This window comes from Engystomops pustulosus, chromosome 3 (assembly GCF_040894005.1).
Source record: "Engystomops pustulosus chromosome 3, aEngPut4.maternal, whole genome shotgun sequence".
In the NCBI taxonomy this organism is placed as follows: domain Eukaryota; kingdom Metazoa; phylum Chordata; class Amphibia; order Anura; family Leptodactylidae; genus Engystomops; species Engystomops pustulosus.
In genome coordinates this window covers 89,139,834-89,200,781 of record NC_092413.1, presented here as the reverse complement: position 1 = coordinate 89,200,781, position 60,948 = coordinate 89,139,834, and the positions used below count along the sequence as shown (strand labels likewise).

At 41.1% G+C, this 60,948-nt stretch overlaps 2 protein-coding genes and 1 long non-coding RNA gene across 9 annotated transcripts in view; 1 reads left to right on the top strand and 2 right to left on the bottom strand.

Moving 5' to 3' along the window:
• The first annotated feature begins 2,386 nt into the window (after positions 1 to 2,386).
• Positions 2,387 to 32,459, top strand: LOC140121598 (uncharacterized). The gene is made up of 4 exons (XR_011854135.1): positions 2,387 to 2,610; positions 2,710 to 2,761; positions 31,090 to 31,375; positions 32,184 to 32,459. It is a non-coding gene; the product is annotated as an uncharacterized lncRNA (long non-coding RNA).
• LTV1 (LTV1 ribosome biogenesis factor) lies at positions 24,883 to 34,876 on the bottom strand. The gene is made up of 11 exons (XM_072141366.1): positions 34,657 to 34,876; positions 33,787 to 33,918; positions 32,883 to 33,071; positions 30,736 to 30,820; positions 27,936 to 28,062; positions 27,588 to 27,831; positions 27,189 to 27,316; positions 26,565 to 26,707; positions 26,315 to 26,367; positions 26,006 to 26,206; positions 24,883 to 25,376 (listed from the first exon to the last, which is right to left on the bottom strand). Exons 1-11 carry the CDS (start codon positions 34,657 to 34,659, stop codon positions 25,263 to 25,265), a joined length of 1,419 nt encoding a protein of 472 aa, XP_071997467.1. The 5' UTR covers positions 34,660 to 34,876; the 3' UTR covers positions 24,883 to 25,262.
• Positions 34,877 to 47,281: 12,405 nt separating this feature from the next.
• The window catches only part of PHACTR2 (phosphatase and actin regulator 2), a 147,570-nt gene continuing 133,903 nt past the window's right edge, over positions 47,282 to 60,948 (bottom strand). For all 7 annotated transcript variants that reach the window (XM_072141357.1, XM_072141358.1, XM_072141362.1 and 4 more), the window contains 2 exons: positions 52,946 to 53,022; positions 47,282 to 52,826 (listed from right to left, as the gene is read on the bottom strand). In XM_072141357.1, coding sequence (XP_071997458.1) covers positions 52,811 to 52,826; positions 52,946 to 53,022 — 93 coding nt within the window. In that variant the 3' untranslated portion in view covers positions 47,282 to 52,810. The remainder of the gene's footprint in view (positions 52,827 to 52,945; positions 53,023 to 60,948) is intronic.

The following is a 60,948-nucleotide window of genomic DNA, read 5'->3' as shown; positions in this document are numbered from 1 at the left end:
ACGCAGCAGAGATCACATGATAGCGATCACATGATTCATGACAACCAAGCATGACAGAGATCAAAATAGCAACCAAGTATACATAATATTATTAGATCTACATGCTCCACCATAGTAAGAAGAGCTATATTCCCTGAACAATATCAAACTTTCTAATTCAAATAAGTTCAATACTTATAAGACGGCTACTGGTAAATCGGTACAGGCCTCTCCTCAGTTGGCACTACTCTTGGTCTTGCCAAGCACCATCAAGAAAGGTTGCTTGGGGAGCTGTATATAGTGATTGCTGGGGAGCTGTATACAGTGATTGCTGGGGGAGCTGTATACAGTGGTTGCTGGGGGAGCTGTATACAGTGGTTGCTGGGGGAGCTGTATATAGTGATTGCTGGGGAGCTGTATACAGTGGTTGCTGGAGGAGCTGTATATAGTGATTGCTGGGGGAGCTGTATATAGTGATTGCTGGGGGAGCTGTAAACAGTGATTGCTGAGGGAGCTGTATATAGTGATTGCTGGGGGAGCTGTATATAGTGATTGCTGGGGGAACTGTATATAGTGATTGCTGGGGGAGCTGTATATAGTGATTGCAAGGGGAGCTGTATACAGTGGTTGCTGGGGGAGCTGTATACAGTGGTTGCTGGGGGAGCTGTATATAGTGATTGCTGGGGAGCTGTATACAGTGGTTGCTGGAGGAGCTGTATATAGTGATTGCTGGGGGAGCTGTATATAGTGATTGCTGGGGGAGCTGTAAACAGTGATTGCTGAGGGAGCTGTATATAGTGATTGCTGGGGGAGCTGTATATAGTGATTGCTGGGGGAGCTGTATACAGTGATTGCTGGGGGAGTTGTATATAGTGATTGCTGGGGGAGCTGTATATAGTGATTGCTGGGGGAGCTGTATATAGTGATTGCTGGGGGAGCTGTATACAGTGATTGCTGGGGGAGCTGTATATAGTGATTGCTGGGGGAGCTGTATATAGTGATTGCTGGGGGAGCTGTATACAGTGATTGCTGGGGGAGCTGTGTATAGTGATTGCTGGGGGAGCTGTATACAGTGGTTGCTGGGGGAGCTGTATACAGTGGTTGCTGGGGGAGCTGTATATAGTGATTGCTGGGGGAGCTGTATACAGTGGTTGCTGGGGGAGCTGTATATAGTGATTGCTGGGGGAGCTGTATACAGTGATTGCTGGGGGAGCTGTATATAGTGATTGCTGGGGGAGCTGTATACAGTGATTGCTGGGGGAGCTGTATACAGTGATTGCTGGGGGAGCTGTATACAGTGATTGCTGGGGGAGCTGTATACAGTGATTGCTGGGGGAGCTGTATACAGTGATTGCTGGGGGAGCTGTATATAGTGATTGCTGGGGGAGCTGTATATAGTGATTGCTGGGGGAGCTGTATATAGTGGTTGCTGGGGGAGCTGTATATAGTGATTGCTGGGGGAGCTGTATATAGTGATTGCTGGGGGAGCTGTATATAGTGATTGCTGGGGGAGCTGTATATAGTGGTTGCTGGGGGAGCTGTATATAGTGATTGCTGGGGGAGCTGTATATAGTGGTTGCTGGGGGAGCTGTATATAGTGGTTGCTGGGGGAGCAGTATATAGTGATTGCTGGGGGCTGTATACAGTGATTGCTGGGGGAGCTGTATACAGCGGTTGCTGGGGGAGCTGTATACAGCGGTTGCTGGGGGAGCTGTATACAGCGGTTGCTGGGGGAGCTGTATACAGCGGTTGCTGGGGGAGCTGTATACAGCGGTTGCTGGGGGAGCTGTATACAGCGGTTGCTGGGGGAGCTGTATACAGCGGTTGCTGGGGGAGCTGTATACAGCGATTGCTGGGGGAGCTGTATACACTGATTGCTGGGGGAGCTGTATATAGTGATTGCTGGGGGAGCAGTATATAGTGATTGCTGGAGGAGCTGTATATAGTGGTTGCTGGGGGAGCTGTATATAGTGGTTGCTGGGGGAGCAGTATATAGTGATTGCTGGGGGCTGTATACAGTGATTGCTGGGGGAGCTGTATATAGTGATTGCTGGGGGAGCTGTATACAGTGATTGCTGGGGGGCTGTATATAGTGATTGCTGGGGGAGCTGTATATAGTGATTGCGGGGGGAGCTGTATACATCGCTTGCTGGGGGAGCTGTATACAGCGGTTGCTGGGGAGTGGTATGTAGGGATTGCTGTTCCTTGTCTGGACTACATTCGATGGGGGCCCCCACCATATTTTGCGCCCAGGGGCTCCCACCAACCTTGATACGGCCCTGGATGGACCATTACACAATGTTTTGAATAACCATAGGTTTTTGAAGTTTTTGAAACATGGTCTATCCAAACACACTTCTTTGGACCATCCAGAGGGAAAAGTAAAAACAGGTATCACACTGATAGATTGTATTCCAGACACCTCATCTGACCGTTTCAATAAACTCAAGAGACGTGAAGTTTTTTGGATGCAAAAGTTAGTCACATTACAGCATGCACACAACACCACAGCTCATAGGAGTAATGAGGTGATGTGTCTGGACAAAGAAACAAGCTGAAAGCGAGCGCGCCCCTGTTTGGAAAGACGACAGACGTCTTTAGATCTAAACACGGAGTGCCTGTTCACTCTGGGTGAGTTATATTCAATTCACAGTACAAACAACAGAACACCGCTCCCATATTAATAATTAGTGATCTAATAGTAATCTGAATCATGTTATTCCCCTTCAGCAAGCTACTGCTATATAAACACCGGCAGAACCTCTCCACCAAATTGATCACGGTAAGAACAACTTCTAATAGTCCACACACATCAGGGTGATTACTCCTTTTTATGTAGGTGGTACTATGAGTATACTGCACCTGTCCACTAGAGATGGCTCAAGGATAATTTAGGTATTTACTTCATTTTTATATGTAAATACCAATTGTTAATTCATTAACACAGACTGTTTATTATACATGAATTTGTCTTACAATCCTCGGTATTTTGTCACTTGCTTTTCCTGTTTCCTCCTCCCCTTTCTTATTTTACAGTTATTAATGATGATCTAGCAATAATGCAAATGCTACAGAATGTTATAGAACACTACAAGATGCTATAAATATAGATATATTATTAATGTAATTGTGACTACACAGTACAAAAAAAAATATTATGATGTACCCTAAATGTATAGTACAATTGCTATCATTATGATAATTTTATTGTTATGAGAATTTTGATTATTTTAATTGTTATAATTTTTTAGAGATTTTTAGAAACTTATATAGTGATTGTTTCACTCCTGAAACATGTAGTTCCATTGTCTGAATTTTTTACCAATTAATTGTGATCAACGACCGGTTTGGATTCATTCAATGTAGCAGCGTAGTGACGAGACTCCATTTTTCCCCTCTTTATCCTGTGCCAGCTGCACATACTGTAATACCTTTACATTGGAAGAGCTCTACCCAGCCCACCACAGTCGAGTGGTAACTCTCGGCCAAGTCTTTAAACAAGAGATAGAAATGAGTTACAACTAGAGTGACATTTTACATTAGCTTGAGTATTATAATAATTAATGGAGTGCAGGCCAGCCTGTGTGCCTGCATAGAATTAAAAAAGAGGTCTATATGGTATTTTCATCCTCTCCCCCTTTTGGTGAGAATAGAGCCTTTATTAGCACCAACCTTTAAGAAAACATATAGCACTATATGGTGGAGACCTAGCTGAAATCATTAGAAATCCAGGAGGGTTTTATTGGTTAATGAAATCTACTATCAAAATCAAGCATGATAAACAAGGGTCACTTACTCATAGATCAAGGCACTGTGACTGTGGTAATCGTATTACATTTGTTATCCATGGCCTCCTTCCTTCTAAAATCAACTATGCTATTGAGTCTGAAGGGCTCCTAGCGATGTTACCAGAGTCCTTCTGTCACTTCACAGTCTCTTACACTGGCTCCCCTCCGCCTCTGCTCCCACAGCAGAAAAAGTATCATTGCTAAGTAGAAGGGAGAAGTGCTCCTGCACAGTGCAACAGCCTGTGAATCTACAGAACCCATGGGCTCTGGTAATGTCCCCCAGAACTAGAATAATTTTAAAGTTTCCCTTCCTCGGGCTTCATGTGTGCATTATTGTGAGCTTCTAGCCAAAATTCAAGTCATTTTCCTCTGATTAATTTGGCACATTGTTTCCTTTCATTTGTTTTAACAATGTATTTTACAACATTTTTTTTACATTTGACTAATTACAATAAATGAATCTTCTATGGAAGCTGGTAATTGAATTCTTCAGTCCATAGATTCCCAGAACAGCCTGACCTGCCTGTGTTACTGTACAGTAGGGGTGTTTTTTACAGTACTGTGTCTGGAATAACTCATACTGTTAGCTGTCTTCATTGTATCCGGACTAATTCTTCCAATTAAGCTAAAATGTGTCGACTTCATGAAAACCTTTCCCCTCGAACTGGCAGTGATTTAAACCCAATCCAGTTTTATAGTAAAAAGTCAGACTATATGATTTCTTTAATTGGTGTCTCACTGTGTGAAATGCTTTGATGACAAGTAAGGTGACAACATATAACATGACCCGAAAATGCCTATGTATCTGTGCGGTGCATAGCCACATTTCTTTCCATGTGAAATAAAAGGCGCCTGTAATATTTACTAACCTAACTCCAGAAATTTGGCCAGATCTGCTACATACAGTATAGAACTTTGTTAGAGGGTTCTTTGAAGTGCCATTTTGTTCAGTAGATAGGTGAGAATTATAATACAGGACTTGTACTAGACCTTTGTCAAAAACACATCCTAATGAAAATAATTAATGAGGTTTGCAGGGCTGGGAGAAGGGCTACGTGCTGAACTCCACACACTTTGTAGCTAGAACTTGTAGTCAATTAGTGAAGCTTCATGTTTATTGGAAGAGACAATTATATTTTCACATTTAGGCTTTCATTCATTATCTGATTTGCCTTTTTATCCATTATATTGTCTTTCACAATTAGGATGCACTCCCTTCCATTGATCATCTGTTGTGCAAACCATCGTTCCAGCCATCTGATCATTTATGACACCATAGTACTAACACATTTCCTATAATATGACAATTTTGTGTTTTTACCAATCCTCTGTTATTCCTTCTGAGGCTTTATGAACTTTTGGCTACTAGGGGCAAGCACTGTGATTACTGGCTAATGGGGGCAGGCACTCTGTCTATTGGCTAATGGGAATTGACAGACTGACTACTGGCTAATGGGGACTAGTACACTGACTACTGGCTAAAGGGGACAGGCACACTGACTACTGGCTGCTCGGGGGTAGGTGCTGTGATTTAACTACTGGTAGCAGGCACTGTGACTACTAGCTACAGAAGCAGGTGCTGTAGTACTGGCTAAGATCCTGACTCTGATGATTTCTTCTTTATTTAAAGCATATATAGCAATACAAAAATTCCACTCAGAAAGATGACAATTGCCTACGCGTTTCGGACAGACTACCTGTCCTTAGTCGTGGCTAAAATGCAAAGAAATACATTTTCTTATATAGGTGTATTCACCACTCCCTCCCTCTAACAACGGGTCATTTCCATTCATGCCCATAAAAAGGTGAATGGCCTATCAGCAACTGCATTTATGCATGTGAAATTACCGGCAGCCCAAAGGTGAAAATTACACAGTATCCTAAGTCATCAGTAATTACCATCAAATGACAAAGTCCATCGTATAATGTCCTTATCTCTTTACGATGTAATGCCATATTCCGTTCCTACGTCTGGCTTCTTGTTGTCCGGCAACAGGTTTGAAGTCATATGACCAATCACGTGATGAAAACTCGGCAATAATGTTGTGCCTGTTGCTTGGCAATATATAAATAATCATGCAGCAAGTCATGCTGTGGAGTGTTATGGAGTAAGGAACCTAAATTTTTTTGAAGGCTAATCTGCACAGAACAGTTGTAGCTGGAAAAAGCTCATGAGTTCATAATTCTGCACTCAATTCTCATTGTTTATCACCATGCTGCTCCATACACAATGGGAGTCATCTGCATTAAGTGTCACTTAAATGATGGCGGCGCATGGGCTCCGCTATCTTGGATCCAGTCAGCACCTTCCCCCATAACCTCATCAGAAGGTGCTGAATGGTTGCTATGCTATGATGTCCTTTCACAGACCCACTGATTTTACACATGCCCCTAGAGGGCCTTGATATATAGTAAAATAGTTTTTTTTTTTAAATTAAAAAACTAAAAGTTCAAATCACTGCTTTTCCTTTGAACGCAAATAATAATAAATAAACAAACATGTTAGGTATGGCCACATTCCAAAATTCTAAATCTAAAAATAATTGTTTCCAGCAGTGAGCCCCGTAATAAAAAATATAAATTTTTTGTCATTTTGCAACACGAATTTTTGATAAAAAGTGATCAAAAAGTTGTAGTTATTGGAATCAGAGTATGGCAAAACAGACATTTTTTTTTGTTCAGAAGGATTTAATTTTTTAAAATCTAATAAAAACCTTATAAAACTACAAAATCATTAAAATCATTGTTAAAAAATATTAAAGGTTTATTCCAGAAATAAGCATAATTCATATTCATATGGTTCATTAAAAGATACATGCTAATATGTAATTAGCAATGTCTAAAGGAGTTTTTCCCTCTGCATCCACGTCTTTCAATATTCAATAACGATATACTGGCACTTCCAAGGAAAAAACAGTACCTTATACCCAATGGACAATGAAGTAGGCAGGTAATGTCTTCAGGTTCTCCATGTGTCGCTCACTCTGCGGCGTTCTTGTGAATCCCGTAATTCCACTTACGATGTGCAGCGGGCGGTTGTGTGGATTTTTGCCAGGGCATTGACAGCCATCCATGATTTCCCAGACCACCATATTTTTTAAGGATATGGTATGGATACAGTGACATAGTTGCACATATGGATGAGAATCATCACGTTTATATGGGTTCAGGGCCAGCTGCAGACTTCAGTAGGCCCCTGGGTGACAGAGCCTCAGTGGGCTACATTGCAGTGAACTCACTTTTTGGCATTAAAAATAAAGAAACTAAAACAGTCCCTTGTTCCCTAAAATTTCCATAGTTTATAATCCCCACATGATTATATTAGATGCAGCCCCCACATGGTTCCATTATATACAGCTCCTTTATAAGTTATATTACACACAACCCCATCATATTTTCATGATTTACAGCCCAACTTGCTTACATTAACGCAGCCTGTTTGCAGGTTAAGGCTCGCAACTTTTTTTTGAAATTTGACCAGTGTCTCTTCCTGTGGTAATAACTTTTGAACACTGTTACTTATCAAAGCGATTCTGAGATTGTTTTTTCCCCACATGTTGTACTTCATTTTAGCGGTAAATTTTGGATGATAAGTTTTGCGTTTATTTACAAAAAAAAGAAAAAAATGATGAATTTTTAGAAAAATTTGCCATTTTCGAAATTCAAAATCACTGCGTTTTCAGGCAGATAAATTTACCACCTAAATAACTTGCAGAATAACATTTCCCATTTGTCTACTTTACATTTTCATAATTTTTGAAATGTTTGGATAATTTATTTTGACGTCACGCGGCCTACAAATCGAATAGCGATTTTCCGTATTTTCGGAATTGACTATTTTGGGGATAAATACTGTTTGAAATCAAATTTTACATATTTAGCAACAAAACCCCCTATATAACCAACCCATTTTCAAATCTGCACCCCTCAAGCTATCAGAAACAGCATTTACAAAGATTGTTAACCCCTTGAGATCTTAGAATGGTCAAATTTTGTCGGTTATACGTTCATTTAGCCCTAAAATTTACACATTTCCAAAAGATAAAAAGAGAAAACTCACCATAAAATTTGTTCTACAATTTCTCCTGAGTGCAGCGACCCCCCACACGTGGACATTACTTGTGTTATGGGGGCACAGCGAGGCACAGAAGGGAAGGAGCACCCTGCAGCTGCCAGGATTTTAGTTTTCTGGTTGCCCCCTTTTGAAGGCTATAAAATTTTCGCTTTTCCGTTATTGGGGTCATGTGATGGCATTTTTTTTTGCGGGACGAGATGCTTTTTCCAGTGTTACCATTTTGGGGCTGGTATCACCTATCAACTTTTTTTGAGGTCATGAGTAGAAAAGCATCAATTCTGTACTGGATTTTTTACTTTTTTTTTTTTCGTGTTCACCGTATAGCCTAATAATCCTGTTATCTTTATTCTATGGGTCGATACGATTACGGGGATACCAGACATGAATATTTTTTCTTATGTTTTACTAAATTTGCCAAATAAAACCCTAATGTGGGGAAAAATCTATCATTTTTGCATCGCCGTCTTCCAAGTGGCATAACATTGTTACGTTTTTGGCTACAGAGCTGGTTGATGGCTTGTTTTTTGCGGGACATGTTGTTCTTTACAACAATATCATTCTGGAGTACATATGTTTTGTTGGTCACTTTTTATTGCATTTTTAGTGGGATATAATAGGTAAAAATCATAATTTTTGGCGGGTTTTTGGCGGTTTTTTTTTTACGGCGTTCATCATATGGGTTCAATAGTTATTTAGTTTTATTCTTTGGATTGTTACGGACGCGGTGATACTATATATGTGGGGTTTGTGATTTAGACTTTTTTGAGCGTTATATGTCTCTTTATATGTTTTGGGGCTTATGGGCATTTTTAGTGATTTATAAAGTAATTTTTTATTGAAAAACATTATTTTGTACATTTTTTACATGATCCACCATGGGATATGAACAAGCAATCATCTGATTGCTTGTTCTTGATAATACTCTGCAATACTAATGTATTGCAGGGTATTATCAGTGCCAGCCTATGCAGATGCATAGGCTGACACTTTGCCTTTAAGATGACGTCACAGACGCCATCTTAAAGGTAAACCCTCCAGGCTTTTCTGGGGTCCCGATCGGACCCCAGAGGAGCCAAAACAGCGATCGCCCCCCCCGAAAACGGTGTGGGGGGGGCGATCGTGGGGTAAAGACCCCCAGAAGGCAGGTTAAATGCCGCGGTCGCGTTGACCGCGGCATTTAACGGGTTAAACACCCGCGATCGGAGCCCACTCCGACCGCAGGTGTTAGCCGGGGATGTCAGCGGTAAATTACCGCTGAAATCCCGCGGCTAACGATGCCGGTTCGGCTGCTATACAGCGCTGAACCGGCATCGGCTCTGCGCGGTAGCTGTACTGCGCTGAGCGCTAATCGCGGGACTCAGCGCAGTACAGCTACGGCGCAGAGCGCTAAGGGGTTAAATATTGATAATCAGGTTTGTGGGCACCCACGGAAGTTTGAGACCCAAACCAGGGCCGCATTAAGCTTGGTGGGGGCCCCTGAGCTCAAAATATGGTGGAGGCCCCCATTGAATGTAGTACATGGGGAACAACAATGGCTATATACCGCCCCCCAGCAATCACTATATACTGCTCCCCCAGCAATCACTATATACAGCTCCCCCAGTAATCACTATATACAGCTCCCCCAGCAATCACTATATACAGCTCCCCCAGCAATCAATATATACAGCTCCCCCAGAAATCACTATATACAGCTCCCCCAGCAATCACTGTATACAGCTCCTCCAGCAATCACTGTATACAGCTCCTCCAGCAATCACTTTATACAGCTCCCCCCAGCAGTCACTATATACAGCTCCCCCAGCAATCACTATATACAGCTCCCCGAGCAATCACTATATATAGCTCTCCCAGCAATCACTATATACAGCTCCCCCAGCAATCACTATATACAGCTCCTCCAGCAATCACTGTATACAGCTATTCCAGCAATCACAATATACAGCTCCCCCAGCAATCACTATATACAGCTCCCCCAGCAATCACTGTATACAGCTCCCCCCAGCAATCACTATATACAGCTCCCCCAGCAATCACTGTATACAGCTCCCCCCAGCAATCACTATATACAGCTCCCCCAGTAATCACTGTATACAGCTCCCCCAGCAATCACTGTATACAGCTCCCCAGGCAATCACTAAATACAGCTCCCCAGCAATCACTGTATACAGTTCCCCCAGCAAAGACTGTATACAGCCGCCCCAGCAATCACTGTATACAGCTCCCCCAGCAATCACTGTATACAGCTCCCCCAGCAATCACTATAAACCACTCCCCAGCAATCACTGTATACAGCTCCCCCAGCAATCACTGTATACATTTCCTCCAGCAATCACTATATACAGCTCCCCCCAGCATTCACTGTATACAGCTCCCCAGCAATCACTGTATACAGCTCCCCCAGCAACCACTATATACAGCTCCGCCAGCAATCACTATATACAGCTCCACCAGCAATCACTATATACAGCTCCTCCAGCAATCACTATATACAGCTCCCCCCAGCATTCACTGTATACAGCTCCCCAGCAATCACTATATACAGTTCCCCCAGTAATCATTATATACAGCTCCCCCAGCAATCACTATATACTGATCCCCCAGCAATCACTATATACAGCTCCCCCAGTAATCACTATATACAGCTCCCCCAGCAATCACTGTATACAGCTCCTCCAGCAATCCCTGTATACAGCTCCTCCAGCAATCACTATATACAGCTCCCCCAGCAATCACTATATACAGCTCCCCCAGCAATCACTGTATACAGCTCCCCCAGCAATCACTGTATACAGCTCCTCCAGCAATCACTTTATACAGCTTCCCCCAGCAGTCACTATATACAGCTCCCCCAGCAATCACTGTATACAGCTCCTCCAGCAATCACTGTATACAGCTATTCCAGCAATCACTATATACAGCTCCCCCGGCAATCACTGTATACAGCTCCCCAGGCAATCACTATATACAGCTCCCCCGGCAATCACTGTATACAGCTCTCCCAGCAATCACTATATAAAGCTCCCCCAGCAATTACTGTATAAAGCTCCCCCAGCAATCACTATATACAGCTCCCCCAGCAATCACTATATACAGCTCCCCCAGCAATCACTATATACAGCTCCCCCAGCAATCACTATATACAGCTCCCCCAGTAATCACTGTATACAGCTCCCCCAGCAATCACTATATACAGCTCCCCGAGCAATCACTGTATACAGCTCCCCCAGCAATCACTGTATACAGCTGCCCAGCAATCACTGTATACAGCTGCCCAGCAATCACTATATACAGCTCCCCCAGCAATCACTATATACAGCTCCCCCAGCAATCACTGTATACAGCTCCCCAGGCAATCACTATATACTGCTCCACCAGCAATCACTATATACAGCTCCCCCAGCAATCACTGTATACAGCTCCCCCAGCAATCACTGTATGCAGCTCCTCCACCAATCACTATATACAGCTCCCCCCAGCATTCACTGTATACAGCTCCCCAGCAATCACTATATACAGTTCCCCCAGTAATCATTATATACAGCTCCCCCAGCAATCACTATATACTGATCCCCCAGCAATCACTATATACAGCTCCCCCAGTAATCACTATATACAGCTCCCCCAGCAATCACTGTATACAGCTCCTCCAGCAATCACTGTATACAGCTCCTCCAGCAATCACTATATACAGCTCCCCCAGCAATCACTATATACAGCTCCCCCAGCAATCACTGTATACAGCTCCCCCAGCAATCACTGTATACAGCTCCTCCGGCAATCACTTTATACAGCTCCCCCCAGCAGTCACTATATACAGCTCCCCCAGCAATTACTGTATACAGCTCCTCCAGCAATCACTGTATACAGCTATTCCAGCAATCACTATATACAGCTCCCCCGGCAATCACTATATACAGCTCCCCCAGCAATCACTATATACAGCTCCCCGAGCAATCACTGTATACAGCTCCCCCAGCAATCACTGTATACAGCTGCCCAGCAATCACTATATACAGCTCCCCCAGCAATCACTATATACAGCTCCCCCAGCAATCACTGTATACAGCTCCTCCAGCAATCATTATATACAGCTCCCCCAGCAATCACTGTATACAGCTCCCCAGGCAATCACTATATACAGCTCCCCCAGCAATCACTGTATACAGCTCCCCCAGCAATCACTGTATGCAGCTCCTCCACCAATCAGTATATACAGCTCCCCCCAGCATTCACTGTATACAGCTCCCCAGCAATCACTATATACAGTTCCCCCAGTAATCATTATATACAGCTCCCCCAGCAATCACTATATACTGATCCCCCAGCAATCACTATATACAGCTCCCCCAGTAATCACTATATACAGCTCCCCCAGCAATCACTGTGTACAGCTCCTCCAGCAATCACTGTATACAGCTCCTCCAGCAATAACTATATACAGCTCCCCCAGCAATCACTATATACAGCTCCCCCAGCAATCACTGTATACAGCTCCTCCAGCAATCACTTTATACAGCTCCCCCCAGCAGTCACTATATACAGCTCCCCCAGCAATCACTGTATACAGCTCCTCCAGCAATCACTGTATACAGCTATTCCAGCAATCACTATATACAGCTCCCCCGGCAATCACTGTATACAGCTCCCCAGGCAATCACTATATACAGCTCCCCCGGCAATCACTGTATACAGCTCTCCCAGCAATCACTATATACAGCTCCCCCAGCAATTACTGTATACAGCTCCCCCAGCAATCACTATATACAGCTCCCCCAGCAATCACTATATACAGCTCCCCCAGCAATCACTATATACAGCTCCCCCAGCAATCATTATATACAGCTCCCCCAGTAATAACTGTATACAGCTCCCCCAGCAATCACTATATACAGCTCCCCGAGCAATCACTGTATACAGCTCCCCCAGCAATCACTGTATACAGCTGCCCAGCAATCACTATATACAGCTCCCCCAGCAATCACTATATACAGCTCCCCCAGCAATCACTGTATACAGCTCCCCAGGCAATCACTATATACAGCTCCCCCAGCAATCACTGTATACAGCTCCCCCAGCAATCACTATAAACCACTCTCCAGCAATCACTGTATACAACTCCTCCAGCAATCACTGTATACAGCTATTCCAGCAATCACTGTATACAGCTCCTCCAGCAATCACTGTATACAGCTATTCCAGCAATCACTATATACAGCTCCCCCGGCAATCACTATATACAGCTCCCCCAGCAATCACTATATACAGCTCCCCGAGCAATCACTGTATACAGCTCCCCCAGCAATCACTGTATACAGCTGCCCAGCAATCACTATATACAGCTCCCCCAGCAATCACTATATACAGCTCCCCCAGCAATCACTGTATACAGCTCCTCCAGCAATCATTATATACAGCTCCCCCAGCAATCACTGTATACAGCTCCCCAGGCAATCACTATATACAGCTCCCCCAGCAATCACTGTATACAGCTCGCCCAGCAATCACTGTATGCAGCTCCTCCACCAATCACTATATACAGCTCCCCCCAGCATTCACTATATACAGTTCCCCCAGTAATCATTATATACAGCTCCCCCAGCAATCACTATATACTGATCCCCCAGCAATCACTATATACAGCTCCCCCAGTAATCACTATATACAGCTCCCCCAGCAATCACTATATACAGTTCCCCCAGCAATCACTATATACAGCTCCCCCAGCAATCACTGTATACAGCTCCTCCAGCAATCACTGTATACAGCTCCTCCAGCAATAACTATATACAGCTCCCCCAGCAATCACTATATACAGCTCCCCCAGCAATCACTGTATACAGCTCCCCCAGCAATCACTGTATACAGCTCCTCCAGCAATCACTTTATACAGCTCCCCCCAGCAGTCACTATATACAGCTCCCCCAGCAATCACTGTATACAGCTCCTCCAGCAATCACTGTATACAGCTATTCCAGCAATCACTATATACAGCTCCCCCGGCAATCACAGTATACAGCTCCCCAGGCAATCACTATATACAGCTCCCCCGGCAATCACTGTATACAGCTCTCCCAGCAATCACTATATACAGCTCTCCCAGCAATTACTGTATACAGCTCCCCCAGCAATCACTATATACAGCTCCCCCAGCAATCACTATATACAGCTCCCCCAGCAATCACTATATACAGCTCCCCCAGCAATCACTATATACAGCTCCCCGAGCAATCACTGTATAAAGCTCCCCCAGCAATCACTGTATACAGCTGCCCAGCAATCACTATATACAGCTCCCCCAGCAATCACTATATACAGCTCCCCCAGCAATCACTGTATACAGCTCCCCAGGCAATCACTATATACAGCTCCCCCAGCAATCACTGTATACAGCTCCCCCAGCAATCACTATAAACCACTCTCCAGCAATCACTGTATACAACTCCCCCAGCAATCACTGTATACAGCTCCTCCAGCAATCACTGTATACAGCTCCCCCCCCCCCCCAGCATTCACGGTATACAGCTCCCCCAGCAATCACTGTATACAGCTCCTCCAGCAATCACCATAAACCGCTCCCCAGCAATCACTGTATAGAGCTCCCCCAGCAATCACTGTATACAGCTCCTCCAGCAATCACTATATACAGCTCCCACAGTAATCACTATATACAGCTCCCCCAGCAATCACTGTATACAGCTCCTCCAGCAATCACTGTATACAGCTCCTCCAGCAATCATTATATACAGCTCCCCCAGCAATCACTATATACAGCTCCCCCAGCAATCACTGTATACAGCTCCCCCAGCAATCACTGTATACACCTCCCCCAGCAATCACTATAAACCGCTCCCCAACAATCACTGTATACAGCTCCCCCAGCAATCACTGTATACAGCTCCTCCAGCAATCACTATATACAGCTCCCCCAGTAATAACTATATACAGCTCCCCCAGTAATCACTGTATACAGCTCCTCCAGCAATCACTGTATACAGCTCCTCCAGCAATCATTATATACAGCCCCCCCAGCAATCACTATGTACAGCTCCCCCAGCAATCACTGCATACAGCTCCCTCAGCAATCTCTGTATACAGCTCCCCCAGCAATCATTGTATACAGCTCCTCCAGCAATCACTTTATACTGCTCCCCCAGCAATCACTATATACAGCTCCCCCAGTAATCTCTATATACAGCTCCCCCAGCAATCACTGTATACAGCTCCTCCAGCAATCACTGTATACAGCTCCTCCAGCAATCATCATATACAGCTCCCCCCAGCAATCACTATATACAGCTCCCCCAGCAATCACTGTATACAGCTCCTTCAGTAATCACTATATACAGCTCCCCCCAGCAATCACTGTATACAGCTCCCCCAGCAATCACTGTATACAGCTCCCCCAGCAATCACTGTATACAGCTCCTCCAGCAATCACTATATACAGCTCCCCCCAGCAGTCACTATATACAGCTCCCCCAGCAATCACTGTATACAGCTCCTCCAGCAATCACTGTATACAGCTATTCCAGCAATCACAATATACAGCTCCCCCAGCAAACACTATATACAGCTCCCCCAGCAATCACTGTATACAGCTCCCCCCAGCAATCACTATATACAGCTCCCCAGACAATCACTATATACAGCTCCCCCAGCAATCACTGTATACAGCTCTCCAGCAATCACTATATACAGTTCCCCCAGTAATCATTATATACAGCTCCTCCAGCAATCACTATATACAGCTCCCCCAGTAATCACTATATACAGCTCCCCCAGCATTCACTGTATACAGCTCCCCCAGCAATCACTGTATACAGCTCCTCCAGCAATCACTATATACAGCTCCCCCCAGAAATCACTATATACAGCTCCCCCAGCAATCACTATATACAGCTCCCCTAGCAATCACTGTATACAGCTCCCCCAGCAATCACTGTATACAGCTCCTTCAGCAATCACTTTATACAGCTCCCCCCAGCAATCACTATATACAGCTCCCCCAGCAATTACTGTACACAGCTTCTCCAGCAATCACTGTATACAGCTATTCCAGCAATCACTGTATACAGCTCCCCCGGCAATCACTGTATACAGCTCCCCAGGCAATCACTATATACAGCTCCCCCAGCAATGACTGTATACAGCTCTCCCAGCAATCACTATATACAGCTCCCCCAGCAATCACTGTATACAGTTCCCCCAGCAATCGACGTATACAGCGACCCCAGCAATCACTATATACAGCTCCCCCAGCAATCACTGTATACAGCTCCCCCAGCAATCACTATAAACCACTCCCCAGCAATCACTGTATACAGCTCCCCCAGCAATCACTGTATACAGCTCCTCCAGCAATCACTATATACAGCTCCCCCCCCCCAGCATTCACTGTATACAGCTCCCCCAGCAATCACTGTATACACCTCCCCCAGCAATCACTATAAACCGCTCCCCAGCAATCACTGTATAGAGCTCCCCCAGCAATCACTGTATACAACTCCCCCAGCAATTACTGTATACAGCTCCTCCAGCAATCACTGTATACAGCTCCTCCAGCAATCATTATATACAGCTCCCCCAGCAATCACTATATACAGCTCCCCCAGCAATCACTGTATACAGCTCCCCCAGCAATCACTGTATACAGCTCCCCCAGCAATCACTGTATACAGCTCCTCCAGCAATCACTTTATACAGCTCCCCCCAGCAGTCACTATATACAGCTCCCCCAGCAATCACTGTATACAGCTCCCCCAGCAATCACTGTATACAGCTCCTCCAGCAATCACTGTATACAGTTATTCCAGCAATCACTATATACAGCTCCCCCCAGCAATCACTATATACAGCTCCCCCAGTAATCACTATATACAGCTCCCCCAGTAATCACTATATACAGCTCCCCCAGCAATCACTGTATACAGCTCCTCCAGCAATCACTGTATACAGCTCCTCCAGCAATCATTATATACAGCTCCCCCAGCAATCACTATATACAGCTCCCCCAGTAATCACTATATACAGCTCCCCCAGCAATCACTGTATACAGCTCCCCCAGCAATCACTGTATACAGCTCCTTACAGCAATCACTATATACAGCTCCCCCCAGCAGTCACTATATACAGCTCCCCCAGCAATCACTGTATACAGCTCCCCCAGCAATCACTGTATACAGCTCCTCCAGCAATCACTGTATACAGTTATTCCAGCAATCACTATATACAGCTCCCCCCAGCAATCACTATATACAGCTTCCCCAGCAATCACTGTATACAGCTCCCCAGGCAATCACTATATACAGCTCCCCCGGCAATCACTGTATACAGCTCTCCCAGCAATCACTATATACAGCTCCCCCAGCAATCACTGTATACAGTTCCCCCAGCAATCACTGTATACAGCCGCCCCAGCAATCACTATATACAGCTCCCCCAGCAATCACTGTATACAGCTCCCCCAGCAATCACTATAAACTACTCCCCAGCAATCACTGTAAACAGCTCCTCCAGCAATCACTATATACAGCTCCCCCCAGAAATCACTGTAAACACCTCCCCAGCAATCACTATAAACCGCTCCCCAGCAATCACTGTATACAGCTCCCCCAGCAATCACTGTATACAGCTCCCCCAGCAATCACTGTATACAGCTCCTCCAGCAATCACTATATACAGCTCCCCCAGCAATCACTGTATACAGCTCCCCCAGCAATCACTGTATACAGCTCCTCCAGCAATCACTATATACAGCTCCCCCCAGCAATCACTATATACAGCTCCCCCAGTAATCACTGTATACAGCTCCCCAGGCAATCACTATATACAGCTCTCCCGGAAATCACTGTATATAGCTCTCCCAGTAATCACTATATACTGCTCCCCCAGTAATCACTGTATACAGCTCCCCCAGCAATCACTGTATACAGCTCCCCCAGCAATCACTGTATACAGCTCTCCCAGCAATCACTATATACAGCTCCCAGTATTCACTATATACAGCTCCCCTAGTAATCACAATATACAGCTCCTCCAGCAATCACAATATACAGCTCCCCAGCAATAACTATATACAGCTCCAGATCAATCACTATATACATCTATATGACAACTACATACGGTCCCCCCTATAATACCTACATACAGCCCCCTATAATAACTATATACACCCCTATAATAACTATATAGAGACCCCCTATAATTATATACAGTCCCCTTATAATAACTATATACAGTCCCCCATATAATAATGATATACAGTCCCTCTATAATAACTAGATACAGTCCCCATATAAGAACTATATACACCCCCCCTATAATAACTGTATACAGTCCCCCACAACAACTATATAGTCCCCTATAACAACTTTATACAGTCCCCCTATAACAACTATATACACCCCCCTATAACAACTATATACACCCCCCTCTAACAACTATATACACCTCCCTCTATAATAACTATATGCAGATTGCTATTATTGCTATATACATCCCCCAAACACACATAATAAATATATACAATCCTCCAATAATAACTATATACAGACCTAGATAATATACTGAATATGTTCCCACCTTCCATTGTTCCCACGATGCGCGCCGTCCTTATCCTCCCTCACGGTGTCGATTGGATGTAAACAAAGATGGCGGCGCCCTGCTGCAGGCCACGCCGTGAGTCGCGTCGTGGTGACATCACACGCGGTGACGTCCCACTCTGCGACATCACCGAGCGGCAGGGTGCCACCATCTTTATTTACATTTGATCGTCTATAGCAGAGCAAGGGAACTTATTGCGACCGCCCGAATCGCCCCAATTTGGTGGGGGCCCTTTTAACAGCGAAGTGGTGGGGGCCCTGGGGCTCGAGCCCCGGGAGCCCTCCCTATGATCCGGCCGTGACCCAAACATTTGTGCAGGTATGCCTTGTGCTGGCGCCAGCCCTGTACGGATTCATACAGATTCAGCCTTAGGCTGTAGTCAGTTGCTTCCACTGCCTTAGGCAGTGCATCCACTATGGCAAGTTTTGTGGTAAGACATCATCTCAGTGGGGTAATGTGCAGTGATGGCAGTTATAACCATCATTACTGTGATAACAGAGCAGGACCGTCTGTTAGATCTTCACTGGCATTAAAGCCTAAAAGGTGGGAGATGTTACTGAGAACTGAGGGATCATGGGAGTTGGAGTTAGAGAGTTGGAGCTCTGCCTTCTTTAGAAAGCCATAAAATTTGGGGAATCATAAAAGCAAACTATTTAAGCTCTATTTGGGATTAGTGACCTCTAATTTTGTTGTATACATTTATTAATAGCATTTTGGGGGTTTGTATCAGAGGTTCATATTCCCAGAATACCCCTTTAATCACGTAAATCGCCAACATAGGTGTGAACTGGGCCTTACATTGGTAGCAGAAATACTTCCTAAAGCTGCTGGACAAAAGCGGACAGAAGGTCCCATCATAATCAATAATTATTTATAGAACATATCTCCTCCTACAGGAATGGAGGTACCTTCTAGAGTCTAAAGTTTTGCTAATGAGAAGCAGTATATAGGGATTACAGATCTTAAAAAGGGATTTGAAAGAAGTATACATATTTTTCCACCAATTTTGAAAGAACCTTCAGTAGTGTTCATGCAATGATTTGTTTCTCTCTCACTGATATCTAGTTTAGTCTATGCCTGGGATTTGATGAAAATAAGAAGTATGAACATTGCACTGACAAATAAGGCTGATGCAATTATAACTTAAGGGCAGAAATCATTTAAACACATAAAAACGACAGGGTTGGCAAGGAGAAAGGCATATATTATTCTCTCACACAATTCAGGCAACTTATTTTCTTTGTCAACTTGACCTCTTATTATGATTGACTTTAGGGCAGAGCGGCTGAAACAAAGCAAGTGTTGGTTACATATGACTTCACCCATTGTGAGTATTTAAAGGAGCTTATATATACATCATGTTAAATATAAACAGAGCAAGATAGAGGTGATATTTATAGTGGGGGAAATAGTGCACATTTTATTAAACAGGGAAACTGTCTTCAGTGGTTTATCAAGGGTTTACTCTGATCATACTTGTATTATTGCAAAATGGCATCAGTAAAAACATCAGTAAAAGTATCAGTAAAAATTAAATATTACCCTCAAAAGAAAAAACTGTTTTTACACAAATCTGTAGAATTCTGAATGAATAATAATTTTTTTCAGAATCTTTGATTTTATCTTTTAAAGGACAAGTACCACCACGATGAAGGATTGTAAACCAAGCACACTGACATACTGGTGTATTCCCCCTCTGGCAGAATCCACTTCTTTTAACTTCTTATGCCTTTGTTTTCATAGAAAAAGCTTTAAAATTATTGAAATGAACCTGAGGGGCTCCAGGATCAATTAATAGCTATGGAGCCCGGAGCCCCTCAAACTTGCTTGCATCATTTTTAAAGCTTTTTTTTGCAAGAACATGAGCATAAGGAGTCAAAAACAAAGTGGATCCTGCCATAGGGGGCACACACCAGTATGTCAGTGTGCTTGGTTCACAATATTTCATCCTGGTGGTAGATTTCCTTTAAAGATAAACCAGTTTCTTCCAACGTATTGCTTTGTTATGTCCTACTGATCACTCTAGCACTATGTGCGCAGTGAGTAGGGCTGTGGAGTTGGTAAGTCAAACCACCGACTCTTCAACTTCCCTAAAAAAAACTAGAAATCTAACTATTAAGGTTTTCACTAACATCCTAAGCCCTAAATTACCTTTTGATAATTCTATCACTTGAACCTGAACTACACTTTCTCTAAAGAATATGCTAATTTTTGGCAGAGGCAACTGGGGTGTAGAGAAGCCTCCCTAGGCTGTGGGAGCAAAGGTGACTCCACACCCAGTAGCCTCTGCTAAAAATTAGCATATTAATTAGAGAAGGTGTAGTTCAGGTTAGAAAGTGTTATAGAATTAGCAAAAGGTAATTTAGGGCTTAGTAGGTTTTTACTAACATCCTATCAGATCTACCTTAATGGGTAGATTCCTGATGGTAGGTCTTCTTTTAACATGCCCCATGTATTTCAGATTCGGAATCGGAGTTAGGGACATTGAAGAGTCAGAGGTTTGGCTTAGCAACTGCACAGGTAAGTAGATTCCTGATGATAGTATTCCTTTAAGGGATAAATGTATGGTAAGAATAGGCTTTTTATCACCATTATGATACAATAACCAAGTAGATCTATGGTAGCCCGCTTATCTAGGAAATGTTTTTTTCCTTTAGAGGAGACATCTTTGCTTAGAGATCCTATGGAAAAGAAATCATATTTCATCCTAAAGAGAGCATATACTTCCTCTGCCAACATCCTGCAAGGTTGCATTTTAGACTGGAGGTTGGTCAAGCAAAGTTTTTGTCCTCATGGCAACAATAAATTTAAAGGACGCTTATTCTCACCATGTTCCAAATTATTAAGCTAATAATATTTATCTCAGATTTTCTGAAAATGGTTGATGCAAATGACAGTCAGTATAATAAAAGTCATCACCCGTTAGAGTGTACCTCGATTTTTATTGATCAAGCCTCCCAATGATAACCTATCAAAATTATGATGCACAAAAGAGTTTCAAAACATTTTATAGGTTGTAAAGGACTGAAAATGGTAATTTGTTGAATTTGCATTATTAGGAAGTCATATTCACTGAAATCAAAACATATTTTAATCCAAAACATACTAACAGGAAAAGTTACGTGTTAACATAGGACCCTTCTTTGATATCACCTTCACAATTCTTGCATCAATTGAACTTGTGAGTTTTTGGATATTCTATACTTGAATTTCTTTGCATGATGTCAGAATCACCTCCAAGAGCTGCGGTTTTGATGTGAACTGCCTCCCACCCTCATAGATCTTTTGCTTGATGATACTCCAAAGGTTCTCTATAGGGTTGAGGTCAGGGGAAGATGGTGGACACTTACACAGAGGTATTCTATGCAGCATGAGATGCATGGTCATGCATGGAGATGATTTTGCTCTGGAAGGCACAATTCTTCTTTTTGTACCATGGAAGGTAATTTTTACACGTTTAGGAACCGTAAAGGGGCCTACCCACTCACCCCATGATTCTGGCCCAAAATATGACTCCACCACCTCCTTGCTGACATTGCAGCTTTGTTTTTCAGTTTTTTGCATTTCCCCATCTTCCACAAGTCATATATTTTTGGAATTTTCAGTTTGCAGAGTCATATGAGGGCATTTTATCCGTGGGACAATTATTCTTCTTAGAGGCAGCATTTAATATTCTTTGACATGTACTGGATTCTAGAAACAAGTTTGGGTATACCTATATGTATCACCCAAAACTTTTTCATCACCGTCAGTCCGGCACCCATTTTTCACCAGAGGAATATTGAAAAAAAACATTTGCACCCAAATCAAAAAAATGCTGACTCCAGGAATAATTGAGGGCAATCCCCAGATGCATCTGATCCTCATTCGAAAGGCAGATCTTTAGCACTTTGTAAGCGACTGCTGCAGAATTTGCTAACCAAATGATTTATTTATAGCCATATGATTTATTTTTATACTGTGACGCCTTAATTAAATATTTATGGTTGCCCTCCTATTGAATTAATTTTCTATATAAAACACCCACAAGTAATAAGAAATATATAGTGCTTATTAATTGTGTATATAAAATGGTCCCCTTTTTTTCATATAATATTCCATAATGTGGGTCTGCTTTCAAATGAAACTGTGCTTCTTAATAAAATTCACTTATGGAGCTAGTATTTTCTGTGTGTATTGTATGGGAGACATCACGGCGGCTAGTATCAATCTGCCAGCTCTTTTCCAACTGAAGTTTAGGGATTCAGCCTACTGAAGGAAACTGCTAATAACTTCAGATTAGAAATCATATAATGCCCAGAAAATATTTTTTAATGTGCTTACGTTGTTTGCTGAAAGGATGGGTCCACTTCAGACATACAACTATTCTTTTAAGTATACTCCTAAATATCTGTCAATTAAAGGTTAATGTTTGTTACTACACTAATGGTCCAGTAAATGTATGAAACCAGGGCTCATTAAATGCAACTTTACAGCTTAAACCTATGATCTAATTTTTTTTAACATTCTCAATGTTTGTGTCACATTGCCATCTAGTGCTGAAAAAAGATAAAAATAACCCACAACAGTTTGCTTCCGTTACTAGTGTGTGGACCATTATAATGGTGTGGTTCTTATAGCTTATAATACAGCCCATTTTATTATTAATTTGTTCCATATATGAATTCCATTCCACAATTATCATAAAACTACACATATATTTTGCCATCATTATTTCCATATGACCCAATAATAACCAGAGTTTGGCCATGTATGTAAAGAACATCTACCATCAATATTAAAGAGTTTTTAAAAATATGCAATAAGCTCAATCTTACGTCACCTGTATTTTAGCCGTTAGCCGTATTATAGTACCGCCTGCTCCCACCCGAAGAGCTTGGAGAGAGGTGGCGTCAGCTCTCCAAGCTTTTTGGGTGGGACTGACAGTGCAGACCTGCATAAATTAAAATACGGCTAACAGTTTAAACGGCTATAAGTCACCTGACTTATACCTGAGCGCCTCCTGATAAACAGCATATTTTAAATAACTTTCTTCAATATTGTGTAATAATATAAGTTCTTCATATCTACCATCAGTCCTTCAACATTCTGCTTTCCTTCCTCTATTATTTCAGTGCTGAGCCCTATCTGCAAAGTAGAATGGTACAGCTTATGGATCAGTAACATGTAAAGAATCTATGGGCTAAAAAATGGCATCTGTCACAACCCCTGGCATTGTGTAAGCAACGGAATTACATATATGTATTTGGTTAGGACACAGGTGGCTCCATAGAAAAAAAAAAATAGGTCTAATAATGGAAACAGATTTTATTCCCTTCACTTTCCATGCAGTTAAAATAAAAAACAATTCTGTTGTTGCTCACATTTTTCACAAGCCAAATTCAAAGATCATTCACAAATGTGTCTAAATCTGTGTACGCAACGCTGTGAATTGTTAACAATGCATGTAAATTTTCTTCTGCATCCTTGTGGATTTTTACATCATTATTTCCCTTTTTTGCGGCAGTAAAAATGGGCATCACCTGTATGTAACCCATATGCTTAAGCTAATGAGCCGGATACATACACAAAAAAAAAAAAAAAAGCATGTAAGTGCATGGCTTGCGACACAATTTTAAAGTTGTGCCGAATCAGCCGGATCGTCCCATGGCCCGCCCACCAATATCTGTCGAATGAAAGCCGGCGCTGATGTGCCAAAATCCGTTCGTGTGCAACACAATCCCCTTCTAAATCCCTGTCCCCTGGCGCGACCCCAGAAAACGTTGGAAAACCCAACGGAAATGCGGCCGTGGGACCCTTTGTAAATAAGCCCCATACATTTATCTAAAACGACTGGTAACATACACCAGGTATTTTGCATTGTTTAGAGTTGAAACAATGTGCAATTGGGACAAATTGCTTCTGTTTCAATGGCTCTGTGATGTTACTATATAGTGATAGGAACTGGAACGCACAGTCTTATCCCAATCCAAACATGCTCAATAGGTGACACATCCAGGAAGTATCAAGGTTATTTAAGAATTGAGGTTTTCCGCTTCAAGGAATTGTGTACAGCAACATGGGGCTAGGCATTATCATGCTGCAACATGAGGTGGTGATCTTGAATAAATGGCACAACATTGGGCCTCAGGATCTTTGTATTTAGCTCAAGAGAAATGGGAGCAAAATCAAGTGTTTTGTGTTTATAGTTTTTTTTTAAGTGTACATTGTTATTTATTCCTAGATCATGTCGTAAAGAAATTACAAGAAAAAAAAAACGTGCACAGAGGATAGGGATATATAATGGAATGGCAGGAGTGACATGCCTGAAGAGAGCACCATTTTTGTCATTAGAGAGAGCCTACTCCACTCATGAAATAAACATGTTGGAGTAAACTTCTAAACACATATTTCGGCAAAAAAATTATAATATCTATACATATAGATAAACACACGTTTAGATTTCCAAAATATTATTTAATAGGTCAAGGTATTAATAAATTCCAGAGTCTAAGAACTACACATTGACCATATATTCTGGCCTCCTTATTTACAATGCAGGACGAGTACATAGGATATTGCAATCTCAGCCATAACTATTAGTACCAGATCCTAAAGCAGAGGTCATATAGATAAATACTATTCATGTTATCTGCACAGTGTGCAATGTAATATCTGTTTGTTCTTCAATAAAGTCCTGCAACAAACGTCTGGTGAATGAAATTTTCACACTAAATTGCTGGAGCATAGCATTTTCTTGATGTTGTAGTGTCCTGCACACTACCTATATGTGCACGTGGAGCTTTTGTCTGTCAATAAAACTTCTTTTCAATATCTCATGATAACTTGAGTCCTTGAAGGTTCCGCTTTAAATTCAGTTGCTCCTTCTCCTGTCTGCTCTTCTCCATTTTAAAGGCCTGTTTATTGGCCTTCTTCTCCACTCTTCGTTCCTGGAGGGAATACAAAAAAAAAAAATAAAAAAAAGGGGAAAAGATAGAGTTTACCACCTCTACAGCAAATAAAACTGCAAAGACTGCAAAAAAACCTAACAAAAATACTAAATACAGTTATGACAAGGTTCTGCTTTGGGAAATATTACAAAGCACTAATTTAATAATTTTAGTCATCGTGGATCAGACATCCGCTTTCCTGTCAGTAGGATTAAACCCAGATAGCATTTTTCCGGTGTCCACTGCCTTGATCTACATCTAAGCTTATGTAAAACATCATTTATACTATGTTCTGTGTTACTTGTGCTGCTTCACCTGGTATCTGTTCTCTAATGTAACTGTCTGACAATTTGGCTTTGCACTCGCTCTGTATTTTATTGTTAAGATTAGAACTTTAAAATTATGATGAGTGTCAAAGATTATTTTATGTTTTCCACTCAAAGAATATATTAAATGTATTGAACAAGGACAAAGAAAAGATTTAACAGTAAATGTAATCTGATACCAAGAGCTATGACCAACATCCTACAAAAGCTAATTTATCTGCCAATAATTTTCCAATAAAGACAAGTGGTTTACAAAGTTTGTGTGCAGTTAGATCCTTAAAACATAAGGGATGAGGTGCTGACCTTGCGTTCTTCCTTTATTGCTTGTTTCCTTGATTTTCGTTCCTCTGTGGATTCGTGTTTGCTTCGTGGCTGGGTTGACACCTTGGGCAAGTCTCCACCATTAATCATTTCCATTCGTTCTACTTGCTTTGCTGTAAGCCCTCTTTCAGGAAGGACTCCCAGTGGGATGCCAGTTTTGACAGATACTATTATGGTCTTTGCCTAACAACACATATGTAAACATTTCTTTATGTAAAGCACTTATGCTTGCCCGTCATACAGCCATGGGTGTAAAGTTTTTAATAATAATGATAAATTTAAAAAAGTTACCTTTGGTGGATCCTTGATGAGTTGAGGGTGATTATACAGATTTGAATACGTGCCTGTTAGGGGACAATAAACAAACAGTTACCATATGAAATCTTGCAACTAAAGAGTCTACCAAGCCCAGAAAAAAAACGGTAAATGTTACATCAATGTGCCTGTTTTTACTGTATCAGTGCGTCAAAATCGACCCACAGATGCAACTGCCGCTGCAGTTTGGCACAAAGGACTAAAAATAAAAGAAGTGTATACATACTCAAGATAGATTCACAGTCCCACTTTTCCTTGGGCTCTTCTATAACAATAGTCTGCATTTCTTCCTCCTCCTCCTCTGCCTCTTCATCTTCCTCGATTAAACCCAACTCAGGTGCATGCTCCAGGGCGTTCAGTTTCACACATCTGCAGAAACAACAATGTATTTCACTTATTACAAATATTCTGGTGCTCCTCATACCTTGCATTATTACTCTAAGTATAAAAGACAAAGGGAAACACTCATTAAAAAAAAGTCATTAAGTCAAAGAAAACCTTGGGTCATATTTTTTTATTGTACTCTACACTGCCATCTACATAACATTGGTGTAATAAACCATGAGCGACACACCCTATAGTAAAACTGATGAAAATTTTTTTACGGGTCACAGTAGAAAGGATGTGGTTATACAAATAACATAGAACAAATCCATGTAATGGTAATTTGGTGAAATGGACAATCTGATATAAACACAATGGGGCAGATTTAACCAGTCACAGCTCAGCTTTCATTTTACCATTGCTCACGAATATTTAAAAGGGGAGCTGTGATTGGATGCCATGGGCAACTAGAAATATTCTGACTTTCAGACAGCTTGATAAATGTGCCCCAATATATCTAACTTACTCTTTAGCCTTCTCCTTGAAGTAGTCTTCTACAACATCCTGAAGGCGGTTGCTATCTACACGGATGAATCCTTCCAGTTCTGTGTTATCTAAGGCACCAATTTCATCATCGTCAAATTGCTCGTAAAACTGTTAAACAGTGAAAACAACATTATAAGACCTTATTCATAAACCACAGAGAGGACACACACCAATCGTGATTATCAATGCGTTTTGGGTTTTTTTGCGTAAATTCCTCCATTGATTTTTGATGTATTATGTCCTATACTTGTCAGTGAAGAAACACAGACACCTGAATGCACAAATTAAAATCTAAAGGACAGTATATTAGTGAAAACCAAATGTGTGAGAAACACATTATAGACCATAAGCCATATTACGCAGCCAGTGCATTTTGTACCTTTTCAAAGCGCTCATCCAGTAATGTAAGCTGCTCATTTCTTCGCATGACAGAGGAAGACATAGAATACTGGGAGAAGCGACTCTTTGTCTCTTCTTGCATGAACATAAACTCTTTCATGGAACCATCTCCTCCTTCACCACCTTCTTCTGAAAAAGGACCATCTGAGTCAAAGTCGCCCTCTTCGCTTCCATCTTCCTCGGTGTCAACATCTTCCCATTCGTTATCTCCTCCATATTCATTTCTATAGTTGAAAATTCAGTTATTTCTATTCCACACAACGCAGATCAAACACCAATCTATCATTATATAGTTTATGTGAAACATTATAAACATAGATAACAATACCTGTCAATGGTGGTCGGATCATTTGCATGTAATATGAAGTCATCATCTAGCTGGTTATCAGGGTTTTCAAAATCAAAATCATCGTCCAAAGCTGCCACAATATCGGGATCCAAGTCTAGACATAGACCTACAAAGAAATACAGGTCAGACTTTCCATGCTGGAGTCACATTAACCATAATTAATGAACAGAGAGCCTAAGCCAGTGGGATTTAAAGGATTTTTCCATTAGTATTAAGAACCTTTCCATAGAACAGGCATATATAATGAATGACTCTGGGGTTGTTCTTAAAGATCCTAAGGATGGCAGGTCCTGGAAATAATAGAATGCCGCAAGGATTCTTAGTCTTTCACTTGTTATTCATTTGGAGGTATAATGGGAATTATGGAGGTGGAGGAGATTAGGGGTTCAAAGTATTCAAATAAAAAAAATAATACATTTAAAAAATGTATTAGTCCCAAGATGTGTGATAAATGCGGAAGCAGTTTTTTATATAAAGACCAGGGTGGGTGTGACACGTGTCGCACTGATATGTGGCGTCTTTGCATTTGCCATTTTTGGAGAAGTCAAAGTATCTCTTCTGGAGGTGACTTTTTTTTGCAGTGGGGGGCACTATTCCAAGAACGTGCTGCCCAGGAACAATTCTGCAGACAGCAGTAGCAGAGGTAGAACTTTCTCCTACCTCTGCCGCATCGTCACCAAAGGGAAGACATTTATTTATCTTTTCCTGGTATTCCAGGTATGTTCCCTGGTGACCAGTGCTCCTAAAGATGATAGTGGAGTTGTACAATGCTATTTGGATAAAATATACTGCCAGCTTTTTGTACCATATCATACATTTCCGCATGGCATTGCACGCTTTGAGCATCTGGTCAGACATGTCCACTGCCCCCATAAATTTATTAGAATGCTAAATGCTTAGTGGACGTGCTCTTCTGCAGACAGGGACAAAAGAGCTTCTGGCATCATGAATGGTTGACCCTAAATTTTAAAAGAGGACCCCATCACTGTGTAGTGCCTTGCTCTCCCCAACCAGTCTGATTCTTGCAGACTGACCCTCAAACCAGTGGGGTTTTTTTTCTCAGCCAGCAACTGAAACAAGGGCACACTTGTGTACCAATTATGTGTACACATGGTACCCCTGGTCAAACACTGGAAGCAGGAGGTCCCACACCATCTTCCCTGGTATTGTTAAGGGTGGTGGACAATCGGGGGGTTGAATTTAACTGTCCCTTCCCTCATAAATACGAAATGTGTGAGTGTAGCCTGTTTCTCACACATTTTAATGCCATATCTGGCAAATATTGCCCAAGCTTTAAAATGCCTAAAATGCACCAGGGACTCCTCCACTGCAATCTCTCTTTATGGGGTGTATAAGGAAGAGAATTTTTGGCTTAAAAATTTTATCAATGGACGAATCTTATACAGTCTGTCAAAACTGGGGTCATTGGGTCAGTGAGAATTATCTGAAAAATGTAACAATTTTTGGATGGCCTCAAAGCGAGCCCTGGGCTACGTTGATCCATACAAGGGGGTATGAAGTAATAAATCTGTAGACCAATAGTCCCTTTCTTCACTTTCTTCTCTAGTGGTTGGATACCATCTAAATTGCCTGGCATAAAAAGAATTGGGGTTGATTTCTAAAAATTGCTGGGCATATAAGTTGGTTTGCTTAACAATTAAGTGCAGCAGGTCATCTTAAAAAATAATTTGAAATGGCCAATTTCAGATAACCCTGCTGTTTGTACTTGGGCTCCTGGAACAGCAGTAAAGTCAAGTACTTGGGGGACATAGGAGGCTGTGAGAAACCTGTTACTTTCTGGAGGTGCAGGTAAAACTTGATTTATGACCTTCCGAACCCTGCGAGGAGGTTCTTTACTATTAGAGCAAATTCTGAGCCTCCCTCACCCGCCGATTCTGTATCTGAGTATAACATGGACAAAATGACACAGAACATATAGTGCTGAAGAGGCATATTCTTACTCACTTTATGTGGAGTGACACTAACTGCTGCTGGTAGACACGAATGAACGCTCACTGTTCAAAACTGTTCGTCTTTTTTTTTAAACTGATCACAGAGGGGCCAGCTGTGATCAAGTGGTTAAAATTAAAAAAAAAAAAAAAAAAAAAAAAAAATCACAGGTTCCGTTCTCTTCACTTTACAACACTGAGTGAGGAGAAAGTAGCCTGTAGCCCTCCTCTTGCCACATGATCGCTGTCTGATTGGCCGTTGTGTACACAACAGACAGAGTGATCAGCAGAAAGGGACCACTTCGATAGGTCCCTTGATGGTTGCTAGGTTACTGGCTGCGGTGGCCAACGCCGCGATCGCAACTTTGTGTCACTGTCACCTGTGACACTTTAAAGTTGTCAGGTAACTCTACGTCAAGGTGCGGGAAGGGGTAAAAGTAACGTTAGGGATAAGCGGTTTATACGCGGTGTAACACAGCAGTTAAGTTTGAGAAGCTATGGGCCCCTTGGCTTGATGAACCAGGACTAGTGTCTGGTACTTTATTGAGGGACAGAACTGGATTGGGGGGGAAGTGGGTTTAATGTATAATGCATATATAACTGTAACGTTGAGTCATCTGTCATGTACCATTATCTCATTGATGACCTCTCTTCTGATCTTTTCACCCTGCGTGGTGAATATGTTATTTCACATTGTATAACATCTGTAACCCGTGTGTAAAGGCTGGTGGGGGGTGGGGAGGGAGTTTTGAGTATGCTTTGTTTGTTTATGAAAAACCTTAATAAAAAATATCTGATTTTGAAAAAAAAGTAACGTTAGGGATAAATACCTCGTGGTGCCGCTTTATTTAAAAGCCCAACATCTTCCTCAAATTCTGATGCAAAGACTGAAGACGGCAAGTTTATAGAAGGACCCTATAAAGTAAGCAGATTATTTGAATGTAAATCTTTATATGAAAATAACTCTGGCATAATTATTTTATTATTTTCAGATTCTGTAGACAAGACATTGTCCTTGTGACAACTACCTGTCGCTAGTGACACTATGCACATGTATAGTAACAGTGACCAGGGATCAATAACCCTCTGACATGTCAGCGAGATGTTTGAAGGGGAAGCTTTGCACACAAAGAGTTACACTGTATCTGCCTATTATATGACTTGTTTATAACATTGTATTGCAGTTTTCCCACTCTGAAGGCTCAGATTTTCAGTTGAACCAGTGAGTGGAGACTAGCAGCTATGAAGTCTCCCACAGACAGCACATGAAGATAAAGAGAAGACTCTGCAGCATGAATACAAACTGAGCAGCAGTGATTAAAGCACAGATCGTGTAGCTGCAGCCGCATTCCTGAATACATTGCTTTGTCCCCATCACTGCAACCTCCTTAGCATTTCTCCTTTCCAAGTTTGTCTAAGAAGACCAAGAAGGGTTCAGGAGAGATTAGAGAGTGAACAGCTTGGGGAGATGTAAGTATGTGGAGAAATTGAAGAAAAAGAATTTTTCTCAGATAACCCCTTAATGACCAGGCCCTTTTTTGGTTTTGCATTTTCATTTTTCACTCCCCACCTTCAAAAATCCTTAACTTATTTTATTTTTCCATGTAAGGAGCTGTATGAGGGCTTGTTTTCTGTGTAACACATTGCACTTCATAGTGACGGTATTTAATATGCTATGCTGTGTACTTGGAAGTGGGAAGAAAATGTCAAATTAAGTCAAAAAATGCATTTGCGCCTTTTTGTTGTGGGCTTGGATTTTACTGCTTTCACTGTGCGCCCCAAATGACATGTCGACTTTATTCTTCTGGTCGGTATGATCACGGGGATATAAAATTTTTAATCTGTATATTTTCAAAATCACAAAAAAAGTCATTTTGGCGTTATTTTTCGTTACAGCGCAGAAAAAAAAAACATGCATTATATTTTGATAGAACAGACATTTTGGGATGCACCGATACCTAACATTTTTACTGTTTCAATTTATTTCAGTTCTAGGGAAAGGGGGGTGATTTGAAATTTTTTTATTATTTCTTTTTAAATATTTTTCAGACCCCCTACGGTCCTCTAACCCTAGGTTGTCTGATCGCACAGGGGTATTCCCACGAAGACAAGTTTCTTATATGTACTCAGGATAAGAAAATTATAACAGTGAATTAGAGAATGCAGAATTTCACAGATATAAGTCCAACCTGTCTCTATCAGTCCTGCTGTTCAGTTGCCCCTAGACACAACCCTGTAATTTCTGACTTGTCTGTCTGTCTCTGTTGTTTGCCTGTAGCCATGCCCCCTGCACGATGCTCAGAAACACTCACTGATCACAACCTGCCAGGAGATTGTGAGGAAAGAGGCTACAAACTAAAAGGAGATAAGTGATCTGGGGAAAGGAGGAGGCATGCACATGTCTGTGAGATGTAGCAGTGCTCACAGTGTAAAAGTCTGTCAGCTTATGTGTAATAGGCATCATGCGTCTCTAATTTGTCTCATCTCGCTTTCTATGTGTCAGTGTGTTAATAGACAAGCCAGATGAAAGTGTAACCTGATAATGTTTGCCACCCCACAGAACTAGATGGATAATACAGTAATAAAACTGAGTAATGTTGTAAAGTAAGGGGTTAAAATGATCTTTATTGCGTTAACATCACTAGGGGATTGAGAATTTTCTTTTGTGGGAAAACCACTTTAAGTAATTTTATAGTTACAGTGGATCAGTTAGTACTGGACTAAAAAGTTAGACTGCAACAATGTGGAACTTTATACCAACTGGCAACACCATAATAAGACATATTGGACAAGTCGATGGGATTTACCATGGAATGGCTCATTTTAATATCTAAAGCTGTAAGATGCTCATCATACTTTGTTACAGCAGCTGTTATTATGGAATCCATTGAATGCATTGTATGCTTGATAAGTAGCAATAAGAAAATGTATCCATATATTGCATCAATAACAGTCCCAGCTTGCATAGAGAGCATACCTGGAGAGATTCAGCCACCTCCTCTACTATCCCATCCTCTGTCACAATGATCCGGCTTGGTGCCCGAGGCCTTTCAGAAGGAACAAGTTCGACAGGTCCTGTTTCTTTAAGGTGTTGCAAATAATTGTAGTCATCATCGAAGAAGACCCCATACTGCCTCTGCTCTGCTTTCCTCTTTTCTGTCTCTACCTGTTAGAAAAAAGGACAAAAATACATTAATTTGTGTATTCGCGTAACTAAAAACTGCCCACTGGGCAACCCATTTCCTTATTCACCTGTGAGAAAAATTTAAAAATTACCTTCATATCCAAAATCATAGACTGGGAAATTCAAAGAAAGTAAAACTCCTATGCTAGTGTATTTGACCAGTTAATTGCTTTGGGGATATAAAGGGATATGGTCTATAAAATTTTCATTATACTTTGATACAGTTAAAATGGTGACTCAAACTCTCCAATGAGGGCACCAGTGAAGAACTTGCAACGCATGTGTGATATGTGACTTATTCAGATGCACTAATGAAGACTGCCTATCAACTAGACTGGTAAGTCAACACTTGCATAAGACACATGCTTCTGAATTCAGGAAAGTCTTAAGATGGTTCCATTTGTGCAAGAACTGGCCCATAAGCTAATGGTTTAAAGTTGTTGCTCAATGAAACCAACCCTCTATGTACAGGGTGAAAGGTATGATAAATAATGGAGGGTCCATCTCTTCATGGTAGCTGCTGCTTAATGGCTGGCAGGCTGTGGTCATATGAGGCTACAATCACAGAGTATCTGAGCTATGGGTGACTCACGTCATCAGCTTGGAGGTCAGTCATGTGTCCTGAAGATATCCTTCTCTGCATGGAAGTCAATTGTAACACATTTTTGTAATGAAACATAAAGCTAAAGCACAATACCTTGTCAGCAGGTAATAAGACCCTCTGAGGAGCCGTCTCATCAGCAGCTAGCGGATCCCTTTGACTTCTGTGAACCAGGTGGAAGGTCACCGCTTTCTTCTTTTCTATGAAGGGTTTCTTCTTTCTGTGAGGCTGTAATAAAAAGGAAAGCAAATATATACATCACACAAAAATCATCTCATCCACACACATTACACAATCATCTCCTCCATGAGCTATGATAAAAAGTAAAGCAAATATATACATCACACATAAATTATCTCCTCCATGGGCTGTGATGTCCCAGCTGACACTCTGTATAGCAATAGAGGCTAGCGCTGACAGGGGGCCACCGCCCCAGGTAAATGGTACTTTATTATGTTTTTTTTTACAATGGTACAAAAATTAACCCCAAGCACAGACACCCGAGCACGGAGATACAACTTTTCGGATCACACTGCTTGGGACTGTTAAGGGTTATTAACTCTTTCACTTGTGGTGTTTAAAACACAATTGAAGTGCAACATGAATGGGGCTCAGCACAATCACATATTCATGAAACAAATCAGTGTTTTGCACGGTTTTCCTAATTACATGTATTTCAGTGAGAACTTGTATGCAGTCGCCAAGCACCTCAGTGTTGTGTTAGAATTGCAATTCAAGACTCAGTTCAAACGCAACGAGCGACCCGATACTACACATGGAGGTGAATGCCACCACATTTTACATGCCAGGCGGTGAGTGACCACAGGAGTAGACTGCCCGTAAGGTCAGGCTGGTACCACTATCACGTCTGGTATAACCCTGTATATACAGGATTACTGGTATCAGGATGAGCTAGCGGGTACCAGGAAGTCCGCCCGGCAGCCAGCACATGCAGCTAATACCTACCATAATGTCCTATGTAATCACCGCCGGATATCAGTCAGCGCCACTGGTTACCATCCAGCACCGTACGTCTCCTCGCCATGCACGCCGCTACAAACCAGGAGGAGACAGGACCTTTGCTGATGTCACGGACATGCGACTAGACACATGTTAGAGAAACACTGGATCCTAAGCAAAAAGGACCTATGATGATGTCATGAGCATGTGACCAGTCATCTGACGTGTGACGCTCTTCCGCTGCTCAAGGACCTTTGATGAAGTCACGATCAGATGATCAGTTACTTGTGTAAGGAGAGAGACATATGACGTGATAGAGGAGGACTGTGAGCATTGTACATTATATAGCAGAGCTGTGTGTACTATACAATATATAGCAGTACTGTGTGTATGAGGGATGCATGCTGCAGAGCTGTGCGTACTGTACAGTATATAGCAGTACTGTGTGTATGAGGGATGCATGCTGCAGAGCTGTATGTACTATACAGTATATAGCAGTACTGTGTGTATGAGGGATGCATGCTGCAGAGCTGTATGTACTATTCAGTATATAGCAGTACTGTGTGTATGAGGGATGCATGCTGCAGAGCTGTATGTACTATACAGTATATAGCAGTACTGTGTGTATGAGGGATGCATGCTGCAGAGCTGTATGTACTATACAGTATATAGCAGTACTGTGTGTATGAGGGATGCATGCTGCAGAGCTGTGTGTATGAGGGATGTATGCTGCAGAGCTGTATGTACTATACAGTATATAGCAGTACTGTGTGTATGAGGGATGCGTGCTGCAGTGCTGTATGTACTATACAGTATATAGCAGTACTGTGTTTCTGAGGGATGCATGCTGCAGAGCTGTATGTACTATACAGTATATAACAGTACTGTGTGTATGAGGGATGCATGCTGCAGAGCTGTATGTACTATACAGTATATAGCAGTACTGTGTGTATGAGGGATGCATACTCCAGGGCTGTATGTACTATACAGTATATGGCAGTACTGTGTGTATGAGGGATGTATTCTGCAGAGCTTTGTGCACTATAGAGTATATAGCAGTACTCTGTGTATGAGGGATGTATTCTGCAGAGCTTTGTGCACTATAGAGTATATAGCAGTACTGTGTGCATGATGGATGTATGCTGCAGAGCTGTGTACAGTATATAGCAGTATGTGTGTATGAGGGATGCATGCTACCGAGCTGTGTGTACTATACAGCATATAGCAGTATGTGTGTATGAGGGATGCATGCTGCCGAGCTGTGTGTACTATACAGTATATAGCAGTATGTGTGTATGAGGGATGCATGCTGCCGAGCTGTGTGTACTATACAATATATAGCAGTACTTTGTGTATGAGGGATGCATGCTGCAGAGCTGTGTGTACTATACAGTATATAGCAATACTTTGTGTATGAGGGATGCATGCTGCCGAGCTGTATGTACTATACAGTATATAGCAGTATGTGTGTATGAGGGATGCATGCTGCCGAGCTGTGTGTACTATACAATATATAGCAGTACTTTGTGTATGAGGGATGCATGCTGCAGAGCTGTGTGTACTATACAGTATATAGCAATACTTTGTGTATGAGGGATGCATGCTGCCGAGCTGTATGTACTATACAGTATATAGCAGTATGTGTGTATGAGGGATGCATGCTGCAGAGCTGTGTGTACTATACAGTATATAGCAGTATGTGTATATGAGGGATGCATGCTGCCGAGCTGTGTGTACTATACAGTATATAGCAGTACTTTGTATATGAGGGATGCATGCTGCAGAGTTGTGTGCACAGTACAGTATATAGCAATGTTGTGTGTATGAGAGATGCATTAGAAATTTTATTAGTGAAGGGAGGCCACTGCTGGACATGTTATTAGTGAAGGGAGGCCACTGTTGGACATGTTGTTAGTGAGGAAGGCTGCTGCTGGACATGTTATTAGTAAGGGGAGGTCACTGCTGGACATGTTGTTAGTGAAGGGAGGCCGCTGCTGGGACATGCAGCTAGTGAAGGGAGGCCGCTGCTGGACATGTTGTTAGCGAAGGGAGGCCTCTTCTGGGCATTTTATAAGTGAAGGGAGGCCACTGCTGGACATGTTATTAGTGAAGGGAGGCCGTTGGTGGACATGTTATTAGTGAGGGGAGGCCGTTGGTGGACATGTTATTAGTGAGGGGAGGCCGTTGGTGGACATGTTATTAGTGAGGGGAGGCCACTGCTGGACATGTTATTAGTGATGGGAGGCCACTGCTGGACATGTTATTAGTGAAGGGAGGCCACTGCTGGACATGCTATTAGTGAAGGGAGGCCACTGTTGGACATGTTATTAGTGAGGAAGGCTGCTGCTGGACATGTTATTAGTGAAGGGAGGCCACTGCTGGCCATTTTATTAGTGAAGGGAGGTCACTGCTGGACATGTTATTAGAGAAGGGAGGTCACTGCTGGACATGCTATTAGTGAAGGGAGGCCACTGTTGGACATGTTATTAGTGAGGAAGGCTGCTGCTGGACATGTTATTAGTGAATGGAGGCCACTGCTGGCCATTTTATTAGTGAAGGGAGGCCACTGCTGGACATGCTATTAGTGAAGGGAGGCCACTGTTGGACATGTTATTAGTGAGGAAGGCTGCTGCTGGACATGTTATTAGTGAAGGGAGGCCACTGCTGGCCATTTTATTAGTGAAGGGAGGTCACTGCTGGACATGTTATTAGAGAAGGGAGGTCACTGCTGGACATGCTATTAGTGAAGGGAGGCCACTGTTGGACATGTTATTAGTGAGGAAGGCTGCTGCTGGACATGTTATTAGTGAATGGAGGCCACTGCTGGCCATTTTATTAGTGAAGGGAGGCCACTGCTGGACATGCTATTAGTGAAGGGAGGCCACTGTTGGACATGTTATTAGTGAGGAAGGCTGCTGCTGGACATGTTATTAGTGAAGGGAGGCCACTGCTGGCCATTTTATTAGTGAAGGGAGGTCACTGCTGGACATGTTATTAGAGAAGGGAGGTCACTGCTGGACATGCTATTAGTGAAGGGAGGCCACTGTTGGACATGTTATTAGTGAGGAAGGCTGCTGCTGGACATGTTATTAGTGAATGGAGGCCACTGCTGGCCATTTTATTAGTGAAGGGAGGTCACTGCTGGACATGTTGTTACCGAAGGGAGGCCTCTTCTGGGCATTTTATAAGTCAAGGAAGGTCGCTGCTGGGCATTTTTTAGTGAGGAGAGGCCACTGCTGGGCATTTTATTAGTTAAGGGAGACTGCAGGGCATTTTATTAGTGAAGGGAGGCCGTTGGTGGACATGTTATTAATGAAGGGAGGCCGTTGGTGGACATGTTATTAGTGAAGGGAGGCCGTTGGTGGACATGTTATTAGTGAGGGGAGGCTGCTGCTGGACATGTTATTAGTGAAGGGTGGCCGCTGCTGGACATGCTATTAGTAAAGGGGAGGCTGCTGCTGGACATGTTATTAGTGAAGGGTCGCCGCTGCTGGACATGTTATTAGTGAAGGGAGGCCACTGCTGGGACATTTTATTAGTGATAGGAGGCCACTTCTGGACATGTTATTAGAAAAGGGAGGTCACTGCTGGACATGTTATTAGTGAAGGGGGCCGCTGCTGGACATGTTATTAGAGAAGGGAGGTCACTGCTGGGACATTTTATTAGTGATAGGAAGGCCGCTGCTGGGCATTTTTTTACCGACTAGTCTCTAATCTCCCTTTCATTTCCAAATTCTGGAAAGCCTGATTTACTCTTGACTAACCTGTTATCTCTCAGCTAACTCCTTCCTTGACCCCCTACAATCTGGTTTTCATACTATACACTACACTGAAACTGCTCATACTAAAGTCCCCAATGGTCTCCTCACTGCTAAATCTAAAGGTGACCATTCTCTCCTCATTCTCCTGGATCTCTTGTCAGTGTTTGATACTGTGGACCACCAGCTCCTTCACATGATGCATGACCGCACTTTCAGTGTCTCCTTTTCTGGATCTTTCTCTTCATCTTCTTCTCAGTGTCGGGGTTCCTCAGGGCTCAGTCCTAGATCCTTTTCTCTTCTCCCTCTATACTGCCCCCATCGGACAAACCATACGGAGATTTGGTTTCCAGTATCATCTTTATGCTGATGATACCCAGCTATATACTTCTGCACGTAACATCACCCCTGCCTTAATCCAGAACACTAGTGACTGTCTCTCTGCTGTCTCTAACATCATGTCCTCTCTCTTTTTGAAACTTAATCTATCTAAGACTGAACTTCTTACCTTTCTACCATCTCCTAAACAACCAAACCATGACCTCTCCATCTCAGTCAGTTGGATCACTATAGCCCCGAGGCTGCAGGCCCGCTGTCTTGGGGTTGTGCTGGACTCCGACCTCTACTGCACCATATATTCAATCTCGCCACATGCATCTCGGAAACATCTCCAGAATCTGCCCATTTATCACAATTGTAACCTGTTAAGTGCTAATTGTTGCTCTGATACACTCTTGACAAGACTACTGTAACTCCCTATTAATCGGTCTTCCACCCACTAAACTCTCTCCTCTGCAATCTATTCTTAATGCAGCAGTCAGATTCGTCTTTCAGAACACATACAACACTGATGCCTCCCATCTGTGCCATCACTGCACTTGCTGCATCCATAAAAGCTCTGCATAATGCTGCACCTCCCTATCTTTCTTCTCTCATCATAGTCTATCGCTCAACCCGTGCTCTTAGATCTGCCAGTTATATTACATGAATCTCTACCTAAATTTGAACCTCTCGTACACGTCGCCAGGACTTCTCCCGAGCTGAACCAATTCTCTGGAATGCCCTTCCCCGATCTTATTAATAAGCATCTCCAAAGTTTCAAACGTGCCCTTACAACCCATCTTTTTAGGCAACTGCCTAACTGCCTTAGCTAACTGCATGCTTCCCTGCAGTCACTTTCACCTTGAATATGTATATAAGATGGGAGCTGAAGGAAGGTTCAAGCAGCAGAATTTCTATTTATTAAATTATTTTATACTGTTCCCTTATAAAGAATCATTGGACCATTATACAAGCTCTTATATCTCGTGTCACCTCCTTCATAGACTGTAAGCTCTTGCGAGCAGGGCCCTCACTCCTATTGTTCTATATAACTGTTTTTACTCTGTAATGTAATATTATATTTGTATATGTGCCCTATGATTTGTAAAACGCTGCCCCATTTGATAGCGTTATGGTCAGATGAAACCAAAATCGAACTTTATGGCCACAATGCCAAACGATATGTTTGGCGTAAAAGCAACACAGCTCATCACCCTGAACACACCATCCCCACTGTCAAACATAGTGGTGGCAGCATCACGGTTTGGCCCTGCTTTTTTTGGGCCAGCAGGGACAGGGCAGATGGATGGAGCCCAATACAGGACTGGAAGAAAACCTGTTGGAGTCTGCAAAAGACCTGAGAATGGGACAGAGAGGGCTCTAGTTCTATCCCCTTAATAACCTTTAGTAATCTCACATGGCATATCTGAACATGGCTACTCCGGTTATCTATACTGACACATATACAACTATACTGATCTTGTACTAATCCCATTTCCAGGTTTCCAACCCCCCTGTAACCTCCTGTTTTCTCTCTTTTTTTGATTGATACAGTAGCTGGCTATGTATTATACCAAACTCAGTGAATTCCCCCTGCGAAGGGTAGGTGTTTTGCTGTGACCTATTGTAAGGCACCATTCTGTTTTCCTTCCATAAAATTTTGTTTAAACTAAAAAAAAAAACACTTAATAAGATGTAAAAATACTACTTACAGTTTCCATTAGGCCGCTGCTCCCACGGGCCTCCTGGTTCTTTGTTCACAGATTGTCAGTATGTGACTATTGCAGCCATCAGTGTCCCAAATCACCATGTGCCAGATAAAATGGCTGTTCTGTCAGTAATTATATCAGCAGTAAGGTAAGATAGATTAAACTATTTTGGATTGTTTTTTTTTAAGCTATTGCTTTAATATCTTTTTATTTGCATTACTGTAGGCATTTTAATAGCTGGTTACTTCCCGTGTGTTTAACCTATAAGTGAACTTTCCAAACTATTTTTATTACCTGAACTGAAATATGGAATGTAAGAAATCCGTACAAGTCAGTGAATAGATTTTATCCAGTCCTGTCACATTTCTTTGTTTTCTTTAGAGCTGGTAATGGTAATTTGTTAATGTCATCTGACGTTTCGATGTTACTAGAAATTCTGTAAACATTCATTTAGAATTTGACATAAAACAAAGTCAAAATCTACAAAAAAAAAAGATTTATCAATACTACAGGCGGTCCCCTACTTAAGGACACCTGACTTACAGACGACCCATAGTTAAAGACGGACCACTCTGCCCACTGTGACCTCTGGTGAAGCTTTCTGAATGTTTTACTATAGTCCCCGGCTGCAATGACCTGCTTTAAGGTGACTGTAATGAAGCTTTATTGATTATCCTTGGTTACAGCAAAAATTTTTGAAACTCCAACTGTCACTGGGACAAAAAAAATGACAATTTTTTTTTTGTCTGGATCTACCATTATAAAATATACAGTTCCGACTTACATACAAATTCAACTTAAGAACAAACCTACGGACCCTATCTTGTATGTACCCCGGGGACTGTCTGTATTTATATACTAAGGCCCCATGCACAAACTTGTGTCCGAGTCTAGTCTTTGTGTCGCTAGCTAACAGCCAAAACAAACGGTCACATGCATGAGGCCTACGACCGCTAGCCCACAAGCAAGTGCATTCAGATAAAAACTCATGCGCTGGAGGGTTTTCCCACCCCAAACCTCATATCACGGGACTGAATTTCTGTAGTAGTTTTTGTTGCATCAAGTATATGAAATTTATAAAGAATAAATCCCATCTACTTTACTGCTAATTTAAACTGCCTGAGTGTGCGTGGTAGACCTAGGTTATCCTTGTCCTTACTAAATGATGCCAGTCTCCTTTAAATTTTACAAATAGGTGAGATTTTACAATTTTGTTCATGGTCTCAAAAAGAACTGCTTTAAGTCATCTAGTTACTGGTAAAAGCAGTAGTGAATTATAATATAGGCGGATGAGGAGTACTTTGGGCCCAAGCATTGTAGTGGGCCCATGGCTGCCCAAACCATCTACCACATTTTATACTGAGATGGCCCTTAACCCAATAAATCTTTATACAACTTTTTTCTGCACTCAATACACATGTGCCCATTTCGGGACCTATGACAATTTTTTTGTAGTTTTTCCGATTTAAAGTAGTAAAACTGAATAAACTTTTACCCAAATATGTTATAAATATGTACAGCAACAATCCATCCCCCTTTCCCTAAGTCCAGCTACAGATGCACAGGGTGCATGTACTGCAGCAATTTTGCAGACTAAGCTGCAGCTCCTTGTACATTCTGCCTTCCGCTGACCGGCTGGAGGGGGCACACTTTACCCATTACAGATACGTCACACGTCGGCTGCGGGTGTATGGAGAGGGCTCATGGACTTAACCCCCTCCATACAAGGTGGGTGTTTGATAAATATTGCAGTAAACACCTACTGGTAACACCCTTCTGCAAAGTTGCCAGTGGCATTGAGATACTGGTGGCGCCATTTTGGATTTGATCGCCGCCCCGTTTGAAGTCATCAGGGGGCGGCAATTTATTGCCATGAAAGCCTTATGTCATACAAAGACCCTAGGCTGTTTCATTTTACACCATCAATAAGAATGTGCACATTGTAATAGAAGATGTGAAAAAATACTCATATACTGCCAATCAATCAATTAGACAACCTACGGTTAAAGTACCCTACGGAGTCTGAAATATATTTAAAGAACAAAAACGTTAAAAAAATTAAATTAAAAAAACTTCATATCTTCCCCTTTTCCCTAGAACTGATATAAATAAACAACAAAATCATAAAATGTTAAGTATCGCCGAGTCCCAAAATGTCCAATCTTCCAAAATGTGATAACTGTTATTACCGGCGTCTAACTCTGTAACGGAAAATAACACCCAAAGTTGAATTGTACAGGAGTATTTCATTTTTGTAATTGTATGAAAACACTTTTCTTGTATCATATTAAATCTCCCCTTTATATGTATATGGGAAGAAAACCGTGGCGTTCCAGACCCCTGAAGGGTACGCAAGGTCACTTAATTAACCTTTTTAGACACAAAGTACAAATGCAAAAACACTATATACACAGTGAAATACAATGGGTAATGCACAAATGTGCATCAATAAACCAGGGTACACATTTGCCATTACTCTCATGAAATGACCATATAATCCTCCCAACCAAAGATCAAAGAACCATAGGCCAAAGACAAAGTCTTATTGTATAAAATATATATTGTTTTATTGATCAAAATTTATTAACATACAAATATGTGGATACTACAGGAAGAGGAACGCAAAAATCATATAGAACACCAGACAGTGTGTCCATACAGTCATGCAAGTACAGTTACTTGAGGTGCAGGATACAAGACACAAAAATCAATGCACACTATCAAGATGCCAGCTAATAAGGCCGCAGATATAACAATAAGTATAATGTTTATAAGATAATGCAAGCCAGTAACAATATACCTACATAAGTAGAGGGTGAAAAAGTCATAACACACTGCCTGGCGTCCACCCTGATATGCGTTTCAACCGCACAGGTCTTTATCAAAGGGTGATAAAGACTTGATAAAGACCTGTGCGGTTGAAACGCGTGTCAGGGTGGACGCCAGGCAGTGTGTTATGACTTTCACCCTCTACATGTGTAGGTATATTGTTACTGGCTTGCATTATGTTATAAACATTATACTTATTGTTATATCTGTGGCCTTATCAGTTGGCATATTGATGGTGTGCACTGTGCACTTTATGTACTTATGTATTTTTCTGTCTTGTATCCTGCACCTCATGTAACTGTACTTATACGACTATATGGACACACTGCCTGCTGTTCTATCAGTTTTTGCGTTCCTTTTTAGACAGGAAACAGGAAAGGATTTACAGTTGTACATGCAACTTCTGGATATGGCATAACAATAAATCACAACCCTGAAAAGCTATAAAACCTCTTTCACTGGCCTCAGTGAAACAGAACCTTATTAACACAATTAAGATGCCACCAGTTCTCCTTTAATATAATCCCAGTCCGTATGGGGATTATATAGGGTGAGGAACCAACTCAGTAGCATGTATATAACCGAGACACGGATGTTGTGGTTCCTGGATCAAGATAAAAGAGCAACACAGGTTACATTTTATATTTAATTGCCTTAAGGGCACACTGGACAAACAGTATACACTATATATACATACACACACACACACACACACACACACACAGTAAAGCAGAGTACAAATACACAGGTAAAACTACAAGTATCAACAATCCTTATGTTAGTTAGCTTATGGGTTGAGCCTAATGGAACCTTAGATCTTTCTTCTGCACTTGATGGTGTTCTGATTATATCAGGTGCAGACACACCTTTGCACACTCCCAGGAGGGCTCATAGGTCCCTCCTACCTGGTATTAAGTCCAGAACCTTGGAGAAATCATAGCTTCTCAAGGGGAAGTCATAGGGTCAGAGTTCTGGTATCATTTGTGAATCCCTGAATTCAGGTGAATCCCTGGATCGCAATTGATACCAAACCTGACCCATATTTACATCTCTGGAGCCACGGGTGCTAGAGCCTTGGAAATTGGGACACTGATCACCTGATGATAACAAATCCAAAAATGTAGTTCCCCTTTGACCGAGATTGACCATAATTCCATAACGAACATATTGGTCCGAAAGTTCAATGAATCATAGTCTCCTGTTTAACCCCTTATCACCGACACTAGTTTTCAGCTCAATGACCAGACTCGATTTTTCAAATCTGACATGTCTCACGATAATTGGTTATAACTTCAGAACACTTTAACATATCCTGGTGATTTTGAGAATGTTTTCTCGTGACACATTGTACTTCATGTTAGTTATAAAATTTAAGTGATAAGTTTTGCAATTCGTTCTGAAAAAAAGTGAAAATTTGGCAAAAGTTTGCAAAAATTCTTCATTTTCCAAGTTTGAAATGTTCTGGTTTCCAGACAGGAAGTAAAACTACCCAAAAAGTTTGATAATTAACATTTACAGAATATCTGCTTTATGTTGGGATGATATTTTATGCTTCCGGTCATTTTTCTAGGATGTTATGAGGTGCAGAACTTTAGGTGCGATTTTTCTTATTTTCATGAAAATTGCCAAAACTCACATTTTGAGGGACAACTCCGCTTCCAAGTGACTTTGAAAGGCCTAAATAATAGTAAAACCCCATAAATTACCCCACTATAGAAAGTTCACCCCTCAACATATGTAAAACAACTTCTATTAAGTCTATTAACCCTTTAAGTGTTTCACATGGGTTAAAAAATATGGACCTGCGATTTAGAAACTATGGAATTTTTTTGGAAATACATTCATTTAGGCCAAAACTGACATTTTCAGAATAAATTAAATGATGAAACGCACTGCAACGCTTGATGCCCAATTCCTCCCGAGTGTACTGATACCACATATGTGGTGGTAAACTGCTGTACGGGCGCACGGCCGAGCATAGAATGAATGGAGGCGCCATCCACAGCAGATTTGTATTGTCACATTGTACGACCTATAAATTTTAATTTTTTTTGCTAATGCGATCATATGAGGGCTTATTTTTTATGGGATGAGATACAATGTATAAATAATTTATTTTGGGAGTCTAAAGCTTATTCATGAGATTTTATTAACTATTTCAAGGGGGACACAAACAAAATCATCAATTTTTATTTTGGATTGTGAGCATTTCCCCCCCCCCCCCCCCGCTCACCGTAACGTAAAAATAATATTTTATCTTTATTCTCTGGTTCACTACGATTGCGGTGATACCTCATTTATATAGTTTTTCTTATTTTGCTCAATTTTCCTGAGCAAAACCAATATTGGAGAAAATCGCATTGTTTTTACTATTGACAACTTTTCAGGGCCATAACTTCTGTATTTTTCTGTTGTCAGACCTGGTTGAGGGCTTATTTTTTGCGAAAACAGTTGTTCTTTTCAGTCGTATCATATTAGGCACCGTAACTTTTTTTGATCACTTTTTAGAACATTTTTTGTGATGGTGTTTGATGAAAAATTGTATATTATGGGAAGTTTTTCGAGTTTTTTTTTTTACGTAGTTCACCGAGCGGGTTCAATATTGATTTAGATTTATTGTACAGATTAATACGGATGCGGTGATACCAAATATGTACGTGTTTTGTGTTTTATATACTTTATTTGCATTTTATGTGTTACTGGGGAGATTATGGGACTTTTATTTTATTTATTTATTTAATTATATTATAAAAAGATTTAATTTTTTTTTTTTTTACTTTTTTACATTTTCTACTTCTTGGCTTGAATAATCGATCATCCGATTGCTTATTCAAGCCTTTACACTGCAATACACTTGTATTGCAGTGTAAAGTGTAAGTAACTGAGCATGCTGCGCATGCTCAGTTACTTACAGCCGGGTCCTGCCAGGAAGGCAGGACCCGGCGAGAAGAGGAGCCGACAGCCCCGGGTCACTCGTCGGAACCCGGGGCAGCGGCAGGAGGGATCGGATCCCCCGGTAAGCACACCGGGGGGGTCCGATCCACGGGGGACACACTTGCACGCCGCGGTCATGCTTGACCGCGGCGTGCAAGGGGTTAAACACCCGGGATCGGAGTTTTTCCGATCCCGGGTGTTAGTGCCAGGTCTGGGCTGTAATATCACAGCCCGACACCGGCACCAGCGAGACCCGGTGTCCCGAAAACTTCTTCTGATGCGCCGCCGTAGAAAGGCGTTGCATCAGAAGAAGTACCCTTAATGACCGCCGTAAAAACCCGATAGGGCGGTCATTAAGGGGTTAAGAAATGGAGGCAGATCCATGGAGAGATCCAAAGAGTCGATGAAGCTGCGGAAATCTTTTGAAGCTACCTCTCCTGGAGTAACAGTTAACACCTTAGCTAGCTCAATTAGGCTAATTAATCTGAGACTGGGGGAAGTAAGGGATATGGGTGGCTTGATGACAAAATCTGGCATGTGGATCCCCCTTGTTCATCACAGTATATTTCTACATATCTGGATTTTATATGGATGCTTCACAGAACTGCTGTATCTAATACCACTACAAATTTAAGAGTGGATATATGACATCAGAATTGTGTGTCTAGGTGCCAGGGTTCAGGAAATATGGCTGTTTGAAGTTGGTCACTGTCATGAAGTTAATAAACATCCTTTCTGCACAGGGCTTTCGCAAATAAGACATATATAGCTGTATGGCAGTGGTGAAGAGGTCAAGCCCCACCCAGTTCCGTTTGAGGGTGGGGTTTCATTACCTATCCCAATTTTCTGGGACCAGGTATCAAGTCACACACAATGGGGCAGATTTATCAAGTGTCTGAAAGTCAGAATATTTCCAGTTGCCCATGGCAACCAATCACAGCTCAGCTTTCATTTTACCAGTGCTCATGAATATTTTAAAGGGGAGCTGGGATTGAAATATTCTGACTTTCAGACACTTGATAAATCTGCCCCAATGTTTTCTAGCCCCACCAAAGTTGTAACAGACTCAGGCAGAACAAATGCTTTTCAAAGTTTTTTTTTTTTATTGAGGTAACAATTGTATTTCATTATATAATAAGATCTACACATTGTTCTAAGGCACTTGAAAATGTGCACATCATTAAACTCTACAATATAGTAAGACTGTATACTGAACTGAAGTTTGATTGTTATGAAGTATTTAACACAAAATAAACTTAGAATAATTATAATAATAATAATAGTACATGATATAAAAAGATAATACATTTCTTGTCTTTCAGATTACACCAGTGGAAAATATATATTATAATACATATATGCAAGTTGTGTTACAGTACAGATAAAAGAACAAAGAATATCTTTTTCTATTTAACCAGTGTACATTTCCAGTTATTTACAAATGACAGAAAATACTCTGTGCATCCTACATACAGCAATAGGTCACTATTCACTACAAATCAAAATATACCTTCATCTACGGGTTACAGCTGCCACTCTAAAGAAATCGTCAGCACTTTCACAAGTAAACCACAATGTACACCCCATAGGTGTTAAGGCAAATATTGCTATGTAACTGATCAGATGTGGTCTTATATGCGTTACATATATATTTATGCCATGCTTTACTAGTCAGAACTTACAGCTAGGTAAAAGATAGCAACTTTTGTATAAAGCAACAAGTATGGCTAGATCACTACACAGGTAACTAGGTACTATACATATGATCACCAAAGCATACTCTTATCAGTGCTACAGCTTTCCGCCAGTGGGAGGCACCATATTGCTTGTGAAGGAGCCATAGACTGGCATCTCAAACACTACTGTGGAAGCCATAGGGCACACAAATGGGTACAGAAACATTTACAGGCTTGTCTAGTCTTATGGAAATGTGATAAATAATACATAATGAAGCCTTGGAGATCACCGGTGGTAATCCGTCTTCATGTACGGCAGCTCAGTCACAAATGTGTAACAGCACTTGTCCTGTTTATAGCACATGTACAATATACGACTGGTTTTAGCCAGACATTACATTCATACTTCAACACGTGTTGTTGTTGCAAACAAAGTTTTTATAGCAGGTATAGATTTTGTGCAGGTTGAGAAATTAATACAGGATAAATACAAAAAATGTAAAGTTATTTACATAGGACCAGACAACCCCTTTATACAAGGTAGCCAAATATAAACCCAAAAGAGTACTAGGGCTGGCCGTTTTCACCAGCTTTGTCCTGTTTATGGCCGCCATGGGAGGCAAATCATGTCAGCTTGAAAGTTGTTCCTTGGACATACGGAAATACTTTAAAATCCTTACAAATCTTTAGCGACCATTTTGTGATATGTCTGTCTATCAAAGCTCCTGGGGCAGCTAAGAATCTGTTTAAAGATGCAAAATGTATCCCTCATAGAGGAGACATAAATGATAATAAGCCGAAATAAGGCACAACTACAATGTTCAGAAGGAAAAATGCTGAGCAGGTTATATTGTATTGTGCTGCATACAATACCATTATTACAGGTTTATAGCATTTAGAACTGGGAGGATTTTCTAACTTAGACAAGTAAATAAAAACTTTGGCAACAAAATTGTAATTCAGATGATATTTCATCACAGAAAAGAAAAATTGCTGGACCGTCTGTGAACGGCCAATCAGACATTAGCCTGTACACGCCATCATAAGACAGGACGGCACACAGGTCAGTTTCCATGGACCTGGCACATTCATGTGACATGAAAATACTGCATTTATAAGATTTGTATCTGTATAATGCCTACAAATAAGAGTATCTCGTTGGGCGATATGCATGTCAATGCATTACACAGAGTATCTCCTCCAATGGGCACCATATATTGCTTTATAACACCTGCAGTAACACTGCCATTGAACGGATAAAGACAGCAGCCCCAGGACCGCTGCACTTGTACTGGAACTAAATGCAAAGAGACAATCATCAGTTTTATAGCAAGGCCTCAGACACACAGATGCCAACATTTATTCTTAAAAAAAAAAACTATATTAAATAATACCTAGACAAAACTATTTGGGAATTAAATATGTGAACATAAAACACTAGTGATCATATATTAATACTGTTCAGTTTCCTGTCTGTTCTCTGCTGTATCCAGATCTCCTATTTACCTCTATGGGAGTCATTTAATAAGGACCTGCTTATGGAACTTTCACCAGGAACAACAGGAGAAGGAGAAACATATTCCCAGCTCATTCATGTTTGGCCAAAATGGGAATACCTAAAAGAGGGACATAAGTTCTTCTTTGATCTGGGTTATCTGAAGCTAGTAAGAAGCAATTCATAGCTCTCCTTGAGAAAAAAATATAGCATCAATGGTCTCCAATACGAGCTATGCTTTCTACTTTGGCATTCCTTTTTAATCAAAGTCTTAAGAATGAGGGTAAAGTGTTTTCGTTTAACATTTTTATCATGTTTTTTGGATCCTACACAACTAGAAACAAACATTTTATGCCATTCATTGGTCTGTATCAGCTAAATTAAATATACATCCATTGGTGCAGCCACCAGAAGGAAAAAATGTTACATGATTTTTTACAACATTCCAAGTCTTTGAACAATGCACAATTTACTATACAGACAGTAGTTATTGTCTATGGTGAGCTTTTAGCTTGCTATGCGAATATGATGATCCTCAACATACAGAAAGCACTATATAAATAACACGGATACTGCAACATTACATACAAGTACAGTATGTGGGTAGATTGTCCAATCAATGCAGAAAAATGAAGGCAACCACACAAAGGCAAAACAATGTAAGTCTGGTCAGAATAGAAAAGCAGTTATATGGTTTATAGTAATTTGGCCCATATTTACAATGACAATACTAAAACATGCACTGGCACGCAACAATACATCCATCAAAAATATGTTTGTCTTAAAGGGGTATTCCCATTTCAGCAAATTAATGTTATTGTTTCCATTATAAAAACGTATACAATTTTCCAATATACTTTCTGTATCAATCTCTCACGGTTTTCTAGATCTCCGCTTGCTGTCATTCTATAGGAAGCTTCTGTTTACTTCCAGTGGAAAGAAATGTGACCATGATCACACAGGTGTGCGTCTCGTTAGTATTATAGACAGTAATCAGAGCTGTGTTAATAAACGAGCCGTGCACCTGTGTGATCATGGACAGATTTCTGTCCACTGGAAGGAAACAGAAGCTTTATATAGAATTACAGCAAGCAGAGATCTAGAATTGATACAAAAGTTATATAGGAAATTTTTTTAATACAAACAATGACATTAATTTGCTGAAATGGGAATAGCCCTTTAAGGATCCTGTCTACAGGATTCAGCACAGTCTCTTCTTGCCTTTCATAAGTAATTCTCAAGAGGATTGAGATTGATTTTTTCGATAGTTAATGATTTTGCTAAATTGTTGTATTCAGCTTATTCTCCTAATATGAATTCTAGCCTACAAAAAGTCAGTTTTGTTATGCAGAGAAATATTGGGAAATTTGTGGCGAAGTTTTCAGATCCAGGTAGGTTGAGGACCAAAACATATGAACCGGAGAATAACAGTGGTCTTAGGAGGTGTCCAGACTATTCGTATGCATATGATGTCAGGAAAGGAAGAAATGATCATATTACATTTTATCTTGATTTTTCTGAGAGATAGGATACCGGGAAAAGGTGTGTGTCCGTGATGTTCTATCCATGGTCAAGGCAAACATGTGTGTCTATGGATCAGCCAAGCATTCAGCTACTGAGGGTGTATAGACACCTTGCCTCCCTTGTCTTAATAAAGGTCTCTGAATGGCACAATACACATAACAAAAGCTGTCAAATTAACCGATTTGGCAATCTACACTCTTTCTTGACTTCCTTATAAATATGAATATTTGGTCGAGCAGAAAGGAGAATAAGATTCTGCTAACCCTTATGGTAGTGGCATATCTTCGCAAAAATAAAATTGAGCCCCATCTTGTATAAGGATGTAAGCATATGCCAATATGATTTTCGGGGGAATGTTTATGGGAAGCTTTAGATGCAGAACATGATATATGGTCTTCATTGCTAGAAAATTCTGAAGGAAGGACTTAGTTTTGTAACAGCCAAAATTAGTTTAGGGAAAGTAAAAGACCTTGCTATAAAAGTTCATTTTTAGCAGTATACTTTACCGTTGTTTAACCGGTAAAGGGACAGAAACATTCAGCTTGCGTCCTGACTTGACATTTCCCACTGATGTTCCTGACATATCAGTACATGCAAGTAGCTGTGTCAAGAAAAGCTGGAGCATCTCTGTAAATAAATTATTTTTTAGCTGTAATATATAACAGCTAAACAGCTATAACAGTGGTTCTCTTTACACATGACTGGGTGAAGAAATCTTCAGATGTCAAATCAATTAAAGCTGCAGGAAAGGATGACCGCAGAAAATTATCAAATAGAATTGGGAAAAGTTTGCTGAATAAAAAGGCCTCTCCAGCCACTGACATAAAGTGCACTTAGCGGACGATACTGACCCTTTGGACATATGCATGTCACTTTGTGCGGACGTGCTGTTGTATCTGCCTTCTCATGCTTAGGATTTCTCTGGGGTGTTGATCCTTGAAGGCAGGAGGTGAGCACAGTAGGACATCATGTTAGGCAGTACTGGAGGGGGATGTGTGGAGAGATTGTGCATGGAGAATAACTACTGTAACCCTTTCATACAGTTATGATATCCAGTGCAATGTTACATGCATATATTCTGGTCTGCAATATTAGTAAGTGCTAGCTATTTATTACTGTAAACACAGTGGGTCCCATGAAATACACGCACATGAATACTAGTTACACTGCCAATTCTGACTCACATTTCAGCTATACTGGTCTTTACAGCCCTGATAGCAATACAGATACCTTAGAAAACCATTTGCAAATACACAGCAGCCTAAGATCGCCTGCCTTCTGATTTACCAAATTAGTGTTGAGTGTCTATGGCTGAATACCTTCTTACATCACATTTATACAGAACATTGTATCCATTGACTGATATACAAGAGTTCTTGTTGGATGAAGAAATCCTATAACTTCAGTGTGGTCTCAGAGGAAGTAGGTGCCAGTAACCTTCACTTCCAACTCCAATTGTACAAATACTAGACAAAACATTTTCATTTTTTTCAGACTTCCTCCTGATACATCTAGCCAAACGGCATATAATGGATGAATGCTATCAACTATATATTGCACTGATTGCGTTAATGCGGTGTTGAGAAGTTTGCAGGAACTAGAAGTGGAAGCCAACATGCCGATTTGTACCACAGCGGTCAGATAGCACATTGCTTCTGCAGGAGTTTAAGGCATAGTTCTCTTAAAATTACTTATAATACTTGATTGTCTGGTCACATATTAAAAGAGAAGTAACTAGGTAAGTGAGAGCAGGAATGAAAAGACTGATGTGCTTTCAGCGCAGCCCCTACTTGTTCTCTGATATCATGTAAGACTCCAAGAAACGCGCATTTACTAATATAAAGGATAAATCAGAGCAGTCTTGAGGAAAATACATTTCTTCGGTGTGACCTGGCAACATTTTTCACTTCTCTTCTATGGACGGTGAAACCTGCAATAAGCAAATATACTATTAGTCACAAGCTAAGAAGACAGCCCTAATATTCAACCAACATCATTAGTTTACTATGAGTACAGTACAAGAACATATCCAAGAATGAGACCACTTGCCTTGTAAACTGGCGACTTTCTTCATGCACCTCCATTTCTGTGCTCTTGAACTCATTTAGTTCTTTCCGTATGGCGGCCTGAAAACAAAAGAAATGCAGACAGTGAATAAGAGGACAAAAACAGTTGAACTAATAGCAAACCACCTGTAATACAAGCCACTTCAGAGAAAGCATCACAACAACATGATGCAGCAATGCGATTATTTTCACAGAACTGACAGCACCACAACTGGTGCATTTACTGTACAAGTATATTCCTAGACCCGTACTACTCCTACAACGTAACAGTAAGCAAAACATTCTCAAGCGCTGAACTACACACTGTATCCATAGTACAACATCTCCCTGAATATCATTTTACCAAAAACCGCAAGGGAGTCATTCTTGCCATAAAAAAAGAAAATAATCTCTTTAATAAAAATAATAAAAATGCCAAAAATATATACAATAATATATATAGTATCCAACTATATCACAATGACTAGGTTAAAAGGTGACTATGTAAATAACAATGCACGTGTTAGTATATATTATATATTATATATAGTATGTATCTTGCCTAATTCATCATTGTCATAAAACCACAATCTCACAACTATTAAACCGCTGTAGGAATTTCCTAATATACAAAACAAGAGCAATGGGACTAGTACAGTTAGCAGTAATTTAGAAACCAAGTCTTACCCATAGCAGGTGAATAGTTGGACACGGTCAGGAAGCCCTGACGTGTGTTTCGTGAGTAGCTTTATCAGGGGGTTCCTTACCCTGAAGAAGCTACCGTACTCACAATATGTGTGTCATACAACAGCTCTTACTATAGGGATGCAATTGTCTAACTTTTTCCAAAGCAGCAACACACAAAAAAGCCACTAGCTTATAACTATCAGATGTTATAAATGTGGCCACACAGGTTGTAAACTGAACCGCAGGGTTTGTGGTCTATAATAATAATAATAATTCTTTATTTATATAGCGCACACAAATTACGCAGCGCTGCACAAAGCAGGTCAAATCGGTCTATTTGATCACATGCAGAAGCTGTAATCCACAAAAAAAGAAGTTTGCTGCGTGACAAATGCATTAAAAGTTGTAATACGGAGACATTTGTCTAATGTGAAACGCAGTCAACATTTTAGCAGCATCAAAACATTTCTGAGGATTTTAGTTCTTTCTCAGTTTTCTGATAATGAAAAGATTATTAAACCCAAAAGAGGAGGTCATTATAAGTGTATAAAAAAATAAACTTACATACTCACCTTCTGGCGCTCCCCATGGTTCCTTGGGCAAAGACGCATCCATGCGCTCTGACTTCTGGCGCACACTATGAAGTCATCAGTGGACAGGGGGCCCAGGGCAAATGCCCAGTTTGCAGCCACCTAATGTTGCTGTGGCTTAGATCGATCCTTGCTCAGAGGATTCTGGTGAATTGCTAACGTTATCTAGGTGAGACAACTTTCTATGTTTGTGTGCAAAATTCACTTGTGCACTGTCATATGATGCAGCTATGGGCTACGCTGGTGTACAAATGTATGCCAGGTCCTGCTTGGCTACAAACTCTGCTATTAACCAGGGACTGTAGACCTTGAACGGTTGCTGGCTGTAGCAGGTGTACAGGGGATGTGAGCTAGATGCATAAATAACTACTAAAAACATGTGAAAAAGGGTATATGTGTATGAGGGCTAAGACTGTCTGACTTTGCACTGAATACATTTTGGACCACAATGGTAAACCTGCCTTAGTACAGACTGTATTTTTTTCTGTATCATCGTTATTAAAGTTCCATAGAATATTTTGGAGACAAGTAAGCCTTAGTAATGTTCTTCCCGCAATCTGCAAACAGATGGTTGATTTCAGAGGACAGCTCCATTAATTAGGCTGGAAAAACATATCCAAGACATTTGGTAATCCTTTAAGAGCACAGATGAGAAGAAAGGCTGTCTTCTAATTAGCGGCTCTGAATTCCTCTATTTCCCTGGCCTCGGGCTGACAGGATGTTACCTACAGAAGGAATGACTCGGATTTACTAAAATTTAACACAAATTATAAGCTCTGATTTTGGGTTTGACAGAACAAAACCTTGCTCATGAACCTTTAATATGTTCACATCCAGTGAAGTTATATGCTATGCATGAAAGGCATGGCATCTGCTGACCCATTTTTTTCCAGCTTCCTAGAAGGCCGTTTATGTGGAAAGATATTTGGAATGTAATAAAGGTATATCCACACATTGAAAAGTTCTTGCAGAAATCCATGATATTAAAAATATTTCTGCAACAGGACTGCCACAACTTCATGTACTTAATTTAGGCTAGAAGCAAATATACAGTTTCTTGCCAAAACTGGATCTCGCAAGAAAGATAAGTAAAAGACCTTATAACCCAGCGTCAACATCGGTTTATGAGATATCGGTCCTGTCAGACTAATGATTGGTTTCTACGAGGAAGTAAGTTCCAGACTGGATCTGGGGGACGCTGTGGATGTTGTATATCTGGATTTTTCAAAGGCATGTGACACAGTGCTGCATAATAGGCTGGTACATTAAATGAGACTGCTGGGACTAGGGGAATATATGTGTGTTAGGGTCATCATTAATGGCACATTCTCAGATTGGGTTGACGTTACCAGTGGACTGCCACAGGGGTCAGTATTGGGGCCCTACTTTTTAATATCTTAATTAATGACCTTGTAGTGGGTTTACGCAGTCAATTTTCAATATATGCAAGTGATACTAAGCTAGCTCTAATGTGATAAATACTGAGGCCAAAAGTATAGCATTACAGTAGGATCTGTGGAAGCTTGAGGAGTGGGTGGAGAAATGGTTGATGAGGTTTAACGTAGATAAATGTAAAGTTATGCACTTTGGCCATGGAAACAAAAAGTATAATTATGTTCTAAACAGTCAATTACTTGGTAAAACTGGAGCTGAACAGGACTTGGAGGTAACTTTATTTTAGTGACCAGAGACAGGCGGCTGCTGCTAAAGCAAATAAAATCATGGGATGTATCAAGAGAGGAATAGATTCTCATGATAAAGACATAGTTTTGCCCTTTTACAAATCCCTTGTCAGACCACACATGGAATATTGTGTACAGTTTTGGGCACCAGTGTATAAAAAAGACATAGTAACGGGTGCAGAGGAGAGCAACCAAGATTATTAGGGGAATGGGGGAGCTGGAATACAATGACAGATTACAAAATTTGTGATTATTTAGTTTAGAATAAGAAGACTGAGAGGAGACCTCATTACAATGTACAAATACCTGAACGGATAGTGCAAGAATCTCTCCAAAGATCTTTTTATACCAAGGCCTGTGACCAGGACAAGGGGGCATCCTCTACACCTAGAGGAGAGGCAATTCTACCATCACCATAGACAAATGATCTTTACTATAAGAGAAGGGAGACTATGGACCTCTCTGCCGCAGGAGGTTGTTATGGCAGATTCTTTGTACAAGTTCAAGAGAGACCTGGATGCCTTTCAGGAGAGAAAAAATACCACGGGTTATGGGGATAAAACATTTATTTAATTCTTAAAGGTTGGACTTGATGGACTCGCCCTGTATAAGTTCTCTTGATTGTTTGGGAAAGGAACCGAACCTCTGGTAGAACAGGTGCAGGTTTTGGTCTAGTGTTAACGGCACAGTTTGGGTACATGAGGAATAATATGAATTATATCTTTTTTTTTAGGTGCTTGAGAGCTGGCAGGTGAAGACTGACTGTTATTGTAGTTTTATCAGACTGCACTCAGAATATAGGAGAAAATCTGTTGATCTCAGTTTTTTCTACTATGCCCTCTTCTTTAAACTCTACTTAGCCTCTTAGTGGGCTCATGCTTACTTTTCCTCCTCTCCACTATGTAGATTTTATTATGAGCTGTAATATGATCCCACTGTGAACTGTCTTTAGCAAGCCGGAAAAAGTAAGTATTTTACAGTGCATGTGAGTTTAGTTTAGCAACAAAGTAAAACAGTGGGGCACATTTACTTTCCTGTCCGACTGAGTTCACCGAAAGTGCATTGTGACTACATTATTCACTAAGAATGTGCGCCTTATATCATGCGTTGTGTTCTCCACTCAGGTCCCCACGGAGTTCACCTTCTTTTCAGTGGTGCATGTAAGTGGGACACAATTTGTCACATCGTCTGGTGGCACGCCCCCCAATTTATGTCACATGGAAGCCAGCACAGCTGTGCCAACAAACAATCCCAAGCAATCCCATTTCAGACACCTGTTAAATACCTGTCAAAGTCGTGCAATCCCCTAAAAACAGTCCGACAAAAGTGCGATCTGCGGCCCGTAGTAAATAAGCCCCTGTGTCTCTAGGTCTCTTCTAACTGGAAAAAGTGGAAGATGCATATACCAACAGCTCTTTTCAGCCTGTGTACAGGGGAGAACATACAGGAGGAGATATTTAAAGGGGTTGTGTCACCATTGCACATTGCTGTAATTGGGTCCAATGCATTGTTAAAATTACTTTCACCATTTACACTTATTACAAAATCTGTAGGCTTACTGAGATAACTCCTTTTGTTCTGGTTGCTGGCGCCCCCCGGTGGTAGCTGTGTCCCGTCCTGAGCAACAGCTGATCTGGCCGAGTCGGCGCACAAGGAGTCAGCAGCTGCTCTGCACTACAGATCACTCCAGGGGCTCACAGCTCCTCTGCACACTGAGAGATCACCTGACACACTGCAGCCAATAGGAGGTGAGAGAGGAGGAGGGGCAGAGATTGTGCTGTGATGGCCACTGCTCACCAGCTACACAGGAGCCTACAGCAGCAGATACAAGGTAACTGCAGCCAGACGTCTGCTCAGAGGAGTCCTCCCCTAACATGGATCATAGCAATGTATCAGCCCTCTCCTCCCTCCACCATTAGTCAGGTCACACAGGAGGCTGCAGAGATAACACAAGTAACAGGCTGAGCTCTGATCTCTCCTGATGCAGTCCTCCTGTACTCTCCACCATTCACTGTCCCTCCATGTTACACTGCTGTCCTCCCCCTGTACTCTACACCATTCACTGTCCCTTCATGTTACCCTGCTCTCCTGCAAAGGGGCCCCTGTGCCTGACTAGCAGGGAAGTCGCTAAACATCAGCAACATGTGAGAAGCTGTCATCTATCTATCTATCTCTCTATCTATCTCCTATCTATCTCTCTCTCTATCTATCTATCTCCTATCTATCTCTCTCTCTATCTATCTATCTATCTATCACATATCCATCTATCTATCTATCACATATCCATCTATCTATCTATCTATCTATCACATATCCATCTATCACATATCCATCTATCTATCACATATCCATCTATCTATCTATCTATCTATCTATCTATCTATCTATCTATCTATCTATCTATCTATCTATCTATCACATATCCATCTATCTATCTATCTATCACATATCTATCACATATCCATCTATAAATCACATATCTATCTATCTCCTATCTATCTAACTATCTATCTATCACATATCCATCTATCTATCTATCACATATCTATCACATATCCATCTATCTATCACATATCTATCACATATCCATCTATCTATCACATATCTATCACATATCTATCTATCTCATATCTATCTATCTATCTATCTATCACATATCTATCTATCTCCTATCTATCTAACTATCTATCACATATCTATCACATATCCATCTATCTATCTATATATCTATCACATATCTATCTATCTCTCTATCTATCTCTCTATCACATATCTATCACATATCCATCTATCTATCTATCTATCTATCACATATCTATCTATCTCTCTATCTATCACATATCTATCACATATCCATCTATCTCCTATCCATCTATCTATCTATCTATCTATCTATCTATCTATCACATATCTATCTATCTATCACATATCTATCTATCTATCACATATCTATCTATCTATCACATATCTATCTATCTCCTATCTATCTCTCTATCTATCACATATCTATCACATATCCATCTATCTATCTATCTATCTATCACATATCTATCTATCTATCTATCCATCTCATATCTATCTATCTATCTATCTATCTATCTATCTATCTATCACCTATCTATCTATCTATCACCTATCTATCTATCACATATCTATCTATCTATCTATCTATCTATCTATCTATCTATCTATCTATCTATCTATCTATCTAGTGATTTGGTTGCAATTCCTTACAAAATACACAGAAAGAGATTCAATCAACAAAAATAGCGCTGAGAGCAGCATCTCATAAGTTGTCTGCGACTGCAGAAAGATTTGGTGGATTTGGTCCTGTTTGGTGAACTCTGTCCTGCAGTGATGGCCTGAGTGCCCACAGAAAGGGCTCAGAGTGCCACCTCTGGCACCAGTGCCATAGGTTCGCCACCACTGTACTATACCATTATAACATCGAGGTCTACCAGATGTCCCCTGACTTCACCTATATCAGTCCCCTTTCCTGGGGATCTAACATTGTTTCCCAGTAATCCTGCTGGTTATCTGTGCTACGCTCGGCGATCTCCGTCAGCTCCATAGAGATTAATGAAGCAGAACGGTCATGTGCGACCGTCTGCTCCATTAGTCTGAGGAGCGGTGAGGGGTCGGTCGGACCGCTCATTCTCGCAATCTGCAAGGGTCTCAGCACTGAGACCCCCACTGATCAGCAAGTTAGGCCCTATCACGTGGATAAGGGCTAACTTGACTTTGTGGGAAAACCCCTTTAAAGTTAATTAATGACGATCCAGCAATGTTATAGAAGAAGATATAGGGAAGATATATCCCTACATTTCTTATTCTTCATATAAAAGTTTGTTTTATAAACGGTATTATTAATTTTACTGAGACTACACGAGGAAAAAAATATTTCTGATGTACTCCATTTGTATGGTTCAATTGCTATCGTAATGATAATGTTATTGTTATGAGAATTTTGATTATTTTTGTTATCATTTATTAGAGATTTTTTTAACCTGATGAAGGGAGCGGTTCGCTCCTGAAATGCGTAGTTCCATTGTCTGATTTTTAACCAATAAACTCAAATTGTGATCAACCACCAGTTGGGATTCATTCAGTGTAGCATCGCAGTGACGAGACTCCATTTTTCTCCCTCTTTATCCTATGCCAATACAGTATTATTGCAGTATATGGTAGGAACAATCAGATCATCTAGGGTTAATGTACCCTACAGGGTTTAAGAAGTAGCAAGTAAAAATAAAAAAGTTTGAAAAAAAAAATCAAATCACCCCCCCCTACTTTCCCTAGAACTGATATAAATAAACAGTATAAATCATAAACATGTTAGGTATCGCTGTGTCCCAAAATGTCCAATTTTGAAAAATTTAAAAAATTCAATAAAAAGTGATCAAAATAAATTTTGTTCCACTTTACAATTGTGTCCCACTTGATTCTTCACCCAAAAAAAAAAAATCACAATTTTATATCTTTATGTTTGAAGCCTGAAATGTGGCAAAAGGTAGAAAAGCTCAAGGGGGCCGAATACTTTCACAAAGCAGAGTATATTTATCTACACATACTGTACTGTGATATTGGCATGTGTTGATCTGTTTTATAGTGTAGTTAGACATGTTTTAATACATCTTTCTCTTTTTTTGTGTACTGTATTTCTCGGACTATAAAGCGCACAAAAAATCCTTTAATTTTCTCAGAAATCAAAGGTGCGCCTTATAGTCCAGTGCGCCTTATATATGAACCATACTTATAGACAACAGCTGCCTTGAACTGTGCACTGGTCTGCCACCTGCTGGTCATTCATCCTTATAATCAGGTGCGCCTTATAATCCGGTGCGCCTTATATATGAACCTAGACGCTTGAGCAGGCATTTATTGATGGTGCGCTTTATAATCCAGTGCGCCTTATATATGAACCTAGACATTTGAGCAGGCATTTATTGATGGTGCGCCTTATAGTCCAAAAAATACAGTAGGTGATGCATAGATCCAGTGCTCTGTGTCTTCCTTGCACTAGATCTCTGCACTAGCAGTAATGATCA

What these genes read in the sequence shown, in the direction of transcription:
- LTV1 (XM_072141366.1), bottom strand. An exon ending in TCTTATTACCTGCTGACAAG is followed by an intron (nt 33,072 to 33,786) that starts GTATTGTGCTTT and finishes TTTTTCTAACAG; the next exon opens with GTAGAGACAGAAAAGAGGAA. An exon ending in GATCCGACCACCATTGACAG is followed by an intron (nt 27,832 to 27,935) that starts GTATTGTTATCT and finishes TTTCAACTATAG; the next exon opens with AAATGAATATGGAGGAGATA.